The sequence below is a fragment of the Camelus ferus genome, chromosome 19 (assembly GCF_009834535.1).
Source record: "Camelus ferus isolate YT-003-E chromosome 19, BCGSAC_Cfer_1.0, whole genome shotgun sequence".
In the NCBI taxonomy this organism is placed as follows: domain Eukaryota; kingdom Metazoa; phylum Chordata; class Mammalia; order Artiodactyla; family Camelidae; genus Camelus; species Camelus ferus.
In genome coordinates this window covers 35,415,550-35,475,769 of record NC_045714.1, presented here as the reverse complement: position 1 = coordinate 35,475,769, position 60,220 = coordinate 35,415,550, and the positions used below count along the sequence as shown (strand labels likewise).

At 46.5% G+C, this 60,220-nt stretch overlaps 1 protein-coding gene and 1 long non-coding RNA gene across 8 annotated transcripts; one reads left to right on the top strand and one right to left on the bottom strand.

The window, feature by feature from the left end:
• The first annotated feature begins 10,237 nt into the window (after positions 1-10,237).
• BCL2L1 (BCL2 like 1) lies at positions 10,238-56,504 on the top strand. 7 transcript variants are annotated; one of them, XM_032462070.1, is made up of 3 exons: positions 10,238-10,399; positions 11,933-12,608; positions 39,635-40,084. In XM_032462070.1, exons 2-3 carry the CDS (start codon positions 12,045-12,047, stop codon positions 39,956-39,958), a joined length of 888 nt encoding a protein of 295 aa, XP_032317961.1. In that variant the 5' UTR covers positions 10,238-10,399; positions 11,933-12,044; the 3' UTR covers positions 39,959-40,084. The 7 variants fall into 7 exon arrangements, with proteins under 7 accessions (XP_032317961.1, XP_032317960.1, XP_032317963.1 ...); XM_032462069.1 differs by having other exon boundaries at positions 10,251-10,513; XM_032462072.1 differs by lacking the exon at positions 39,635-40,084 and adding an exon at positions 54,849-56,504 and having other exon boundaries at positions 10,313-10,513.
• Positions 30,880-38,649, bottom strand: LOC116657997. The gene is made up of 3 exons (XR_004313199.1): positions 38,638-38,649; positions 38,481-38,565; positions 30,880-30,890 (listed from the first exon to the last, which is right to left on the bottom strand). It is a non-coding gene; the product is annotated as an uncharacterized LOC116657997 (long non-coding RNA).
• Positions 56,505-60,220: the final 3,716 nt, after the last annotated feature.

Genomic DNA, 60,220 nt, shown 5'->3' with positions numbered 1-60,220 from the left:
GCAACATAGACTCGCCCCAGAGTCTGCCAAACTTGAAGGAGTCTCTCAAACTCTATCCAAATCCACGCCCTCTTCCTGGCAAAAGTGGCGGTATTTTGTGTGCTTGGTTCTTCCGTTTTAATTCCACCTACTTCCATGGCTTCATTATCCTCAATTGTGGAAGAGGCTCCGAGAAGCTAAGTAAACTTGTCTAAAACCACATTTTTTTTTTAAGTGGAGGAGATGGGATTTGAATTAAGAAAGTCTGGTCCCATACATCATCAATAGTCAGAAGAGAACAAAAAGATCGACGTTCGTAATAACAAAAAATGCTACGAAGTTTAAAAAAAAAAAAAAAGCAAGACTTTTACAGGAAATTTTTTAAACTGTAAAACTTTGTTGAATAATTATAAAAATAATTAAATAAGGTTACATACCTAATTAACGGATAGGGCGATCTAATATTGTAAAGATGTTCATTTTCCATATGAAAAGTTCAAGGCAATTGCAGTGAAAATTCCAATAGGTTTTGTCATGGAATTTGCCAAATTGATTCTAAAATTCGTATGGACGAGGAAAAGCCCAAGAAGTGGCATTTGAATTTTGAAAAATAGTAGGGGACGGGGCTGGGGCAGGGGGATTTCCATGCCAGATCTCATATTAATATGTTATGAAATTACAGTAATTTTTAAAGTGTTATTAATTGACCCCATGGGGTGCAATCAGCAAAATCCGGATGGGAAAACTCTCCAGGACAAAAGGTCTTGTTTCTTCAAAAGATAAACAGCAAGAGTGGCATTTTTTTCTTTATTTGTTTTTGTTTTTAATACTTCTTATTTTTAGAGATACGTATAGAAATGGTAGGGATAAAATGACTCTAGAATTTGCTTCAAAATAATCAGGAGTTTCCCAGGAAAGTAAGTGGAAGTATAGATAGAACAAGATTGGCCACAAATTAAATTGTTAAAACTGAGTGACAGGTTCATGATACATAGATACATACACATACATATATATATGTGTTTGAAATTTTCCCCAGTTTGTTTTTTTAATTGACGTATAGTCGATTTACAATGTTGTGTTAGTTTCTGGTGAACAGTGTGGTGATTCAGTTATACATATATATATAGATAGCTTTTTTTCATATTCTTTTTCATTATAGGTTACTACAAGATATTGAATATAGTTCCCTGTGCTATACAGTAGGAGCTTGTTGTTTATAGTTTATCCACAATTTTTTAAGCAGGATATTTCCACAAAATACTTAAAAACAAACAGATCAGTATAGAAAAGTTTTAAGAGTCCAGAAACCATCCCACGTATATCAGAATTTAGTAAATGCTGAGTAGGATTTCAAATCAGATGGAAACAAACAAATAACGGAGTTGGGACATTTGCTTTTTATTTGGGAAAAAGATTATGTTAGACTTGTATCCAATACCGTTTACAAAAACAAATTTCAGATGAATTAAAACCCTAAAGGTACAAAAATTAAGAATTTTAAAGGTTTAAAAGAATATGTTTATGACAGTGGGTAAAATTTTTTAAGTAAGATATAAGGGGAAAACTAGGATATAAAGGAAAAGACTGGTCAAAACACAATTTTAAAATTACATTTTAAAAAGAAAACAAAGATCGAGGGGTGAAATATTTACAACACATGTAAAAAGGATTAGAACCTAGAATGTAAACAAAAAAAATCTATGAGTCAGTGAGAGAATGACAAAAATTCAATAGGAAAAAAATGGGGAAAATAAGCAATTCTTAGAAGAAGGTACAAAACTGGTCATTAAAGACTTGAAAAGGTGCTTGGCCTCACTAGTTATACTGAAGTTAAAATTCAAATTTAGGTTAAACAAAGAGGTACCATTTTTCACCCATCAGATTGACCAAAATGAAAAGTTTGATGGTATCAAGGATGTGCAAGGTAACTCAGCAGGTGGGACCATGGATGGGTTTGGCTGCTTGAAAGGGCAATTTGGCAACATCTATTTAAGAGGTTTGATTTAACTTACGTAAAGTTCTAGCAAATGCAAACTAATCTATAATGACACAAAGCAAATAAATGTATGGGAATGGAGCATGGGAGGCATGAATTACAAATATGCATGAAGAAACTTTTGGGGGCAATGGATATCTTCTTTATATCGCTTGTGGTAATAGTTTATACATAAGGCAAAACTCATCACATTGTACACATTAAATGTGCAGTTTATTTTACATCAATTAAACCTCCATAAACCTAACTTTTAAAGTTTTTAAAAATGTCAAACACATGTGCCCTGCAACTTAGGACTTCTATTTCTAGGTTTAATTCCAAAAGACACACTTAACCAACTTTGTCAGAGACACAGAGGCACAGTCACTTGCAGCATTTTCTGAGCACCTACTATGTGCCAGCCACTGTGCTAAGTATGGGGAAACAGCAGAGAAAAGGCAGACAAAATCTCTGTCTTCAGGAAGCTGACGTTGACAAAGGGAGGACAGAGTCTGTCCAGGCTGTGGCTGTCCACTTTCAGCAGACACATCACCTGACCTCCAAGTACATGCAACCAGGCCCAGGGTAGGGGTGGAGGTAAAGGTAGCTTACTTTACTTCCGGAGGGAAGTGGTGGTAGAGCTGTGCTGTTTCCACGGCATGTTTGGCAGAAGGTGAGTGAGTGAATGAGGCAATGCCAGGAGGCCAGGATGTGTGCAAGAATTTACCAAGTCCTTCCAGATTAACAAGAGGTAAGCATGGCCCTAGGGATTCCTCTCCTGTCATTCCTTCAGCATCCATTATATTCTAGGCTGAGTCGCAAGTCACCATTCTGTATAAATGGGAGACTGAGGCCTGAAATCACTGAAGCAGAATTTTAGAGCTGAAAGGAGGCCTAGACACACCTGGTCCACTCTATCCACAATTGCAGGCATTATGCTTTTGGCTTTATCCACGGGAAAGGGGTTGCAATTTTAAATAAGGTAGTTCAGGGACATTTGGACGAAGACCTGAAGAAGGTGAAGGAGTGAGCCATGCAGATATCTGAAGGAAGAGTGTTCCAGGCAGAGGGAACGGCAAGTGCAAAGGCAGGAGCAGAGAGGACACGTTTTAGAAAGAGGTCAGAAGTCCGGGTGGCTGGAGCAAACAGACAAGGAGGGGAGTACCGGTAAATGAGGCCAGATTTATTCTGGGCTGGATGCAGACCAGCTGGGCCATTGTAAGGAAACTGATTTTCACTCTGAATGAGGTGGGAGTCCTGGGAGGGTTTGGAGCGTTGATTTAGTCTGTGCTTTTAATGAGATAATTCTGGCTGCTGTGCTGAAAACAGACGGAAGGCGAACAAGCGTGGACATAGAGAAATCAATGAGTAGGCTGTTGCATCGAAGTCATGAGAAATTGGAAACCACCTAAATGTCCATTAGTTGGTGGGGGGGATTTCAATCAAGTGTCTACAGGGCGAAATACTAAACATCAGTTCGAAGAGAGTTTGTACAGATCTGGAGTGACAGGGAGGTATTTTTGAGACACATTTTTTAGTTAAAACATAAATTGCTGATTAATATAAATTCATTACAAAACCATTAGGTTTTTTAAAAATATGCAGAACAATGCTCCACCTTTCCCAAGGGTGTGAATAAGTGATAACACCCAGCACTTGCCTGGCACTTACGTCTACCAGGCACTGTTGGCAATGCTTTGCTCGTATTAAGTCATTTCATCCTAACAATAACCTTGGAAGGTAGGTAAGGTTATCATTTCCATCTTATAGACTGAGGAAATTGAGACTCAGAGAGAGGTTAGATAACTTCTTCAAGGTCACACACAAGTTTGTAAGTGACAGAGCCAATATTTGAACCCAGGAAGGCCAACTCTAGAGGCCAAACCCTTTACAAGAGAGGTGGAGGGGGAGCCTGTCTGGGAGAAATTATTCAGGCTCTTCAGGCTCTGTTTTAAAAAGTGAGAGGGAAAAGCTCCAACTTCTACTCCTGCCCCTTCCGGATCTTCTTCACTCTGTGTCTGTCACCCTCTCCACCATCTATTTGGTGTCTCCAAGCCAGAAATATGGACCTGCCTTCCAACTCAATGGAGACCTCCTTCTTGGAGAACAGAGGACTGTTGGTCATTGGCTCTGGGTGCAACACAACCCTCAGACACTTCCAGGAGAGGTGGCTGTGATCACTCACGGACACCTCTTGCAGAAGGTTGCAGGTGACAGTCATCAAAAGGATCCCTGGGGAAGGGGCCACCTCTCTGTCTTCCACAGTTCCCATCCAAACAAGCACAGGAAGCTCTGTGGGTGTCCCAGTCTCTTCCTTCAAGGCTGATACGGAATTTATTTTGGAGGAAGGACTACAGAGACCTTAGCACACTGTGATTAAAAGTAATAGACTATAGGAAACAACCCAAGTGTCCACCAACTGATGAATGGATAAATGAAATGTGATAAATCCATACAATGGAGTAGTATTCTTTAATAAAAGGAATAAAGTACTGATATGTAGGACAACATGGATGAACCTAAAACATCCTAAGTGAAAGAAGCCAGACTCAAAAGGACAAATATTGTATGATTCCATGCAAATGAAATTTCCAGAACAGGCAAATCCATAGAGACAGAAAGTAGATTAGTGGTTGTCAGGGGCTGGGGGCTGGAGGGGTAGACAGTAACTACTGATGCAGATTTTTTCCCAATAAGCTCATGTATAAAACAGACAGTGAGGTCCCACTATACAGCACAGGGAACTATATTCAATACCTTGTAATAGCCTATAATGAAAAAGAATATGAAAAGGAATATGTATATATGTATATCTGAATCACTATGTTGTACACCAGCCATTAACACAACATAGTAAACCGACTGTACTTCAGTTAAAGTTTAAAGAAAAAAAAACTCATGTAAGATCAGCGGTAACCGGGCTCAAGTGGTGCTTCTGTCCTCTTCTGGGAGCAGGAAGAAGGGAATCGCTTGAAATTCCATCCTCTGCATTTGCAGTCGGCCCTGGCCTAGGTCAAGGTAATAGTTAATAGTTAAGACTTTTCTATTTTAAAAAAGTTTTTAAATTACAAAAGTAATACATGCTTATGACAGAGTGAGAGTGTATGTTAGATGCTGTACATTTATTCTTTCATTTAATTGCTGTAAAAACCTTACCAGGTAGGTGCTCTTATTTCCGATTTCCAGAAGGAAAAAAAAACGAGGTTCAAATAGGTGACATGACTTACCCAAGGTCACACAGCAGAGTTAAGATTTGCAGCCAGGTCCATCAGTGTTCATAAATAGGTATGAAGTCAAAAGTGCAAATGCCCCCATTTCACATGCCAATTCTACACCTCAGTTTAAAAACTAGTGTTGAAAGATGAATGTGTATCTTTTAAAAATCTTTTGATGCAAATACAAACCTTCATATAACTATCTACACACACATGCATTTTTATACTTTTATACATGTGTCTTTATTTTTTCATTTCAAAAGTAACACCTTCTTGTTTGTAGTATTTGGAAAATACAGAATTTATTAAGGAAGAAATAAAAAAAAAAAGTAACCTAGCCTTTACAGGCAACATCTCCACTATTAGCATTTAAGTGTATTTCCTTCCAGTCCTTTTAAAACTGATTTATTAGATATAATAAATAGTAGTAGATACAAATATAAATATATATGCGTGTAAAATGCATAAAAAGTCTAAAGAGTAATGAGGCAACACATTCTGTATACATCCAATTCAATTTAGTAAGAAGAATATTTCCATTCTCTTTCAAGGTCCCAATTTTATCCTGTTCTCTCGTTCATTCTGTATCCTTCCCTGTTAATGTGCAATGGCTATCTTGAATTTCGTGTTGATTATTCCATTATATTTCTTTATCATTTTACCATATAGGTATATTTCACTGTATGAGTTATCTATTTATTGCTGCAGAACAGATTACCCCCAAATTTAGCAGCTTAAAATGACAAATATTATTATGGTATACAGTTTCTGAGGGTCAAGAATTCAGAGAGTGTTTCTGACTCAGGGACTCAAATAAAGTTTAAAGTCAAGTGTTGGCTGTAGTCATCCGAATGCTTGGCTGGAGCAGGAGGATCCCCCTGTGACTGGAGGCAGGAGCTTCAGTTCCCTATCACACATGCGCCTCTCCATGAGGCTGATCACAATATGGCAGCTGGCTACTTCCAGGGTGATGAGAAAGAGAAAGAGAGAGAGAGGGAGATTGGTAACCTAATCTTGGAAATGACATGCCAACATCTCTGCCATTTGTTATCAGTTACACAGAACAACTCTGGTACATGGTGGGAGGGGACTTCACAATGGTGTGAATACCAGAAGGCAGGGGACCATCTTGGAGGAGCCTGGCTGCCACAAACCCTACACAGTATGTTGATTAATTTTGCTTATTTTCAAACTATATATAAATGGAATCCGATTGCATTATTCTTTAACAATGTTTTTCATGCAGTATGTTTCTAAGATTCCTTCATGCTGAGTGTAGCTAAATCCGCTTATTTTTTTCAGTGTATCATATTACTATGTATAAACATACTACTCTTTGGTTAACCATTTGCTGTAATGGACGACTGAGTAGTTTCCAAATTTTTGCTATTACAAGTAGTATTGCTATAAACATTCTTATACCTGCATCTCACACATATGCAAGAGTTATTTGGGGGGGGGGTTATTTTGAGTGTATATCAAAGAATAGAATTGCTGGGTCATAGGTTGTGGGCATCTTCAGTTGTACTCATTAACAATACATTTTTTTCCAGAGTTATTACATATTCTTGAACCACACTTGATTTTATCAGATTTTCTCATTTTTGCCCATCTGGTGGGTATGAAATGGTATCTCACTGAGGTTTTAATTTGCATTTTCCCTGATAACTAGTGAGGCTGAGCATCTACCTCAAACTCTGGTTTATTGACCACTCTGTTTCTGTTCCTCTTTAGCATTTGTACAGGGCTTCCTCCATTTTTCTTGTGCCTTTATCATACTGATTTCCCGGCCTTTTTTCCTCTGCATGGTATTTAGAGTTGAGATCATGTCACACATCTAATTTTGTATACTTTTATTTTCACTAAACATTACCATAAGCATGTCCTCATCATCTAAATCTTAGCAAACATGTTTTTTTTTAAATAGTTTTTTCCAATCAAAGAAAATACAGTCATATTTAGATAATACAGAGACGTATAAAAAAGAAAATAAAATCATCCATAATTTGACTATGCAGCAATAATCACCTTTTTGCATTCTGGTATAATTCTTTCCTCTGTATTTTGCATGAATTGTACATTTTTTAATAAATTAGAATAATTCTCAGTATAGCATTGTTAATTTTTTTAACAAAGTGTTATATTTTGAGCATTTTTCCACATCATTAAATCTGTGTGAATTTAACCCATTTAAAGCATCACCCTGCTTATTGAACTGCTCAGTTTTAGTTTTTCTTTCCTGTATTATAAATAACCTTGTGTAAGTATCTCTGTTGGTAAATCTTTGGTTGCATTTCACTTCTTTTCTTAAATTTGATTCCAATCAAAGATTATTTCTCAATGATCTTTCCAGAGCCATTTTTGAAGGCTCTTGATAAATATTGCAAAGTTCTCTTCCCCAAAATCTCTATCTTCCCAAAACATAAATCTCTTCATGTCCTTTCTGTTCAAAAAGCCCAGTTGGCTTCTCCAGTGTCTATTTAGTGTCCTGCACACGTAGATACACGTTTCCATCCAGTCTCCTTTGCCGTCACTCCCTCTCAGTCATCCCAGTTTATTTCTAGGATACACCTGGGCTCTCACATTAACCCTCCATGCCTTTGTTCAGGCAGTGCCTTCCGCCTAAAATATCCCTCACTTTTTTTCTCTCCCAGGCAAAATCTTACTCTCCTTTTAAGGACCAATTCAGTTAAGCCCATGTCTCTGGGTAGAGTTGATCTGTTCTCTGCTGGGCTCCCAAAGCACATCATAAACCTCTATAATGAAAATTTCCACATTGAAATGATTGTGATACCACAAATTTTAAAGCTGGAAATCAGATCATGTCCTGCTCTGGTTTAAAACCTTCTATGGAACATAATAGAAAGTTCAGAAATTGACACAGTACACTGGGGAATGTAGACTATGATAATGGAGACATTTCAAGTGAGTTGGGAAAAGAGGATAATACTGGGATAACTGGGTAGTTATTTGGAAAAAAATTATGGACTCCTGCTTCACATGTCACACCAAAGCGACCATATAATGGAGCAAAGATTGAATCATAAAATATGAAACCATGTAAAAACTAGAAGAAACCAGAGAATTCCTTTTATAATATTAAACTGGATAAGGTCTTTGTAAGAATAACATAGAACCCAGAAACAACAAAGGAAGAGACTCATAAATAAAAATACATACAAAATAAAAGTTTTTCCATGGTAATAAATAATACCTGGAAAACTATTTACAACTTACATGTAGAAAAAAAGGATAAAAATTCTATAAACCAATGAGAAAAAAAAGTTCAACAGACTGACTGAAAAAAGGGCAAATGAACAGAGAATTCGCCAGAACAAGAGTCCTCCCCCCCCAAAGGACTCATAAACATGAAAAATTGCTCAATATCACTCTTAATAAAAAGAAATGGGAGGAGGGATATATAGCTCAGTGGTAGAGCACATGCTTAGCATGCAGGAGGTCCTGGGTTCAATCCTCAGCATCTCCATTAAAAAAAGAAAGAAAGAAAGAAATGAAAAATAAAAGCACCTCTCAGTTTTTATCTATGTGATTGGCAAGAATAAAAATGTTTGATAACACACTGCGTAGTTCAGAATGTGAGGAAAGAGGCAGTCTCTTACAGTATGGATGGGAGGACAAACTGGTACAACTGCTACGTAGAGCACTCTGCCAATATCCATTAAAACAAAACAAAGACAATTAATATACTCATTTACCAGTCATTCCACTTCCAGGAATTTACCTAACAGATAAACTCCCACATATTCAAAATAACAAATGGACAAGTTATAGCTTTATTGTAATAAGATAAGACTGGAAACTACCTAAGTGTTCCCAAACAGTGGATTGGGCAAATAAATTAAAGCGTATATTTAAAAAGTTGTGCATTAATTTAAAAAATTGAGGCAGACTCAAAGCACAGAGCTCAGAAAAAAAAAAGATGTAGAAGCTGTTTATAGCATGCTACTATCTGTGTAAAACTTTTATATATATAAATTTGCTTGTGAATACACGGACCATCTGCTGAAAGACAACAGAGGAAAGGGCTTAAGAGTGATGACTTCTGTGACAAGAACTGCGGATTGAATAGCAGGAGTGGGATGAGGACTTACTTTTTAATTCTATGCTATTTGGTATATTTTTAATATTATATTTTTAATCGATTAAATACTATAAAATAAGACACCTTTCAATGTTTACAATCAAGTCCAACTCACTTCTACAGTCAACTCTCCAAACTCCTCTCGCTTCACATGTGTCCTCCGTCACTACCTTCCTTCACCTTCTGGGACGTGCCAAGATCTGCCTGCCTGAGGACATTTTGCACAAATTGTTCTCTCTGTCTAGGTTGATGTTCTCTAAACTCTTCCGATGAGTTGACATTTTCTTATGCTTAAGCCTTGGGTTCTATGTCATCTCTTCAAAGAGGGCATCCCTGGCCACCCTACGCACAATTGTTGAAAAAAATGCCTCACTTCCTCCCTGGGCAGGGAGGGTAGGGCTTACCTCCGTAACCACCCACCCTAAAGCAGCACCTCTTCCTTCACCCTCTTTATAACAACACCCTGATTTGCTTTCTTCATAGCATTAGTAACTATTTGAAATTACCTTGTTTGTTATTATCCTAGTTGTTTACTGTCTCTCCATCTCACAGGGCTTAAGTCTCTGTGAAAGCATGGGCCACGTCTTGTCTTGTTCCTAACTCTATCTTCAGCAACGCAAAGAAACATTTCCTGAATGAGTTAATGCGGCATATACTACGGACTTCACAAATAACAACTCTTTTAATCATGGCAATAACTCAATGAGGAAGGTTAGTTTTTATTCATTTTACAGTTAGGGATAATTGAGGCACACAACAGTTGAGTAACTTCCCCAGTTGGCAAAATTGGAATCTCAGACACAAGGTTCTCAGCCACAACACGATGTTTTTTCGATATGCAAACTGACAGGTGGATGAAACTTAATAAGCGTATGAATGGATGGAAAAGTGAATGTAAACGTTGATTTTTTTTTTTTTTGCGTCTCCGGATTCCCCAGCTTTACAGCAAGGGGCGCTCTCGCCCAGGTCTTGACGCCAGTCCTCAAGGCGCGCACTCCCTCTGCGTCTCGGGCTCGCGCGCGCTGCCGCGGCACCGGAAGTGACTGAGCTTGCAAGTTCCCCGGGTCTCTTCAGGGGAAACTGAGGCCGGTTCGTTCGGAAGAGACAGCGCGAGCCGTCAGCCAGGTAGGCCGGCCCGGGTCCGCGGCGCAGAACTCGGCCGCGAAGAGCGCTCGCGTCTGGAAACGACCTGGCCGATGAAGGGGGGATGTGGCCCCCAACGGCTCGCGGGGCTCGCAGGTGAGAGTGCCGCCTCCCCTGTGCGTGGCAGGCGCTGCGCCCAATGGGAGCCCTCGCCGTCCTGCTTCCGTGCTGCCTGGGCTCGCTGATTGGCTACGCCTGGGCGGGCCGCCGGGGGCGAGACCCCTCCTCCCAGAAAGGTCTAGGGGGCGCCCCTGAGGGAGAGCGGTTGCCTAGCAACGGGGCGGTGGCCCGGTGGGTACCCGGCCTAGCGCGCGGAGGAAGCCGCGAGGCCGCAGCCCACCCACCCCGGGCTCCGAAGAGGTGCAGCCCCCGACCCCCAAGCCTTCCCGGGGGCGCCAAGAAGCCGCCCTGGGCCTGTCCCCAGGAAAACGTGATCTCAGCTGTGGGGGCCCTCGAGCAGGCCTCAACCCCTCTCGCTGACCCGAGGAGAGGCCCGGCGCCTCACCCTCACCGGTCTTTGTGCAGGGCGCCGGCGGCCATTGTGTCCGTGCGGGGAATGGAGGACCCGGCAATCCCCCACCGCCACCGCCACGTCCAGGGCATTTGGGGAATTCAGAGAAAACCAGCGGCGTTTCTGGGGGGTCCCCGGCTTTCAGCCTCCCAGAAAGGCCCGGGGATGGCCTTTCCGAAGTCAGACCGCAAATCCGAGGCAGTTTCCCCCTCCTTCCGTCCCTCATCGAAACCTTGAGCCTCATTGAGAAGTCCCTTCAGGGTTTCGGAAGCCTCACACTGGGCTGGTACTTAAATAGAAAAAAAACAAAAACTAAACCTCACACCAGCCACCTCCGAGAGAGTTCTCCTGGCTCCCAGTAGGAGGCGGAGAGCCAAGGGGCGTGCAAGAGCGAGGGGGCTGGGCTCCCGGGTGGCAGGAGGCCGCGGCTGCTGAGCGGCCGCCCTCGATCTGGGCGATGGAGGAAGAAGCCAGCGAGGGGGCCGGTTCCTAAGCTTCGTAATTCCTGTGTCGCCTTCTGGGCTCTCGGTCTGCCGGGTCGTATGATCCCTCCAGCCAGAGCTGCCTTTTTTTTTTTGCCAGCCTCCTCGAGGCCGGCTGAGTTACCGGCATCCCGGCTGCCACCTCTTCTCCCGACCTATATGATACAAAAGATCTTCCGGGGGCTGCACCTGCCTGCCGTCGCCTGAGACGGATTTGAATGTAGGTGGTGCGGGGGTTGTGGTTGGGGCAGACTGCCCATGGGGGTGACTTTCTGAGGAAGACAATTCGGAGAAAAGGGGGTGGCTGGGGTTTAAAAAAAAAAAAAAAGACCGGTGTAATGATTCAGAGTCCACTGGTGCTTTCAATTTGACTTCATTGAAGTCCCTTGGAAGCTAGACCTAGACCTTCTTAAGAGCCACAGAGAACCCAGTTCTGGTACGTGGAGCGGGAATGGGGTGTTGTAGGGTAAATAGCATGCATCTATTATTTTTTTTTTCCTGAAGCTCTTTCTCTCTCTTCAGAACCTCATCTTGACTTTGGATCTCAGAAGAGAACCACTAAGCAGAGACCAGACTCAGTGAGTGAGCAGGTGTTTTGGACAATGGACTGGTCGAGCCCAACCCTATTATAAAAATGTCTCTGAGCAACCGGGAGCTGGTGGTTGACTTTCTCTCCTACAAGCTTTCCCAGAAAGGATACAGCTGGAGTCAGTTTAGTGATGTGGAAGAGAACAGAACTGAAGCCCCAGAAGGGACTGAATCAGAGATGGAAATCCCCAGTGCCATCAATGGCAACCCATCCTGGCACCTGGCAGACAGCCCCGCGGTGAATGGAGCCACTGGCCACAGCAGCAGCTTGGATGCGCGGGAGGTGATCCCCATGGCAGCGGTGAAGCAAGCGCTGAGGGAGGCGGGTGATGAGTTTGAACTGAGGTACCGGCGAGCATTCAGTGACCTGACGTCCCAGCTCCACATCACCCCAGGGACAGCATATCAGAGCTTTGAGCAGGTAGTGAATGAACTCTTCCGGGATGGGGTGAACTGGGGTCGCATTGTGGCCTTTTTCTCCTTCGGTGGGGCACTGTGCGTGGAAAGCGTAGACAAGGAGATGCAGGTATTGGTGAGTCGGATCGCAACTTGGATGGCCACTTACCTGAATGATCACCTAGAGCCTTGGATCCAGGAGAACGGCGGCTGGGTAAGGACCACGCCCCTTGTGTGTTCCTTTTCCTTGACCTTTTGGCAGATCTCTAACAGCCTTTCCCCTGTATCTCTTTCTGTTGTGCTGGGTGATTATTGGAGATGTTGATTGTTAAGGAGACGTACTGACCTCATTGCACCACAAGAGGTTAACTGTTCTAAAATACACATGACCTAGTTCCACAAGGACCAGACATCTTCATTCTGGTCATCTTCATGACCCTACTCTTTCATACTTGTGTTCCAGTTTCTCTGCTGAAGAAAACATAGTCTGTGTGTTCATTTGGTCCCAAACTTTTGAGAGTTGAAAGTTAATCCAGTGTTCCTGTTACCCTGACATAATGGCTCACCACTCTAAGGGGTGATGAGTGTAACACCTGGAGGAGATAGGGAGGATCAGTGACCCACAAGCTTCTCCCATCTTACTCCCACAGGATGTCAGTGGTGTCCCGAGCTCCCCTCCCCCAAATTGAGTTCCCTTTATTTCAGGTTTATATGGCCAGGCAGGAGCTCCACTGGCTTGGATGGCTGAGGATTGTCTGATTTTAGGGTGTAAGCTGTTACGGTGGGCCAATTGTGTTTCTCCTGCACCCCTGTGTTCATTGGCTCTAAAGTGTGCAACTTTCTGTGTGGTTGGCCTGTTTGCGGAGCTCTTGCTGAGACACGCATTAAGCCCAGGGACTTTGCACCTCAGTGCCTGGGGTCGTTTGGGGAGCTCCAGCTGTTCTGCCTGTTGCTTTCTGGCCAGGGCCCTGGGGCCTCTTCACTGAGCACTGTTTTGCTGGCAAAGCAAGAACCCGGTCTTTGGGGCTCTGTGGGACATTGAGATTCAGTGGCAGACTTAGGAAACTGACACGGGTGCAAGTCCCAGCCCTGTCACTTAATTAGCCATGTGACCTTGGACAGGCCAGTTTTACCTTCAGTCTCTTCCACTAAAAATGTGTGGCAAGCCCTCCTTGCCTTGCAGATATTGTAAATCTTGGAGCTAATATGAGACGACTGACTGATACCAGCAAGTTTGCTGTAGTAGTTGTTAATGGTCCCAGATACACTTTCTGGGCCCGGGAGTCATGCCTCATTCCTTTCCCAGGGAAGAGAATTCCCCTGCCTATCTCCAAGTCAGGATGAGATAGTGGTGAGAGCCTTTACCAGTGGTCACTGTAGGCTATTTTTGCTCTTTTGCGGTGAACTTAGTCCTATCTCCTTGCTTATCTCCCTGCCTAGGGGAGGTGCAGGGCTTATGAGAGGTATTCCTTCCCCTCAGAAAACCCAGAATATGGAGCTGGCTGTGGAAAATTCATCATCTATTGAAGGAGCTGAGGTGGAAGGGCCATGCACCATGAACTCAGGAATGTTAAGAATGCAATTATCCAGAGGCTGGGCCTAAGGCGTGGCAGGCACTTCAGTTTACCACTGAGCCGGGGACCTCCTGGAACCCCACCCATTTTTTTTGCAACTTCATCAACTCTTCCCGCTGTTGGTTCTTGTAAGCCAAGGGGTCAAGTCAGTAGGGGTCAGATGACTGGGGTAGGGTTGGGGAAGGTGAAGGTGGAGGGCTCTCTTCAGCCTGGGCTGACCAGACTTGAAAGCCATTCTGTAAATGAACTCCCTGGGGGGATAAATGATTAAATAGTTCCTCTTGGTTAGTGTGAGGACCTCTCTTATTCCCTCCTGCTTTGATTCTCTTTGGGGCAAATATTTGTTCAGCTTATTACAGGAGGGACAGGATTCCAGCACTTCAGACACACCCTCAGAAGCATCTCCAAGTAGAGACTTGGGCCATTTGCCCACTTCGCCTGACTATTGTCTTTGGCCAGTGGTCCTAATACCAGGTGGATTGTTGCCAGCTATTAACAAAAAGCAATGTGGGAGAGGTTCCTGGTCTGCCAGCCAGCTTCTGAGAGGGCTACCTGGATCAGAGAATTGCTAGTCACCCAGTGTTGTACACGGAAAGAGGCTTTAGACACAGCATCTGGCAAGTTCATTAGATCAATCCTGGGTTGAAATTCCATCTTCTGTCTCTTTGCTCAAGAATTGTCAGAGCCAGTTGGACAACATACCATATGTTACTTCCTCTTGGTGAACAGAGGGGATGTGTGCAGAAGAGCCAGTTATGTCAGAACCATTTCTGGGCACACATTCTCCCTGAGGCCAGGAGGTAAAGAACGTTTGACGTGGGATCCTTTGGGTAGAAGGTACCTGCCCACTTCCCTCTCAGGTATCGTCCTGTTTGAGCTACAGACTGGCTACTGCAGTGGCATCTCATAACCTTCCTGGAGGCTGTGGCTGGGGGAGTCCATGAGTATAAGAGTTATGAGCCATTCCACCCTGGGATATGCTCTAAATTTAGCATCCCTACAGGAAAGGAAAAGGAAATGAGCCTTTATGGAATACATCTTAGGCATGAGGCATTGTGTTAGGTCTTTTACTTATGCAACCAAAATTTACTGAGCATCTCCTATGAGGTGGGCATGTGCTAGGTGCTGGCCATAAACCAGACACAGTACTTCCCCTCGTGGAAATGACATGCTATTTCATATATTCCACACAATAACCTTCTCAGGTAGGTGGATTTATTCCCAGTTTACATATGAAGCTCCTGGTAGCTAAGTGACTGGCCCCAGGTATCCCTCTGCCAGTTAAGTGACTAAGTGAGAACTTACACCTAGGTGGGCCTGATTCCAAAGCCTAAGTTCTTTCCATCCATATCAGGTTGTGGTAGGAGAAATCATGTGAGCCAGAGATGCTGTTGGGCCAAGCACATCATGCCTGTGAAGGTGCTTGCTCGGATCTGTGATGCTGGCCTTGTTCAGGAGCTGCAGGAAGAGCAGCACCTTTGTGAGCGGTTCAGAAACTGCGGGAAGAACAGGTTCCCAGAGGCATGGGTGTAGCCTCTGTAGATTCTGGCATTGGCAAAACTCAAAGGGGTTATCAGGGGTTTGCCCAGGGAGAGTGAGCTTCTGGTTAATTTTTTGTTGTTAAAACCAATAGGTGAATATCGTGTGCATGAAACGGGATGGCGGCCTGCTCCAGGTATATCTGCTGAGTTGTGCATGATTCTCTAAGGGCTGGAATTCTAGGCATATAGCCATGCTGCCTACCTGGAGTCACCTGGCAAGATGCTGAACCTGTCTCTCTGGTCCATCCATCTCTCCCACCTGTAAAATGAAATAATGACAGCCACCTGCCATAGCTTGACTCTAGTAAAGGCTCTAGAACAAAGGCTTTTCCTGGGCTTAATTGTAGGGTGGAGCCACCTCTTTGAATGAATGGGCTACCTGCCTCAGAAAACTGAACTTTGCCCCCAGAGTTTCTGGAGAAACAAAGCCAGCCTCTGAGATATTCACCTAGAATGGTAAATGATGTGACCTTCCCTGAAGGGACAGCATGTTTCTGGGGCTTTCCAATGGGAATCTGGACAGTTGTGGGGTGAGGACCCAGGTGGGCCAGGACATTTTGGAATTACTGTCCCTGGGAAACCCCTTAGCTTGATGGAAACACCTTGTTGAGAGCAATGAAGAGTGTGTGTGGGGGGGAGAAAACATACTTCGGCCTTTCCCGGGCTTCATGGCTCCATGGTCTTCTAGTTTCTGTAGGTTTCTTCTCGCCTGTTCTGGCTTCTTTGACACTGATACGTGCTTCAATGAAGCACCTCCGTGACCTTTGCAGGTCTCGGCAGCTGCTGGCAATTCTGCGGTTTTCTTGGGGAAACCCCATTAGAAACCCCAAACGTGGAAATTTTTAGTAATCTCATTCAGGTCCCAAAGTGAGGTAGAAGTGTCTCAGGGGCTCCCCCTCAAAACAAAACACCCAGTTCTGGATGTACATTTAAAGTTGCCCTTAAAACTCCATCACCATCACAGGGTTTTCCAGACGTCCTGGGACTAGTTTCCCCAGTAGCCCCACAGAGCCCTTCAGCTTCTGGTAGAAAATTACCCAGGTATTTTTTCAGGCAGCCGCAGCGGAACCCAGAGTTTTTTGACTTTTGTGTGGGCAGTCACCAGGTTTGTTTGGGCTACAGGAAGCAGCAGTTGTTAGTTGTCCCTTCCCTGGCAGGTATCCATCCTTAGGCCAGTGGGCTTGAGCATCTCCTCTGTGCTCAGCCTCCCTGGTTTTTCCAGTGCCCGCAGCCTTCCATCACAGGACTTTCTTTCAGCAGCCAAGGTTTTGTTTGGGTTTAGCACAGATAGATTTGGGGATGATCCCAGTGGGCTGCTCTGCTATAGATACATAATCTACTACCTTAATTAGCAAGACCCTGTCCCCACCCCCAACCTAATTCCATGGAGTCCTCCCCAAGGACTCGCTCTTTTCTTTGAAGGAGTCACTCTACTCCTGGATCCGCTCCTCTTTTGCCTCTCCAGCCGACAGTCTGTCTTCCCTGTTCCCATTTGGCAGATCTGAGTCAGACAATCCCACTGGGTCTTTTTGTTTAGCTTGGGGAAGGGAAGACCCAAGAGAGCATGATCACTGGTTTCAAATATCTGTAGGAAGAGGGGCTAAGCCTTTTTATGGCATGGTACCCAGCAGAATTTGGATATATGAGAGGAAAGTCACATTGGTACAGTTTGAGTGTGAAGAAGGCATTTCTAAAACTACCATACCTCTCCCAGGTTTAGGAGCTTCCGGAGGGTGGAGTCCACATCTTGTCCATACTTGCTTCCTTTGTGCTAGCAGAAGTCTTAGGCATAGCAGGTACCTAATGAAAGAGTTGCCCACCACATTTCTGAAGAAACAGATAGTTATCAAACTGGAATAATCATAATGGGAATTGCCTTTTATCTAATTATTCATTCATGGATTCAAATAGTATTAATTGATTTCTTACTGTGTGCCAGGCTGTCCTAGGTACTAGCAGTATAGCGTTAAACAAAACCAAGTTTCTGTGTTGTGGAGCTCACGTTCTAGTGGGGAGAGACAGACAGCATGTAATTACATACATATACAACATGTACCAGGTGATAGTAAGAGCTGTGAAGAAAATAAAGCAGGTTGAGGCATAGGGCATTCCTAGCAAGGGAGGTGGGACTGCAGTTTGAAGAGTGGTCAGGGAAGGCAGCACTGAAAGGTGATACTTGAGCCAAGACCTGAAGAAGGTCAGTGGTGAATGTTATGGGTACCTGTAGAGAGAGTATTATAAGCAGAGGGAAGGGCTCAAGAAGAAGTGTGCTTGGCAGGTTCAAGGATGAACAAGAAGGCCGGTGTGGCTGGAGAAGAAACAGCAGAAGGGGAGTGGCCAAAGGTGAGAAGGGAAAGTGGTTGGGACTGAGCAGGGAGAGGTTGCCAGGGGCCCGATCACATAGGCCATTGTAGGCCATGATGAGGATGTGGCTTTGAGTGAGAAAGAGGCCAGGAGAATATCTGGAGTGAGAGGGGGAAGTGATCTGAATTCTGCAAGAGTGGCAGCCAGGAGTCCAGGGAAGAGGCTAATGTAACTGCTGGGTGAGGAAGAATGGTGACTTGGATCAGGAGGCCAAAGTGGAAATAATAAAAACGGACTAGAGGACAAGACCAGGCTTGCATGTGGTGTATTGAAGGATCTGGCCACCTTGGAAGCCACAGTTTTTAACAACTTGAAGATCATAAATCAGGGCTAAATAAGCTGGATGTTCTTCGGGGATAGTTCTTTTCAAATGTGGTATCCTGAATGATTCCCCCTACTCTAGCATTATTTCTGTCTGAATAACTGCACTACTCTGGGTTGAGGTCCCAGCTTACCCATGTCTAGCTCTATGACCTTGGGCAAGCTCCTTGAACTCTCTGATCCTTGGGACAAATATTACCTGTTCACAAGGTCATGGCAAAGACCTAATGAGATCTGCCTGAGATGCATAGAGCCTGGCACGGGTTGGTATCATAATTCTGATCATCTTTGCCACAGAACTCATGTCAGATACCCATTCACAGGATCTTCAGCATCTATTTTCCCTTGTTTGGACTCCGTGGTGACGCTGTGGCACATCCTTAGGGCAGGCAGGCTCTAGCAGGGTTGCTGTCATGGCAGGAGCTCCGTAGTGCTTCTTTACCATGTTGGTATAAGCACTGGTCTTAGAGGCAGGATCCCAGTTCTACACTCAAATCTGCTTCAACTCACTGTCTCACCTTGGCCAGGTCACTTCACCCCTAGCCTTCAGTTTCCCCATCTGTGAGATGGAGGGTTGAAGTAGACAGTCTAGGAATCCTGGTTCTCACTGGCCTTAGGCCTTGTGGCAGATTCCACCATTATGGCATATTTCACAGTAGTTATTACGCTTTAGGACGGCTCTTTCCTATGAACAACTGCAGCACTTTGACTGCTAAAAAGTAACTAATCCCAGTATCCATGGAGGGTAGTTTATCACTGATCCCACAGTAAATGCTACCCCACGTTTACGTAGCACTTTACAGCTGAGAAAGTGCTTTCCTATCCACCTGGCCTTTTTGAGGCTTATAAACTGTCCAGGAAAGTGAGCAGAGGGAAATGGGGCTGAGAAAGATGAAGTGACTTGGCCAAGGTTACAGCAGGAGGAGGACACAGGACTTTGAAATCTGGACTTCACCACTTAACTTGCTGCATGACCTTGGGCAAGTCTTTTAACTTGTAAATGGCGATAATAACAGCACCTTATTCTGAAGATTCCATGAGTTAGTTCAGGTCCTAAGCCTCTCAGAATAGTATCTGTTCATATCAGCAAACAGCAGCCACATTCTAGGGCTCCTTCAGTCACATCATCTGGCTTCCTGTTTATTACATATTGATTTTTGTAAATAGTGTTTTTGCAGAAAGAAACTGCCTTTGGGACCTTCTGCTACTGGGTTCCATCCCTGATGAGACTCTCAAGCCAAGCAGGAGCCTTAAGGCTAACTCCGAGCTGCAGGGCTTTGTGGGCAGACTCCAGAGCTCCCCTCAGAACTAGAGGTTTTTCTCTTGCTCTTCAGGAAATACCATTGCAATGACTTCCATGGACTGCTTCCTGTCCCAGCCCTGCAGCCGGGTTCTTGCTGGCGAGAGTGTGGAAACTGGAAAGTATCCCCAAAGGCTGCCCCCCCCCCCACGCACACAAAGTACTTTTTTTGGCCATGTCCTTCCCTTTCTTCTTGTCAGTTACTTTCTTTGCTCCCTTCCCCCTCACCCTTCACCTAACTTCTTTCTCTGACCCAAGATCATCCCTTTAAGTTTTAGAAAATGTATTTCCACTGAGTTCTGTCAGACCTCTCCACCCACTCAACATTGGGGGTTGGTCAGAACTCCCGTGTTCTCTGATGGCTCCACCACTAAGTAGCAGTTTTAGTCTTGGACTCCCCCTAGAGGGACATTAAACCTGTCACTTGCAGTGCTTTGTGTCATCCATTAACCCTGAGTTCCCCTAGGAGTCCCCACCCTCCACCCCCTGCACAGGCCTGGGACTCCTGAGAGAGGTCTTAGAGGTTTGGCACATAGAAACCCTGCTCTGGGAGACCAATGACAGAGGGTAGAGCGAAGCGGAGCCTGCCACCGCTCCCCGTGGTCACCTTTCAGGAGGAAGCTAGGAGGTTGAAAACCTTGTTGGACAATCATCTGAGGAATGGGAGCTAGCCTGGGAGGGGATTGGAACGCACTCAACTATGCCTCAGATCCTTTGTTCCGCTCTTGAAAGGGAAACATTCCCCTCCCTCCTCCCTGGCCACACACACGTGCCTTTGTTCCCCTGAGTCAGGCGGGGCCAGGAACACTGTGTCCTTCCAAGGAGCCTGACTTGCCTCCCCAGAGGCTGGCCTCCTGGTCAGCAGGACTGAGATTTTTGCTCAGGAGCCCCCTGCCTCATGTCCTTTCCGTAGAAGAGTCTTTCTCTCAGAGGCTGAGAACTGGCCTGCAACAGCTGCCCAGGGGCTTCCCTGGTATTCTTCCACGTGATGCCCATGTCCCAGGGTTGTATAGTCCCTCCCTCTTATTCCACTTGGTGATTAATATTATTGTTAACATTACTATTAATAGCACCTAACATTTATCAAGTGCTTATTCTGTGCCAGACATTGTTCAAAATGCTTTACACGTATTCATTTATTCCATTCGCACAGCAACACTCTGAAGTTGCTACTATTATTATCCCCATTTTACAAATGAGGAAACCGAGGTCTGGAGATGTTAAGCAATTTATGCAAGGTAGCCTAGTTAGTAAGTGACAAAGCCTGTGAGGGTAGCATCCAAGCTCCCACTTTTAAACACTACACTGTGCCCTCCCCCAACTGTACCAATGTCTAAATGATTTTTGACATTTATCCAGTGCTCACCGTGTGACAGGGCTTTTACCAATGTCCTCTCTGTGTCACCGTCCAACAACGTCATTATTATAGGATGATGGGATTTGGGGGGACTCAGTGGGAAGTAGAGTCAGCGTTTGAAACCAAGTCTGTCATACTCCAAGCCTATGTTCTTTATCTCTAAGCCCTCTTAAAAAACCCTACGGGGTAGGTGGTGTTATCCTCATTTTATGGTTAAGATGACTGAGGTTCAGAGAAAAGTGACATGCTCAGGGCTTCACAGGCTGGTACCAGGACAACTTGGGATTCAACCTTGAGGTGCTTGACTTCATAACCCTTGACCACCGTAGTGGTCTATAGCATGAGGATAATTGCTCTTATACGCATGATAATACTTTATAATTTACCACACCTTTTTGTATATATCATTTCAAAGTGAGGTGGGTGAAGTGGGTATGTTCAGTCCCACTTCAGAGCGGAAGCTAAGGCAAGGGGCCTTACCCCACAGTAAATGGCTGAGAATCTGTGTTCTGGCTTTTAACTCAGTGTTATTGATGTTGCGTGCCTTCCCTAAGGCTGGATTCATCGCTCAGAGCTGTGCTCCGAGTTGTATTGCATTTGTTAAATTAGCAAATACTGATGAATGCTTTGTACGTGCTAAGTGCTGGGGAGACTGGCTCTTGCGGTCAGGGGGTTGGGTCCCATCCCTCAGTGGCCTGTTTCCGTGCCCCACACCTTGGGCCTTGCTGCTGTCCTTCTGCTGTCTGAGTCAGGCCGTGTGCTTCACCCTTCCGTCCCCTCAGCTCCCAGACACATCAGGCAGGGTTCATTATAGTATGTACTAATCACTTTCGACACACCCACAGATAAAACTGCACTCAAGATTTGACACTTAGCTTAATTTTTTGCTGGTGCTGTGGCACTAAGCAAATCATCTCTAAATTCTCATCCATAGATCTGAGAGAGTAGTACCAGCCTACCAGAGGAAGTGAGGCTCAGATGAGCAAGTGAAATACAGAAGTGTTTTTTAGTAATAATGACAGATGCTATGTGTTGAGTGCTTGCTCTGTGCCAGGTGCTATGTTTATGCCCCTGACATAATCATCCTGTTTGGTCCTCACAACTGCTCTTGTGGGAAGATGGAGAATCCAGAGCTTCAAGAGGCTCTGTAACATGTCCACAGTAACACACATTGTGAGAGGCAGAGCTGGGTCTTGCACTCAGCTGTATCTGGTGCCAAAGCCTACACTTAAGCCAATGGCATCATTGCTTCTTTGCAGGCCCAGACTGGCTTATTTTACCCTGAGTACCTGGCACAGGGCCTGGGGTTGGGCAAGGGCTCAGCCAGGATCTGCTCAATGAACATGAAGAGTTGTTATTATTAGATGCAAGTTAGACTACAAAGATGTCTCTGTCCTAAACTCATTTAAAGCAGTAGGAATAGACCCACAACACTTGGTGAATGGCTCCAGGCAAACTGTGCCAAATCTGTAGTGTAGACTCCAGAAATGGAAGAGGACAGACCCACTGGCTGCATCTCACAGGTGCCCTGGACCTCTGTCAGACCGGCGGCCTCCACCCTCAGCCTGCATCATCAGTGTCCACCTTCTCCCTCTCCAACTACATCGCCAGCCCAGGCCCAATTCTTTGGCAGAATTGGAAAGTGTCAGGAAGGGGAAAGGTGACTAGAGGCTTGAATAATAGTTTTCTCAGCCGTGTGGCTTTGTGCAATTCACACCAAGTCCTCAGTTTCCTCATCTGTAAAATGAAGGTAATAGTCAACCCTTGATGAAGATAGTGGTGGTGATCCCTTTTGCAAAGGCTTGCCTGGGTCACCCTCCCCCAGGTCTGATCAGGGCTATCTTATCATTTAGATCTCAACTCAGATATCACCTCTTCAGAGGGGCCACACATGTTTACCTCTTTACTGCCCATCTCCTCTTATAAAACCTAAGCTCCCAGAGTGTAGGGGCTTTGTCTCATTTTTCCTTCATCCCCAGCATCTAGTAGAATGCTTAGCACATGGGAGACACTCAGCAAATACTTGTTGAATGAGTGAGTGACTCTGTAGCCCACCTAGTACAGTGCCTGAACATGGCGTGCTCTGTCAGCGTTGGGCAGCATTACTACTACCTGTTAGGAAGGTGTGGACCATGAAGGCTTTCAGTAGGTGGAAAGAATGTGGCAAGGGCAGCCTTGGTAGGTAAGAACCACCCAGACAGAGCTGGAGGGTGGAATGTGTACGAAGCATTTGGGAGATAGTGAAGAGGCAGCTTGGGTTCTGGAAGGAAGAAGGGAAGGATGCCTGAGGTGCAGGCCTTTGGGCAGAGGGATGGGGCTGGTTGATGGTAGAAGTGGGCCGAAAGGGGAGAGGTCTCCAGTAATCACTGGAAAAGAGAATCCCTTGGCAGCCAGGGCTCAGCAGGCAGAGCTGCAGGGGAAAAAGAGTCAGAGGCACCTGTGACCTGCCGATCAGGTAGGCTGCCTTGGTTGTTATTTTGGGGCTCCAGGCCAGGTGCAGATTCAAAGACTTGATTGAAGCCTTTTGGCAACTCTGGTCTCAGCAGGGTAAACATCACCTGTCTCCTGCCACCTGCGGCAACAATGCCAGGAAGGTACCCTTGGCAGGCCCAACAGGGCCCAGCTCTCTTGCTGCCCTTGTGGAACAAGAAATACCCCCAGGAGAGGCCACTCCTTCCCTGCCCCACAGCTTCCTTTCTAAGGGGTTCAGGTGGCAATAAGGTACCTCCTGCCCAAGAGCCCATGCCCCCCTCCGCATGGTTCTGGCCCATGGAAGGCAGGGGTGGGGCATTGGGAGCCGTTGACAGCTGGGCCCAGGTTGGGGGAGGGGTCAGTTTGGGAGCAGGTGCAGATTTCGGGGAGGGCGGAGCTTGAAGGGAAGTAAGGATCTTGTAGACTGCAAAATTTCCCTCCCCATCCCCCAGCCACAGCTGGCTTCTCCAGGAACCTGATGACCTAGTTACAATGCTTAGAAATTGTTAGCGTAGCTTGCAGTTCAGGGCTTGCCAGCCTCTCCTCTCTGAGGCTTCTTAGGTCCAAAAGGTACCCTGGCATTCCCCCATGAGGCTTCCATGTGAAGGACATGCACCATATCGCATGCGCAGGCCTCTTGTTCAAGACAGGAAGGAGCCAATCAGGTTTCTTCCCGTCTTCCCTGGTGTGCCCCACTTCTCCCTATCTCTGGGAAAAGACCCCCTCCCTACCCCCATCCCCGCCCCCTCTGTCTCTCTCTGGGGTTGGTGGTGGCAAATGGAGGTCACAAACTTCTTCCCTGGAGGTTCAACGGCAAAGGAAAGACTCCTGTGGCCCTAGGGTAGCTTGAGCATACCTAACCGTTCCCTCCTTACCTTTCCATATCAGTGTGACCTTCAAACCTGATAAAAGAGGGTGAGGAAGAATCTGCTGGGGGTTCCAGAGGCCCCAGCCCTCCCAGGCAGCAGCTGCTATTGGTATTCTTGGTGTCTGCCTCACCAGTGCCTTCCTGGGAGAAATTCCGTCACTGTTAAGAGCCAGGTATAAAATTGGACAAACCAATGCTGAATCCTGCTTGCTCTCTAATTATCCTTGGACAAATTACTTAACCTTCCCCAGCCTTAGTTTCCTCATCTATTAAAAGGTGAAAATAATATGTAGTACTTTTCTTGAAAGACTCTTTTGATCCTGAAAATAACTGGTAAAATACATGGAGCACTTATCGCGGAGCCTGGTATATAGTAATTACGTGGTATGCCGGCCACTATTACTGCTGTTATGAGCAGATTGCCTTCACAGGTGATCAGGTAGCTGTGATCACTGTTGAAGCTACTCTCCAAGAGCAGACTTTTAGGCTGACAGAGAATGTGGATGTCCTTTGAACCAAGAGCTTGGAGATTTTAAGATTCCTAAAGCTGGGGACTATAGCTCATAACCTTGTCCCCAGCCTCCTCCACAGGGACCTCAAGTCATGCTTTGTACACAGTAGGGGTTTGGCCAGTGTTGCTGACTGGGCATTTGGCAATGGGGCATATTGTCTTCGATCTTTGCTGAGTGCCTCCAGGAAGGCAGGGGTCTCCTCCTCTGCTTTGTTCACTGCTGTATCCCTAGATCCTGACACAGAACATGGAACGTAGAAAGTGCTCGATCATTATTTGTTGACTGAGTGGAAGACTTGATGAGTTGAGTATTTAAAGAGCCTAGGAACATGCTTAACACATAGTAGATGCTTGACATGTGTTCGAATGATTAAACAAGGTGCCATGGGGACTGGGAAATTTTCCAGGATGGCCCCTCTCCTTGTTTGCTGCGTGGCCGTAAGCCTGTTGCCTCATCTGCTGAAGAAAGATAACGCCTGCCGTGCCTCCCTCGTGGGCTAGCTGAGAGGCCCAAGGAGATGATAGATGAAAAAGCACTTTGAGAACTACAAATATTTGGTCTTGTTGCTGCTCCTTGACTGAGGTCAAAACCATAACTGTGCCATTCATGCATTCTTTCATTCTTTCATTCAACCAATAAGCGCTTTTTGAGTAGAAGTAACATCCCAGCTTTCTCACTTATCTAGCTTCATGAATTTGGACAAGTTACTTTACTTCTCTAAGCCTAGACATCTGTACAAGGGAAATAATACTCATTTCACAGGATTGTTGGGAGAAAGGCTGAGCAATGTGCTCTGAGCCTATTGAGGGTGGAAACCACGTCTCATTCACTGTCATCAGCTACTGTTGGACCTAGCACTTGGTGGCTGAGTGTTTAGTGTCCGAGTTGATAAACATTCGTAATGATGAGCGGTGCATGAAAAGTGCCCCAGCACAGAGCCTGGTGAGGAGTAAAAGCTCCCCAAAGAGTGCGTCTTTCCTTTTCCTCTCACTGTCAAGTTTGGTCAGTCATTGGTTCAGCCATTGGCTGCCTTCTGCAGGTAAATTACCCGGCTAGGCCAGACCTCTGAGTATGACTCAGATGGGAAATAGAAATGACTATCATCTCCTCAGCCTAGGAGATCATCACCCACCTCAGCCGGACTGCTGGGTAGGAGCTCTGACTGGCCAGGATCAGTGCTGCTTAAATATAAAACTGGGATGCCCAGTGGGCCTCACCCCACACTCACCTCTGATTCAGAACAAGAACCACCCCCCCTCCTTGTTCTACCCACTCCGTCTGCTACTTGGTGAGAAAAATTTCCGTTTGTTCACAGCACCCACATTCATATGGAACCCTAGGGGTTACCATATGAAGGAAGTCCCCAGAAAGTCACTCAGAGATGGTCCTTTGGGAAAGGGTCCCCTGGGACTGGGTCCAGCAGCAGGTGCAGGCCTGAGGCCCCAGGCTGGTGGCTGAGTGGTGAAACTGAGAGATGTGTAGGGCCAGATGAGAAGTCAGCCCTGAGGAAGCTGCCTGCCTGTCCATGCAGGTGTCTGGGCACCTGGGGGCAGTTTCTGGGTCTGACTTAGTGGTGGAAGGTAGGTTTCCAAATTAGTATCCCAAGCTTCAGTTAGAAGAACCCATAGAACTCCAAAGCAGAGCCTGCAGTTGGCGCCTAGGTCACTTACCTTTGAACCCTTCTCAGACTCCTTCAGGGTGAAAGAGGCACTTCTTCTAGGCTCCACAGCACCTACTACTGGAAAATCTCCAGGAACGATGGAATAATAACCGTAGCTCCCTTTATGGGGCCTCTGCCATGTTTTGGGCACTGTGTTGGGGGCTTTTTAAGAGAATGGGATCATTTCACTGTTGGAATTCCAGGCTCTGGAGTCAGACAGAGCTGAATTTGAATCTGGGCTCCATCACATGCCAACTGTTAGATCTTGGGCACATAACTCCCCCCTTCCTGAACCTCAGTTCCCATATCTGAAAAAAACGGAGATAATAATACCTGCCTTGTAGGGTTTTTGTAAGGATGAAATGAGATCATACATGTCAAGCTTAGCACAGATGCGACAGTAATTTTAATAGCTAACATTTATAGAGCACTTACACTTTAGTATTTCGTCTGTGTTAATTCGTTGAATTCTCAAAAAGAGTACCAATGAGGTAGGCATTCTTACTGTAATTCTCATTTTACAGAGTAGAAGCATAGGGAAGCTAGGGAATTTGTCCAAAGATGCATAACTAGTAAGTGGTGAAGTCATGATTTGAACCCCCAGCAGTCTGGCTCCAGAGCTCACAGTGTTCTGCTTCTGGATAAAGAGGGTCTAGTAAATGCAGCTCCTTTTACTCCTGTATCCAGCATTGTAGCTGTCTGTGGTTTTTGGTCTGCCTGCTGAATTCTGAGCTCAGTGAAGACAAGAAACCCATACTAATCACCCTGTATCCCTAGAGACCAACATAGTACTCATAGTACTCATTAATATTTGCCTAATGGCTGAGAATATTCCCTCTCTTCATTAATCAATCAGTAGCTTTTTATCGACCATTTCCTGTAGGCTAGATTTGAGCTAAATCCTGGGAGGAATGCAAAGTACAACTATGCCTCTGTAAACGGAAGATTGGGTGTGCATGGTTGGGGGGAGCATTCCAGAGCACTGTGTCATTGACAGAAACTTCCACAGGGAGGTAGAAACAATACAGGTGGCTTGGGGATGTTTTCCAAGCTGGGATTCCCACCACTCCCTGGTTGGGCCACTCCCTCCGTCTCCTGCAGAGCAGGGTGACACAGATTCCCTGCTTCTGCCGGGGCAGAAAAGGCTCTTTCTCTTTGCTCCCTCTCTATTGAGGAGGATGCATCTTTCTTGCTCAAGCAACCAGTTCATGGAAACCTAGAATGAACAGAGAAAAGAGTCAGATATTTGGAGCTAAGAAGGGACCTTAAAAACCAACTTCTGCCCCACCACTGCAGGCAGAGTGGTCTTTTGAAAACTTAAGTTCAGACCTTGTTTCATTCTTGCTTACAACCCAATACTCACGTGGAATAAAACCCAGAGTTCTTACCAAGGCCTCTGAGGCCTGCAATCTCTGGTACTGACTGCCTCTCCGTCCTTCATCATTCTCTCTCCCTCTCTGCACTCAAGCCACTGGGGCTCCTGCTGTTCCTGGTTCCTGGCGTACTTGTGCCTGTCTGAGGGTCTCTGTGGTTGCTGTTCCCTCTGCCTGGAGTGCTTTGCCCCTGGTGCTTGTCTTGCTAGTTCTTTCAGTTGACAGCTCATAGGTCATCTCCTCTGAGAGGTTCTCTTTGACCTTTGGTCTAAAGTAGCCGAGCTGCTTCTAAATCACTCTTTAGTCTTTTACATTCTTGTATTTTCATCATAGCACCAACCTCTATTTGAAATTTTCTTTTTGTTTACTTGTTTTCTGCCTCTCTTCTACTAGAATATAAGCTCCATGATTATAAGGACTTTGATTTATTCATCATTTTATCTCTGGTACCTAGAGCTTTTCCTTATAGGTACAGTAAACATTCCATGAATGATATTGGAAAGAATGATTGAAAAAATGAACAACTTTAAGACATTGTTTTTATTTTACCCCTGAGAAAACTGATTCAGCCCAGAGAAGAGATGCTAATAAGAATTGTGTGTTCTTTCAACTTAACCTTTTGAATGCTCACTGAGTGCCAAGCATGATACTTAGTGATTCACATGTATGAGTTTTGGCACTTATCTTTAATTGTCCTGATGAGTTGTTTAGAACATCATTTTTGTACACCATGTGGCATTTAAAAGAAAACTGGACCAACTCTTGTGTTTTATTGGAGCCTCACTCTATTTTACAAAGAGCTGAAGACAACTTAGGAAAATTCATACGATCAAAAGGATAAAATAGCGAGGGGAGTCTAGGGAAAGGAAAGTATGGGTAAGGAGACTAGGGCCAGGACTAAGCTTAGTTCACAGAAGCAGGTACTACAAAGTCCCTTTGAACTGAGCAAAGTTTTTCTTTCACTCTTTATCATTGATAATTAAATTATTCCCAGATTCTTAAAAATGATGGTGTTTTAAAAATCCAGTCATACACATGACCTTGGGATTGTCCTAGACTGCATGTGATGGTCCAGGATTTTTTGGCTCCCTCGCTGCCTCATAGCTGGGCTCCTGGGCTGAGACAGCATAATGGCCTCTTCCTCCTCCTTCACCTGAGGGCCCAGTCCAGCAACGAGGAGCCTGGTCCTCTCCCCAAACCCCTCTGGGCCCAGCCAATTTTGTTTCAAAGAGAGCCTTTTCCCAGAAGATTAATTGAAATATTGCCATTCGAAGACCTGTTTCTGCCCTCAGAACACTTCCAATTGAGTTAGAGAAGAAATAATGCACCTGAGAAGAAGAGATCTTGTGAAAGCCCACAATAGATGCTAAATGCCAAATAAGAGAAGCACTTCACAGAGGAGGTGAGGTTTGTGCAGTGGTTGCCACGGAGACAGGCAAAGTAGGGGCTGGCACCCCACGTGAGCAAGCACAATTTTGCAGGCTGGGGTGGACTCTCAAGAGGCCCATAGGGGTGCAGTCCACTTTGGAGTGTGCGAAGAAGGGTCACTTATTAGGTGATAAAGCCAGAAACTGGTCACCTGGAGCTAGATTTGTGCGATCCTTGAGTGCCAGGGAAAGAGTCCCGAGGCCCTCCTTGTCAGTCTTGGTATCTCAGTATGTGAGTCATTGCCAGGCATGGATGCCCATCCCGGCCACCTGTCAGTCCACTGATTCCCAGGCAGCATGTGCCAGCATCTGGAATGAGAGCCAGGACCTTGAACTGACAGTGAGCAGAGAAGTAAGTGTGGGATCATCATCACTTCAGCCTTTGGCCGTCCCAAATGCGTTCATTCATTTGGTGATTCAGCAGACGTTTATTGAACACCAACTACATGCCAAGCCCTGTGTTCAGTGCCGGGGGCACTGTGATGAATAAGACTGTCAAGAACTCTGCTCTGGCAGACCTGTTATATTAGCTGGGGAGACAGCTAGCCCGAGAAATAAACAAATAAGATGATTCCTGATAGAGGATTTAGTGATTTAAAGAAACTGAGGTAATGCAGTATCTAGGGAAGCAGTTTTATATAAGAAGGTCAAGACACTTCTCTGAGGAGGTGACATTTGACCTGAGAGTAGATTAAGGAGAAAGAGCCAGCTTGGAAAGATTTGAAGCAAAGATTTTGCAAACAGAAAAGCAAGGCAGACTGAACCTGGCTCGGCCAGGCCTCAGGCCCACACAGATACTCAGCTCTGACACTGGTGGGCCCAGTCTGGGCCTTGCCCTCCCTTTGTGTTCTGGGTCCTTCACTCCTCCCTCTCGGAGATCACAGGGAGTAAGTGTGACTACCGCCTACTGAGCCACTCTCCCACGCCAGGCACTCCACATCCATTTTCTCGTTTATTCTCCCACCCAGTCTGTGGGTGAGGGGTCTGTTAGCCCCAGTTTCTTTGCCATGAGGAAACTGAGGATCAGAGACAGGAAGTTCCATGCCCAGGGACCTGCAGCCTGGACATGGTGGAACCTGGATTCAGACCCAAATTGGTCTGACTCCAAATCCAGGCTTCTTTGCAGTGCTCCACCCTCGGAATAAGTGAAACATTGTTAGTCCAGGACATGCGGAAGGCTGCCGAGCAAAAGGAGAGTTGGGCAGCATCTTGGAATGAGGGTCCTGAAGGACACCTGCTGTCCTCTTACCTGAGGGCACTCTGTGCTCAACTGCAGGAGGATGCCCCAGAGCCTGGGGTCACAGTTGGCCCTTGTCAGAGGCATGTTCAGGCTTAGCCAGCTGAGTATCCCCCAGTTTCCTGCTTTTACCATCTCAGCTGCTGGTCAGGAGGTTTGGGAAGGTGACATCATCTAGCTGAATCAGCTGCTGCTTCTAGACACATTAACGGGAACTGAAAGTCATTGCCCCTTCCTTCCCACTCTGCAAGTCTCTTCAGAACAAGGCTGAGTGCAGGCATTCCACCTGTCTGCAGGGTCTTAGCTGGAACAGTGCTCTCTCCCGCTTTAAAAAAGCTGGAAGGTGCATTTCCTGGAGAAAGGTGCCCTCAAGGCTTCTCAAGCTAGGGGAACCCTTGAGGGGTAGGATTCCCAAGAGTGCCCCTGCGCCTCTCCTCCAACTTCATTTAGCCCTGTGACTTTGACAAGAACTCCTGACCCTTCTGATCTCCTTTGCCCAAGTCCAAGGCTCAGGCCCAGCACTGTAGGATAGACAAACAAATGTTATTTGTGAACTTTGACCTTAAGACATTTTAGAGTTGAGTCAAGGGGACAAAAAGACAGCTTACATTTTAGAGCAGAGCATCCTTCACACGGTGATCTATTGTATCTCCTCCCTTGACCCAGTGACCGAAAAGGGAGAAAAATAAGTGAAATACATTTTTTTAAAGAAAGAAGAAAGAAAATCAAAAGAAAGTAATAAAAAAAGTTGGCTTAGTGCCAGGCGAGAAGGACAATAGACAGCTTACTTGCTCTGTGACTTTGCCTCTTCAGCCTCACTGTTTTCATGTGTAAATTGGACGTCACCAGGTATCTGGCCCCTTGATCACTGGGATATTATGTAACACATGTAAAGCAATCAGCAGTGCACCCAGCACCCACGGGGTGCACCATGAATGGTAGCCCTGTAGATAGGTTCTCAAAGGAAGGCCATTGAGTTAAGGTCTGGGAGTTGGGCTTTGGAGTCTGGATGGGCTGTGGATGGATGCTGGCTGGAAGTAGCCTATTCAGGTGGGAAGAAGACAGACTTTCGATGCTGACAATCTGCTGTGAAATCTTTGACAGGTGACTTTGCCTCTCAGAGCCTCCGTTTTCTTCTCTGATTAATGAGGTGCTATATTGATCATGGAAATGCTGAGGGAGTCCCAGGCATGTGCTGTTGCTGTTTCTTATTTGGCAGGGGAGCTGGCCAGGTTAAAGGCTGTGCGTGGGATGTGAGAGGGAAAGAGCAATAGCTATTGCTCTTTCCCTCTCTCGCCTGGACAACTCTACCAGCCACCTTCCTGCCTCTGCCCTTGCCTCCCTCTTGTCTGTTATCCATGTAGCAACCAGTGATCCTTCTAAAGTAGAGGTCAGATCATGTCATTCTTCAGTTCAGAATCCTCCAATGACTTCCTTCTTGAGAATAAAAACCAAAGTGTATACAGTGCAGGGACAGGTGGAGGACAGTCCCCTAGAAATAAGTGCCCTAGGTTCTTTCCTTCTCAGGAGCAGCCCTTGTCCAGCTCCTGTGTCCCTGTGTATGTGCATGTGTGCAGGCATGAGTAGGTGACACAGTGGTGATGCTGTACACCCAGGACATTTCATAATAGGGAAGGGCGCTGACCACTGCCTTGGGATACCAGAGGTCATCAGGACTGAGAAAGCTAAAGGCACTCAGGCAGGCCTTCCTCCCTTCTGAATCTGAGTCATTTCCTGAGAGATGTTGGTCATCCATTTGTTCATTGACAAATATTTATTGAGTGGCTTCCATGTGTTAGGCACTGAGCTATAAGTTGGGCATATAGGGTAAACAAACCAAAGTCCTAGTATCCACTATATGAGCAGGGGTGGGAGCAGGAGACCACTTAGCAGCTAGGCAGGTGGTGATGTGGATGATGTAGGGGTAGAGGCGTGGCCAAAGTGGTGAGCAGTGTCAGAGCATCGATATAATTTGAAGGTCGGCCAGCTGGATCTGCTAATGATTGGATAAGGGTGTGTGAGAGACAACAGAGTCCAGGTTTTTGGCCTGAGCAACTGAAAGGAGCCTGCTGCCCTTTAATGAGAAGGGGAAGATGTCATCGTTGTAGTTTCCTGCAAGGGCTGTCTGCATGCAAGTCCTAGTTCACTGTTTAACTTTTGGGCAAGTGTTTAAGTATACCAAGCCTAGGTTTCCTCAAATGTAAACCTACTCTCTAGGCCATAGGCAGTTGGGTGCTGTGAAAACTAAATGGGGGTAATTTGTGTGAAGGGTTTAGGACAGTGCTTAGCATTTAGTAAGTCCTCAGTAAGAGCTCTGATCATGATTATTGTGGAAGACAGGGAATCCCATGACCAAGCAGGCATCAGCTCCCACCCCACCTCCACCACCCCCTCAAGGAGCCCACCCTCCAAGAGGCAGCTCAGACACCATCTGTCCAGCAGAGAAAAGCCACAGGGAGACAGCTTTTGGGGGGCATTAGATAGATGAGCCCTTCCCAAGAAACCTAATCTCATTCTCAGCAGGTGCTAATCCCAGCAGCCTCCCTTGGTATCTGAGCCCAGCCCACCCGGTTTCTTCCCCACCCCCACCCCGAGTCCCCGACCCTCTTCCTCCTCACCAGCTCTAAGCTGCCACCAGCACACTTTCTTACCAGGTGGAGGGGCTCCTAAAGGAGGAGGCTACCATCCATCTGACTGGGCTCAATCCCTCTCATGGTTCAGGTCATCAAGGGCTTCAGGTGCCACCTGTCCGGAGCCCCCCCCCCCCCACCAGGTGCCAGTTCCTGGGCGTGGTGCTTGATCCAGGCAGATCTAGGTTGGAGCCAGCTGGAGCCAGGAACTCCCACTGTGCCCCAGCTGCTGCCTGCCCTCCTACCCACAGGCTGAGAAAAGGTTTAACCCTTTGGACACCACACATGTAGCCACTTAGTGGTTGTGGTTCTGGTTCCATATATTACACTGTTCCAGTAGACCCCCCCCCCTTTAAAGAAATTTATCATAAATACAACAGAGAATATCTTATGACTATGTAAATTTCAAGAATAGGAAAATGATCATCTGTAAATTCATCACCTAGTTTAAGAAATCAAACTATGAACATCTTAGAGCCCCCTCTCCAATTACATTCATACCCTACCCATTCTCCTGGGATTTGTGTTTATCATTCCCTTGCCTTTTTAAAAAAAAAATAGTTTTACTATATATATACATACATATATATAGATATATAGTCTGCAAACTTTTAAATCTCATTTAAATACCATACTTCATGTATTCATCTTGAGTCTGCTTTTTCCATTCAACATTGTGAGATCCATCGATGTTGTTTGTATAGCTGTAGTTCATTCATTTTCATATCCCTTTGGATGATTATATCTCAAATTATGTACCATTCTACTGTCAGTGGTTATTTGGGTTGTTCCCTTTTTTTTGCTGTTTCAAACAGCTGAGTTTTGAACATCGTTTATGTCTCCTTCACATGCACATGTTCAAGAATCTCTCCCAGGCAGTGGTTCCTAGACTTTAGCCGCTCATCAGAATCACCTGGAGGACTTGTTAAACCACGGGTTGCTGGGCTCCACCTCCACAGGGTTTGATTCTGTATGTCTGGGTTGGGGCCCTGAGATATTGCATTTCTACCAAGTTCCCAGGTGATGCTGCTGCAGGTCCTGGGCCCACACTTTGACAGATACTGCTGTACTGTGTGTGTATACTGAGGAGTGGAATTGCTTGATGGAAGGTAATGCCCAAATATTTTCCTATGTGTTTGTGAGAATTTATGCTGCAAACAGCAGTGTATGAGTTTCCATTGCTTTACATCTTTCTTAATACTTGATAGGGTCAGACTAAAATTTTTATAGAGCTGGTAGGTGTGAGATGGTATCTTGTGGTTTTAATTTGCATTTCTCAGATTACAGGTGGAGTTGAGAATCTTTCCTTACATCTATTAAGCATTCATGTTTCCTCTTTTGTACAAATCTTTGCTGTTTTCTTTTTCTTATGCCTTTTTCTTATGGATTTATAGGAATTCTGTATATATACTGAATACTTTTGTCCACATGTGTTATAACATAGGCTCTTGGTTTTGTAGTTTGCCTTTTCACTTTGTATATGATAGCTTTTGATGACTAGAATTCTACCATAGTTGAATGTTTTCTTCTATGATTTACACCCTTTATGTTATGTTGAAGAAATCCTTTCCTAATCTGTGGTCCTAGAGGCATTTGTTTATATTTTCTTCTAAAAGTTTTAAAGTTTTGCCTTTTCACATTTAAGTCCTTGATAGATCTGAAATTGACTCTCATGTCATCTTAGTATTTTTGTTAGGGGAATACCTTTATTTCAATAGGTTTTTAACATCTACAAATCTGAATTATTTATAACATGAGTTGTACCTAGAGCTTGTTATATACACTGCATTAATATTTCATATTGAACAAAGGTGCCCTCTTTGGGAAAGAGTTTTGATCACATTTAAAGTCCTTCCAAGACTTTTTCTTTTCTTTCAGATTTTAGATATGATAATGGCATTGTGGTTATGGTTTTTTTCTCTTTTAAATTCCTTACTTTTTAGAAATACATACTAAGCTATGTCTAGAATTTGCTTCAGAATAATACTGGGGTGAGAGATAGTGGAAACAGATGAAATCAGATTGGTACTGAGTTGATAATTGTTGAAGCTGAATGATGGTAGTTCATTTTATCATTCTGTCTACTTTTGTACATGTTTAAATATTCTCAATAAAAAGTTAAAAATGTCCAAGGACTATTTCCAGGGTTGCTTATGAGATAAGTCATCTTTTCTAATATTTTATTAGCCATTTATATTTCTTCCAGAGCCAACTGGGTCTCCATCTACTTCCAGGACTCCTTGACAGAGTGCACTTAGCAGCAGGCTGATTAATTGTTAAAGAAAATAGGAGAAAGTGTGGTAGGGGCTTAAGGAAGAAAAAAGAGGAGGCTTCTCAGGCCTACTTGCCAGCCCTTCCCCTAAGAGCCTGACTGCCCCAACTCCCTCCAAGACTAGGTTCCCTCCCTTCCCTTTTGTCTTCAGAGACTCTCAGGGATAATTTTTATTTTAACCAAGACCTTCTTTCCCTATTACTCTACCTGGACAGACTTAACCCAGAGGATAGAGGAACCTCATCATGGATCTTGGTCCTCTACTAGGGCTAAAGGCTGAGATGGTGTTAACTCTAGTGCAGTTGGTCACATAGTAGTGGTGTTCTTTTGGTGTCACAGGATGCAAATACCAGAGTTGTCATTCTTTTCTGATAGCATGATAACTGGCCAAAGGGTCTGTCTTTGGGGAGTCCCAACTGCTTCTCATGGGAGGATTAATTTCTCTCTCTCTCTCTCTTCTCTCTTCTCTCAAACCACCTCTCTCCCTTTAACTTTTTATTCATTTACTTGGAACAGGTAATATATTCATGGGATTCAAAATTTGAAAGGAACAAATGTCTCCCCTCCCATTCCTAGCCAGCTAGTTCCCTTCCTGGGAGAATGGATTCTGTAGACATAAGCAAACACATATGTTTTGCCTGATTTTTACACAAATGGTGTGCACACACTATTTGGCAGTTTGATTTTCTCACTTGACAGTGTCTCTTAGAGATCATTCCATATCAGTCCTTCAAGAACTTTCTCATTCTGTTCAATAGCTACATAGCATTGCATACATGGTCCTGTCTTCTACTTTTATTTAACCAGTTCCCAGTGGTAGACACTTTTTTGCAGTCTTTTGCAATTAGGATACTCAGTGAACAGCCCTGTCATTTGGCCCATGTATGAATACAAGGTATCTGTGGAGGATAAATCCCTAGAAGTGGAGTAGCAGGGTCAAAGGGTGTATGCACTTGTGCAGAGCCAGTTTACAGGGGTGTCTTTTCTCCCTGCACCCCTTCCACTGGGGCAGGGTTTAATTCACAACAGTTACTGAGTGCTTTGCAGTGCCAGGCCCTGGATACAAAGATAACACTTTCATGTATCAAATGAAATTGTTATTGTGTTTCAAACAGGCACATTATCTGGTAATACTCAGAGCCACCCAACAAGGAAGGTTTTCAGATGAGAAAATTGAAGCTCAGAAAGGTTAAATAGTGTGCCATCGTCACTGACCCAATCTAGTGAGTGCAGAGCTGGGATCTAAACCCAGGTTTGAATCCTCAATGCCAGTGTTCTTAAAGAACACCCTTGACTGCCTCTCAGGAGGAATCACATGGGCTCTTAGAGTCTAACACAGATAAGGACTCAGATTGAGAGAGAGTAAGTGGCCAAAAGAACACACAGCCAGGAAGCTATGGAGTCCTTAATGGGACCCACATGTCTGATCTGAGGCCTCTGATCTCTTCTGAGCTACCTCCCTTCCTTCCATTGAGATAGTTTCCAAATCTAATTAGGATTCTGTCAGGAGAACTTTTCTCCATCCAGAGCTCCAGTTGCTGTTAGAGAACCATAGTCTTACTGGTTCTTGGTGAGAACTCTGTTGGCTGTCAGAGGGGCTCATAGACGTAACCCATCTATGATTAATATACTAGTGAAATACAGTTGTTGCCATTTGTTAAGAACCTATTATGTGCAAGGTGCAGTAAAGTATGTTGTGTTGTAATTTTAACCTTGACCATAATCCTGCTTGGGAAGCATTTTGTTGTTCCCGTTGTCCAGATTAGTAAACTGAGAGCAAGACAAATTAAATAGTTGTCTCAAGGTCAAATGCTAATAAAGACAGAATCCAAATAGCAATCTGTTAGACTCGGACTCCTTCACTCACTCACTCTGGCGTCCATGGATTTCCCTTGGCTCTCTCTGCTTTTTTATATTGTTTGGTGCCCCCTTCAGAGGGTGAATCTGGGTTCTCTTCCTCACACTGACTGCTTTAAAGGAGAGAGCCTATAGCTTCCATTTACCTCATACTCCCCACCCCATCCCCAGTGTTGAGCCCAGGGTAGCTGTAGTGTGACGTCCAAGGATTAGTGGGTGATATCCTGGGTGATGGCCCACTGATACTGCCTCATAAAGGACCCGTCTCCCAGTCACACAGCAGGTGCTCTCTGAACACCTCTCTTGTGCTCACTGCTTCCATGGGAAAGAAGAGATGAATAAAGTACAGGCCTAGCTCTCGACAGCTATGTCATGAGACTGCAAGTATTGAAGTCAGTGGAAAAGGCTACAAGGGTTAGAGGAGTTCAGACGAGACAGGAAGAAGAACATAGTTAGACCTGTAGCAAACCCTTATTGACACTGGGTTGGGTCTAATGCCCTTTTTGTAAAGAAGGACCCTGAGACTCAGAGTTTAAGCGATCAGCCCAGAGTGTGCAGTGCGCATAAGTGTCAGACTTAGAACTGAACCCCTCCACAGACTCTCAGGGGAGACTGCTGTGGGCTTTGGGCTCTGTGCTAGGTAAAGGGAGTCTGGACCAGATACGGACAAGAGAGAAGACCAAAAAAGAGAAGACAAGAAGAGGTTTAGGACTAATGGCTGAAAAGTGGAGCTGTGATACCCCTAAGATATCACAGCTGAGCCTGCTGCTCTCCTTTCTTCCGTGGGAAACCCAGGCTTGGGTCCCAAAGTGATAGCACAGGACCACTGACTAAGGTTTGTCCAGTGCTTCTTTGTGTCCTTACACTGTCTCATTGAGCCTCTGACTACGCTGGCAGACGTAGAAGAGGTGTTCCTCTTACCATGCAGAGAACCAAGGTCTTCTGACTACAAGTCCCAAGTCCTTTGCACCATCCACGCTGCCTCCACATTTCTGTAGTGGGAGAACACAGGCTCTGCAATCAGACAGACCTGGGTTCTGACCCCCTTTTTCCATTTTGTGTCTCCAGGATCTTACTGTTTGCAGGTTGGGGCAATTGCAGGTGAAGGGTGAAGACCATGCCATTTGGGAGGCAGGCATATGCTGAGGGGTGAATGACATAAGCGAGGCATGATAACACCAAAGTTCCTATAGTACTTTTTTTTTTTTCAACACATTTTTCAAGTCTTTTATTTACACGTGAAAAAAGATGCACCCTGAGGTGAAGTAACTTGCCCAAGACCACACAGAAAGTTAATAAATGGCAACACTGGGATTAGAACTCTGGTCCCTTGTCACCTAACAGAGTTTACTTTTTCTTACACAATACTGCTCCCCTGCAGGGGTGCGGGGGTGCTAGAGGAAGGCCTAGGAATAGAATGCACTTTGGAGCTGGAGAGAGGGCCTTAGAGACCCTCCGGTCCATCCTCCACACTTGACAGATAGGAAGAGTGAGGCCAGGATGCTTAACTGAGATGTCCATAGCCAGATATGTCTCTGCCACCAAAGACAGGAGTAAACCCAGTGTCCTAGCACTAAGGCCCCAGATCCTTTTTATATTGCCTTGCAAAACTTCCACATTGCCATTTTTTCTATGCAAATCTAAAGGCTCACTCCAAATGCCAGCAGTTTACAATTAGAATGACTGTTTAGTTTGGGGAATTTTTTCCCAGATAGAATCTCATTCTCATTCTCTCCCAATTCTTAGTAAAGGTAATATACTAGAAGGAGGGGAGGGGAGCTTCAGTGGAAGATTTTGGTAGAGAAAATAAAATTTTGATAGATTCTCTGAAATCTAGGGAGGTCCTCAAAGCCAGGAAATAATTTAGAGGCCAGCCCCCTAGCCTCTCCCAGCCAGCTCACCACTTGTCCTGCCCTCCTCACAATAAGCCTTCAGAAGGCCAAGCCTTCCCTTGGCAGCTGCATCTGGTGAACACCAACGGAAATCCCTGGTATTTTTCTTTGCGTGCAACCAACCATGGAGATGTAGGTCAGGCATTGCTGGCCTGGCAGTTATAACAGCTCTAGCTTTACCCCCTGCACCTGCAGCCATGTTTGCTAAGCCCTGTGGGGATGGGAAAAGGATGTTCCTCTCCAAACAGGGGTCAAATCCTCAAGGGCCCACGGAGGCAGAGCTGGCTGAGACTGAGGAGGGTGCCGGAAGAGACCGTCTGGAATATCGGGACTCGGAGGGCGTCTCCGTGATGTTCCCCCTTAGTGTCTGATGGCTGCTGTGACTAGTAGCAGGGTTGGCGGTGCCTCTGCGCAGCTCAGCTTAGTGTCATCATCACTGACGGAGGAGAGTGGGAAGGTCCCATCTTCCCCTGGGCTCAGCTTGCCCCCCCGGCCTGCACCTGAACCCTCACGTCTGTCTGGTGTTTACAGGATTAAAGCTGCCACCCTTTGGGACCTAGCCTGTTTTCATTTCTGTTCTCAGCTGTCTGGTCTCCATGGACTTCACCTACAGGTTTGTGCGTGCCTGTCTCCCACGATGCAGCCCTGTGAGGCTCCTCCAGCCTGGCACGCTCCTCCTTGGCCTTTGTTCTCTTCAGCAGAGCTGCCAGTTCTGTGCCTGGCCCAAGGGAGAACTTTCCTGGCCCGTCAAGACGAGCTCTGTTGGTCCAACCTAGCTATACCCTTCCCAAGATTCACCGTCTTTGTGTATACTCTGGGGTGTGGGGCTGTGGTTCCAAGGCCGGGAGGGGGCATCTGTGTGGCTGCTCTGGACTGGCCTCTGAGTGGCTGGCTGATTTTGTCCTGAGGCTTTCTTCTGCCCTAGGCCTCACATACCTCTCTCATAAAGATGTGGGAGCAAGATCAATACATGTACCATTGATTGTCTAGATAACTTATAGGTGATATACAAATAAACATTTAAAATTATTAATAGTCAGTGTTTTTATTTTGTGTTGATTTCCATTTGTGGCAAATGATACTGATTTTCTATTTATAGTAGTAATAAGTTGACTTTTCATTTCGTTTATTCATTTAATAAATATTTACTGAATGTCTGCTCTATGCCAAGCACCATTCTAGCTGCTGGGGATATCTGCCTTCATGGAGTTTACATTCTCAAAAGACAAGAAGTGATGGTGGGGGTGGAGGGTGGCTAGGTAACTTCTGGTATTTATGTATTTTTTTTTTAAAAGAGTGATTGGGAAAGGCTTCTCTGATGAGGAGCCACATGAGCAGAGATCTGTATGACCTGAGGGAGTAAACATGTAGCAATCTGTGGTAAGAACATTCCAAACAGAGGGAACAGGTACAGAGGCCCCAAGGTGAAAAAGGTGTGCTTGGCAAGTGTTGAGGAAGAGCAGAGGAGATGAGTGTGGCTAGAACAGAGTGAGCAGAGGAGAAAGTGGTGGAAGTTAAAGGTTTGTGTGAGACCCTGTGGCTCGTCCTTTGAGTGAGGTGGGAAGGCAGTGGAGTGTTTTGACCAGAGAGGATCCGACTGCTTTTAGAAAGACCCTTCTGGCTACTGTATTGGCAGGGACCATACGAGAAAGTAAGAAGCTGATAGCTCAGTAAGGAGGTTGTTACAACAATACAGGCAGGAAATGATGTTGGCTTGGACCAAATGATGGGGGTGGGTGTGGTAAGTGATGGGATTCTGGATAAATTTTGGATATAGATCCAGAGGAATTTGCTGACAGATCGGAGCTAGAGAGGGCTTAAGGATAACTCCAAGGTGTTCTAGGCTTCAGTACCTGAGAGGATGAAGGTGCTACCATTCACTGAGAGGGGAAAAGTTGCTGAAAGAACAAGTTGGGGGGTGGGTTAAGAATTTTCAATACATTTAAGTTTTTTTTTTTTTTTTACAGTAAATCAAATGACAGGAAGATGTTAATGATAAATGATGACATGGATAAGGCCAAAACAATGAAATTGTGGTTAGATGTGTCTGTGCTTCCTTAAGCTCTAAAATTCTGCTTTAGTGATTTCAGAGCTCGAAGTCTCCCATTCATGAAGAATGGGGACTTGAGATTCACCCTAGAACGTAATGGATGCAGAAGGAATGACAGGGGAGGAATCTTTTGGGCCACACTTAACCTCTTGTTCATTTAGAAGGACTTGGAAAGTTCTTGCACACATCCTGGCCTCCTGGCATTGCTTCATTCACTCACTCACTAAGCACTTTCTGCCAAACAGGCCCTGGACACCCAGCACAGCTCTAATGCCCCTTCCCTCCCAATATAAATCAAGCTATCCCCAATCCACCCCCTAGGCCAGCCACTCCATGATCCTGCACATACCTGGAGGTCAGGTGAGCAAATGGCTTTGCCTCCATGACAGCAGAAATGGTTTTGTCTCTTTCTCCACGCCATAGCATTCCCATAGTTATCAAGCTGGAAAAAAATCCTCAAAGACCTCTTCCCCTGCCTTTTGTAGATGAGAAACAGGGCCAGAGAAGCAAGCAACTCACATAGTCCGCATTCGGTCCATTACCAAATCCTTTCAGATCTACTTTTAAAAATAAATTCTGAATCTGACTGCTTCTCCCCAGCTTCTCTGGCACCATCCTGGCTTACCCGCCCTCATATTTCTCCTGGCTGACTGCATCAGCTCCTCATCAGACCTCTTGCTTCCACCTTTGCCCCTGGAGGTCTCCACCCAGCAACCAGAGGGACTCTGTTAAAGTCAAAATCAGATCATGTCCCTTCTCTGCTCAGAACCCTGCAGTGTTCCCTTGTCACTCAAAGGACAGGCCCCTGCACAATCTCACCCTTGGCCAGACCCCTTTGCTATCAGTCTCCCCTCATTTGCTCAGCTTCAGCCATACCAGCATCCTTCCTGTTCCTGGAGTTCCCCAAGTGCATTCCTGACGGAGCCTGACACTTGCCGTTCCCTCTTCCTTTCCTTAGATCTTGCATCGCTGCTTCCCTCACTTCACTCAGGTCTGTGATCAAATGTCACCTCTCTTTCCCTGACCTCAGGTTCTAATTCCGCACTTTTCCATGTTTCTCTCTAATCCCTTTCTCTTACTGATTTTTCTTTTTGGCACTTATCACCATCTGACACATATGTTTGTTGCCTCTCTTTGCATTAAATTATAAACTCATGCAGGAAGGAATTTTCATCTAATTTGGTCACTGCTTTATCCTCAGCACTTAACAGAGTGCCTGGCATTTAGTGCACACTTATAAAAATTTATGGAATGAATGGGTGTCCAGAGCAAAGCAGGAAGCTTTCCTGTGACCCCACAGGTCAACCCACAAAAGGGTCAAGGTCTATCTTAGAAAACTCAGCTAACAGCTCCACCAAAGCTACTTGCATCATTTTATTTGCAAGATAATGACCAGATGGAGGGAGGGGCTCTCTATAAGGACTGGCCTTGCAGGGGCTGGGTTGGGGGTGGGGCGAAGCACAGAGCTGACATCTGCATACCTCTCCCCACCCCTCCTCCGCCCCTCCAAGGCGCCCAGGGGACAAGCCTCTGCCCTGTCCTCAAAGTCATCTCTGATCCAGGGCCCAAGAGCCTCAATAAGCAGTGGGTGGTGGCTGGGTGAAAGGGGAAGGAAGGAAGAGCTCAGTCACATCCTTCTGCATCTGTCCTGTTGCACTGGCAGATTTAGCGTGCTGTGGAGTCAGCCCCCTTCATTCAGTTACCAGAGATCTCAGGCAAGGTCTCCTAACCTTTCTGAGTCTTAGTTTCCTTATAAAATGTAAGTTGTAAAATGGGGACAACACCTACTTGCAAGATTTTGAAAATTCAAGCAGGGGCTCAGTCAATGTGAGATGTTATTTTTTTATTTGTGGCTGTAAATAATGAGAAAACAAGGTGAGAAGCACAAATAGGGTCATTCATGTTTAGATATAAAAAGATAACAGTTCACATTTATTAGGTGCTTTCCATGGACCATTTAATTCTTGCTGCTGAGTCTGTGACATAAGGACAGTGTTCTCACTTTATAGATCCACACCATTGGGCTCCAGGGGTGAAGAGGCTGTGTGGGGTAATCCTTTCACCTCCTCGGGTCTAGTTTCCCATCTGTCTAGGGTCGGGGTCAAACTAGACATCTCTGTCAACCACAGATCATGATACATGGTTTCTGAGTGGTCCCCATGCCACATCAGGTGACTCAGTGAGTTGCTTCTGGGCCTCCTGCTGCTGCTGCTGGTGATCTGTAATTTGTTGGTCCTGTGGGCACTGACTATGAACAGCAAACCTCCAGGTGCTGTCCCCCAGCATCATTGGCTACAGAGTATGCCAGCTCTCCTGGCACCACCTCAGGCATCTTGCTGTTCTGCACCTTGAGGTAGGCAGGTGGACTGAGTTGGAGATGAAATGAGAAGACTGGAAGAAACCAGAATGTACGAAATGCAGCCTGAGGGAGACTTCAGCTCTGAGGTTTTGGTTACAAGGGTGTGTGTGTGAGCATTCATATGTTGGAGGGGTGGATTTGCTACCGTCCCCAAATCCTCCAGAGCCATTGCCTTCTTCTGTGGAATTCCAAACATTTCCGATCAGATAAAGGTGGCTGAAAATATCCGGGACTTGTCTGGGCTAGTTGGAGGCGGTGCTGGGGTGAGGAGGTTGAGGCCACTGGGGCAGAGCCCGGCAAGGTCTGGCCCTCTGAGGAGCTGGCCCTGGTCACAGACCTGCCCATTGCCCTTTTCCTCTGGAATCTGCAGGTTGGAGGGCAAGGCTCAGCAGGCTTTGAAGTGGAGGCAACAAGTCCTACTCCAGAATGTTGCCTCTCACCCTCCGCACTAAATTATCAGAACTTTTGGATACCCTTGAGAGAGGAACACAGGTGGTCACATATTTGCCCATGGGTGAGTTATTTTCATCCTCCTCATGCGGCAGCACTAGTAAGAGCCCTCTGAGGTGATCCCCTTCATTTGCAGATGAGGAAAGTCCCAGACTTTGCCAGCATCCCAGACAGCAGAATGGACTAACCACAAGCAAGCCAGTGACAGAGCTGGGGCATGAAGCCCACACCTGCTGACTCTCAGTCCAGTGCTCTCCACAGCATGCGGCATTGATCAGCACCAGATGAGGGAGTGGAGGCAGCTTCAGGCAGAAAGGTGGAAGGAGTGGCTGCTTTGGACCATGGAGTACTTGGAGGCATAGACCCCAGAAGAAAGCAGAGTTTTAGGGAGGAGGTTGGCCCCAGAGACAAAGCCCCTCTTCCTTGTAGATTGCTACCCCAGTCCTTCCTGCCTATTACCTCAGCACAATGCAAAAGATGCTTTATCCAGAACTTTTGCATGAGCCTGGGAGAACTTGGTGTCTGTGGAGACCCAGTTACCCTGCCCAATCACCTGGTGTCTCAGGGCCTCCTTAGTTTTGCCAGACACTGAGGATAGGGGATGAAGAGAGAAGGAACTGGCCTTCTTCCCTTCCCTCCTCACTTGTCAGCCATACTCATTGGTACTGTCTCTGGGCCCAGTGCTGACCTAGGCCTGGTGCACAGAGCTCGTGGTCAGGAGTGAGCAGCTCAGCAAACTGATGAGAGAGCCGAAGGAGACATGGAGGGGGAGAGCAGAAGGCCTCCTCAAAGAACTATGAGATCAGTAGGAGAGAGCCCAGCAGAGGGACCAACATGAGCCAAGGTCCTGAGGCTGAAGAGAACGTGGCACGTGCGAGGTGAAGCAGCCTGGCCCTAGTCAAGGCTGAGGAAACCTGCAGGGTCTTATAGGCCATGGAGAAGGTTCTAAGACTCAAGCTGAACCTTGGTCTAATAATAAGAACAGAAATAATAGCTGGCATTTGCTTAAAGTCTACTATGTGTTACACATAGTTCTAAGAGCTTGCCATGTATTACTATTGAATTTTCACACTGTTCTTGTGAAATAAGTACATTTTTAATCCCCATTTTATAGAGAGGTCCAAAGCTAAACATCTTAGTCTAATTTTAAGACTCTTTTGGTACCTGCCTACTCTTTGCTCTGGTAGCCCAGCTTGGTGGAAAAATAGAAGTTAATTTGTCACCTTGGCCTCATCTAGATAGTACCACCATTTTACAAATTAGGAAACTGATACTTGGAGAGCAGCAGGACCTGGTCCAAGGCCCGAAGCAAGACCGGCAAGGCGTCCCACCAGCTCATGTTGCGTTCTTAGGCAGCCCTTGGTTTCAGAGTTGGAGGAGAGCAGCAGAGGAGAGAGGACCAGAACTAAGGCCAGCCAATGGGGGGAGGTAGAGGGAAAGGAAAAAGTTTTCCGGTAGAGCTGATTGAAGGGAAGGTTTTCCAAAAGAACTGCCCAAAGATGAAATGCTCCCCACAGGAGGGAAGGAGCCCCTTCTCACAAATGTTTAAGCAGAGAATGCCCTGGAGATGACTTAGAACTCCCAGGGGTATGGACCCGCTGGAGTGAAACAGACCTACTATGTGATCTGGACCTTCCAACGTTTTTTTTTTCCTTTCAGTTTTACTGAAATATATTTGACATACCGTACTGTATAAGTTTAAAGTTTACAATATAATGATTTGATCACATACATCATGAAGTGATTACCACAATAAGTTTAGTGAACATCCATCATCTCATTTAGACACACAATTAAACAGGAAAACAAATTTATTTCTTATGATAAGAACTCTAAGGATTTACTCTTAACAACTTTTTTATATAACATACAGCAGTGTTAACTATATTTATCATGTTCTACCTCATATGCCAAGTATTATAACTGGAAGTTTGTACATTTTGACCACCTTCTTCCTTCCCCTCCCCTCAGCCCCCCATCCCTGCCTCTGGTAACTACAAATCTGATCTCTTTTTCTATGAGTTTTTATTTGTTTGTTTATTTAGTTCCTGTTATACAACATGGTGATTCACTGTTTCTGTACATTTCATACTAATCACCCCAGTAAGTCTAGTTAAGATCTCTCACCGTACAAAGACATTACATAGTTATTGACTATATTCCCCACACTGTACATTTCATCCCCGAGACGCATTTATTTTGCAACTGGAAGTTTGTATCCCTATCTCCCTCATCTATTTCTTTCCTACCCCTTCCCCCTCCACTTTGTCATGCACCTGTTCTCTGTATCTATAATTTTGTTTATATTTTGTTCTGTTTATTCATTTGTTTTGTTTTAGATTCTACATATTAGTGAAATCACATAATATTTGTCTTTGTCTGGCTTATTTCACTAAACATAATACCCTCTGGGTCCCTCCATGCCCTCCATGTTGTCACAAATGGCAAGATTTCATTCTTTTTTATGTCTGATATTTTGTTTATATATATGTATATATATCACATTTTCTTAATCTATTCATCTGTAGATGGGTACTTAGGTTGCTTCCATATCTTGGCTATTGTAAATAGTGCTGCAGTGAAATAGGGGTGCATATATTTTTTCTAATTAGTGTTTTTGTTTTCTTCAGATAAATATCCAAGGAGAGATATTGCTGGATCATGTGGTAGTTCTGTTTTTAATTTTTTGAGGCATCTCCATACTGTTTTCCATAGTGGCTGCACCAATTTACATTCCCACCAACAGTACACGAGGGTTCCCTTTCCTCCACATCCTCACCCACACTTGATATTTGTTATCTTTTTGATAATAGGCATTCTGACAGATGTGAAATGACAGGTCATTGTGATTTTGGTGTGCATTTCTCTGATGGTTAACGATGTTGAGCATCTTTTTAGGTGCCTGTTGGCCATCTGTATGTCTTCCTTGGAAAAGTGTTTATTCAGATCCTTTGCCCATTTTTTAATTGGGTTGTTTGTTTTTTGATGTTGAATTCTTTGTGTATTTGGATATTAACCCCTTGTCAGATATATCATTTGCAAATAATTTCTCCCATTCAGTAGGTGGCCTTTTAGTTTTGTTGACAGTTTCCTTCCCCATACGGAAGCTTTTTTGTTTGATGTAGTCCCATTTGTTTATTTTTGCTTTTGTTTCCCTTGCCTGCGGAGACATACCCAAAAAAATATTACAAAGATTGATGTCAAAGAGCGTACTGCCTGTGTTTTCTTCTAGGAGTTTTATGGTTTCAAGTCTTAAATATTTAAGTCCTTAATCTATTTTGAATTTATTTTTGTTCATAGTGAGAGTAGTCCAGTTTGATTCTTTTGCATGCAGCTGTCCAGTTTTTTCAGCACCGTTTGTTGAAGAGGCTGTCTTTTCCCTGTTGTATATTCTTGCCTCCTTTGTCATATATCAATTGCCCATATAAATGTGGGTCCATTTCTGTTCTCTCTGTTCTGTTCCATTGATCTATGTGTCTGTTTTTGTGCCAGTACTGTACTGTTTTGATTACTGTAGCTTTTTAGTATAGTTTGAAATCAGGGCGTGTGGCATCTCCAGCTTTGCTCATCTTTCTCAAGATTATTTTGGCTATGCAGGGTCTTTTGTGTTTCCATCCAAATTTTATAATTATTCTAGTTCTGTAAAAAATGCCATTGGTATTTTGATAGGGATTGCACTGAATCTGTAGATTGGTGCCCCACCTTTCTGAACGCCATCTGGGAAATGAGAACGTTAGGGGTAAGCTTGAGCATCACGTAAAGGTTGGATGAATATGTTGAAAGGTCACTTTTGGGTGTCTGACTGTTTCAAGGGTAAGCCTTGGGCCTTCTCACTCTGGACACTGGGAGAAGAATGAAAGGCCATCTACTCATGAAAGAATAGGGAGTTACCAAGGATGAGATGCGGGGAGGCCTCAGAATTCTAGGACATGAAGGCAACTGAGCAGGTAGCAGCTGCCCAGCAGCCATTAAGTGTTTGGACTCTGGAGCCAGACTGCCTGAATTCAAATCCCTACCCTGCCGTTTATGAACTGCATGGCCTTGGGAGGTCACTTGACCTCTCCATGCCTGTTTTCTCTTCTGTACCATGGAGAGTAATGATAGCACTTACTTCGTGGGGTTATTATGAGGATTAAGTGAATTTGTCTACACCACGAAGCTCTTAGCACCATGCCTGCTACGTGGTAAGTGCTCAAATAAATATCAGCCATCACTCCACTGGAAGGAGCCACGAGCCCCTCAGTGAGCATCTGTGCCCCCAGCGAATGCTCTTCTCAGTTCTCTCTCTGCCTCCAAGACTAGTGCCCGCTTCTGAGCTGAGGAGGTGGGGAGCCCACGCTCGCACTGCTGGGCCCGATACGATAGCTTTCTCAATCCCCAGCGGAGGTGTTATCTCCTCTCGGCACAACCACTTCCTTTTCTGAGAAATGAGCACATCTGTCAGGCTGCGCTTCTTAGAACTAATGGTGGGGGAGGAGGCGGAGGAGGAGAGGCTGGCAGCTGATGGGGGCAGTTAGAGAAAGATTAACACGAAGTTTGCAGTGAGGATGCCTCCAAATACTCCCTAAAGCCCAGATGGCCTGGGCCCTTCATGACACCCTCTTCAGCCAGTTAACACCAAGGTCACCTCGCTTTACCAAGTCTTCCCTTCCCCGGTTTCACCACTAGTGCAGGAGAAGCCGGGGCTCAGAGGCAGAGAGGTTGCCCTACCACCCACAGCCAGGCTGGCTAGGCTGAGGCGTTGGCCCCGGGACAGTCTGGCCCCCCATCCCTTTGCCCCTGCCTCACTGAGTGGCCTCTCTGGGCTGCCCACATTCCAGGCCCACATTCCCCGGGGTAGAGGAGAGAGGAGTGTTCCTCTCACATTGCCCAGGCCAACAGCTCCCCCGGGAAAGCCAAGGGAAGTGGATTCCAACCACAAACCTCACTTCTTCCGAGTCTCCGCCTACAACTCCCTGCCAAGAGGGTGATAAGGTCTCTTCATTTGCCCCCTCCCCATGCCCCTTCCTGCCATCTCCTTGGGATCTCCTAGTAAGGCCTCATTTGTCTACTCAGCAGGCATTTACCAGCCCCTCCCTCAGGGAAACTGAGGCTGGGAGCAGAAAGGGACTCTGGCCTGCCCGTGCCGGGCTGTGACGAGGCCAGGTGAGATACAGTCCTGATGTCCCTGGCACTTTCCCCGGGCTGCTCGGAGCCCCTTCCTCTTCTCCACCTACCTCTTTCCCGAAATAACCAAGCAGGAAGGAAGCGGTGGGCCTGGGCCCTCCCGAGTCACCCTAGAGGAAGGAAGGGCCGTCTGGCAGAGGTACTTGTTCCCCACTGAAGCCAGGACGGAAGGGTTTCACTTTCTCTCCTGGCGTGCGTCACATCCTTTTCCTGTGGCACCCAGTTCCCCTCAGCTGGCTGGGGGCTAGAACTCATTCATTCAGCTGGTGGCCTCAGGCCACCTTCCTCCTTCTAGAGGGACTCAAGACTCTAGACCTGGCCCAGAAAATGAGCTGGCTTCCCCACTTACTCATTTGGGGCAGGTCTCTCGTGTGTCTGAGCCTCAGTTTACATAGGCTTAGAATGAGGACCTCTTTCAGGAACAGAAGTGCATGCACTTGGCCCGTGATGGAGTCTCGAGAAGAACTGCCCTTTTGAAAGTGAGCAGAATGCTGTGTCGAGGTTAGGAGCAAAGGCACTGGAGTCGGATTGTTGGTGCAGGCAGCCCAGCCAGGCCACCAAGTGTGTGACCTTGGCCAAGTCACAAATCATCTGTGGGCCTTTGGTCTGTCAGCTGTATGATGGGTTAACAGTAGTACCCACTGACCGACAGGCTGTAAAGATGGTCAGATGAACGAATCCACAGAAAGGACCACAAAGAGTGTCTCAAAAGGTAAGTACTCAGGAAATGTCATCTGTTGCTGCCGCAGCCACTGCAGAGGCTAGTTCTCTGTGGGTGGAGATAGCTCGGACAGAGGTGGCAGGGTCAGACAGCAGAATGAGCATGAGGCCAGAACTCAGACAAATCCCAGTCCCACCACTTCCGAGACAGATTGTGGGTGGACGCGGAAGCCTCCATTTTCACATCTGTAGGATGAGGCTGTGATAAATGTTCTGAGGATTAAATGAAAGTAGTCATTCATTTGTTCCTCTCAAAGAGATTCACTTAGAATGGCACCTGGCATGGGTACAACACTCAGGTGTGGGATAAAGGTCAGTTGCTAGAATAAGTTATTTTATTGTTATTTAACAAGCAAGGACACTTATGGGCTACAGAAGTAAAGTAACCTTCTCAGAGTCACACTGCTAGGAAGAAGCGTGGAGACGGGGGAGGCCAGAGAGGAGAAGGGTGGGAATTGGAGGACTGTACTTCAGCCCCTGGCAGGGCAGGTGGTCCCCTGGCACTCGGGCCACTGCCCCAGGGGCATCGTTGTGCCAGCCTATTTTCTGACTTCTCTAGGGTTTCAAGTGGCTGCAGGGTGACCTGCATTGTTCAGTTGGCTGTCTCTGGGCAGAGATCTAGCCGAAGTCAATCTTCCTGTCTGGATGGGCCCCTGGCTTCTGATGTGGGTCAGTCTTGGTCCCTATCTGCTTTGAGCCCTCAGACTGATGGGGGGACTGACACACAGAGGGCCTCAACCTAGGGATGCCCTGCCTCTCCTTCAGGCCTCAGGGCCTTTGCACTTGTTGCTTCTGCTGGAACATGCTCTTTTTAACCCAAGATTTTTGATCATTCCTCAGCCACTGCCACCTTTTCATTCAGGTCTCAGCTCAAACCTCATTTCCCCAGAGAGGCTTTCTCTGACCACTTCACCTCCATCAGTGCCCCGGTATTCTTTATCACCTGCTCAGGACATACTGTCTTCAAAACCCCATCTTCCCTGAAATTGTCTTGCTTCTTATTCTCTCTGCTTCCCACTAGGACAGTGTTTCTCAACCTTTTTTTCCTTATCGCCACCCCTCCACTGAGTCCTTTTTTTTTTTTTTTTAGATATTTTTGTCTCAGTTGCCCTGCCATGACTTTGAATGCTGCAGCTGTGCCGTGTATCTTTCTGTGCTGTGCCCCTACCACCCCCCATGGAGAATGCGTGGCCTAGAACACGAGCTCCGTGAAAGCAGGGACTTTGTCTTGTTCACTCCTGTGTCTCTAGTGCATAGTAGGCGCTCAGTAGTTATGGCGTGAGTGAAGGTTCAAAGAGGAAAGTCCTGGAAGCATAAAGGAGACAGACATTCATCCTGGAGTCAAGGGAGGGATGAGTAGGGAGGTCTTGGAAGACAGGACTCCATAGTGGAGTCATATGAGCTGAGTAGGGTTGCTGACTGAGGAGGGCAGATGTGGGGAGGGTGACCAGTTAGAGGACACAGTGCTGGCGGAGACGCAGTGGCATGAGGCTCTCTGGGGGGTGGGGGTGGGGCCATTCCATGAGTGTGGCCAGCATTGTTAGAGGAAGGACCTTGAAAGTAGTCCGGCCTTAGCTTCTCCTGGGGACCCTGGTTCTTGTCCCACCACTCAGAAGGGCCCCAATGCCAAGTCAGGAGCCCCCAATACCTAGTCCAAGCTCTGCCGCAAACTGGCTGTTTGAAACTGTAAAGTGGGTGGGTAGGTTGGCCTTGCTGACTTGGGGGTCTGCCTGCCTAGGAGTCCGTGGTTCTCCCATGGAGCTCATTAGCCACTGCCTGCCCCCAGTGGCCCTGAAACTGCCCCCCGTGGATTCCCCATGGTAGTGGTCACAGCTCCAGAGAGAAACTTGGCCCACTGTGCTCTAATCCAAGCTGGGTATGCAGGTAGTCTCTTTGGCCTGGGTCTCCTGAAAGCCTCTGTGACATCAGAGACCTCCCTGCAGCCCACCCTTACATCTCACCCCCTGCCCACCGTGCCAGCCCTGGCTCAAAACAGTGAGAGCCCCTGAGCAGCAGTGGGGGCTTATCTCTGCTTTTCCAGACCAGGGCAGCTCTGCAATCCTGTTTATTTACCGAGAGTAGCCGCCCGCTGAGAAAATGGCTGTGTTTATTTCCAAGTGTGTCGTGTGAACCATGGGCTAAATATACCCACACCACTGCCTCCCCAGCACCCGCCCTGGAACAGCACGCCCCGTTTTGCTTATGCTCTCTCTGCAAAAGCAATCCCCGGAATCCATGGCCCTTCGAGATCCTCTCCCTCCTCCCTAGGAGAAGGAGCTTCTGAAATGGAGATGAAGGTTGTCCAACCGGGAATGCATGGGTGGGGGCTGGGCCAGTCAGAGCCTTGTCTCTGTGGCACCGACGTGAGAATGTTCCCTCCTCCCTGGAATGACTGTTCCTGGACAGTGAGTGCTTTGTGCCCTTGCAGGGACAGGGCCTGTTTACTCCAACACAGCCCCAGAGCCGAAAATTTCCTGTGGCTGCCAGCCCTCTCCTTCAGGAAAGTTCCCATCCAGGGAGCCAGGCCTCTCCCACTTTGGCTGCAACCCAGTGTCCCTGGTTTCTTGTGGGACATTTGGCCCCATGGGATAACCAGGGCCTCTGGCTGTTGCCTCCCTTCTCCCATGCTCCACAGCCCAGGACTCTCCCCCATCCCAGATCAGTCTTTTTTGTGACTTCACCTGGGCCTACTTCACTTGGGACCAGAAAAATTCAAATTTCTATAAGAATTTTATGGTCTGCCAACACCCATAGAGGCTAACCAAGGATGAAGGGGGAGAGACTGGGCAGCAACAAGGCCAAAGGGTGAGGACGCTGGCAGCTGCCACCACCGCTGCCCTTTTCTCCCCAGGCCCAAAGCTGCGTGTCCCCCAGCCTCCACACAGGGACATGTCCTGCTGTAGCAGCATTCCCTGTGGGGCCTGGCAGTCCTGGATTTTGATCCTGTCTCTGCCATCTGTTAGCTGGGTGACTCCAAGCAAGGTCTTTCCTACTCTAAATCTCAGTTGCCTCATCTGTGAAATGGGGCTCAGAGCTCTACATCTGGGGATTCTGATAAAGGCAAAATGGGGTGGCAGCGCCCGGCACTCAGGAGACATGCAGACCTTCGTTCTGTTCATGTGTTTATTGAGCACTTGGTGCTACTCTGTGCCAGACACCGTTCTGGGTACTGGGTATGTAGGAACAAGACAAGGTCTCTGCCTCAGCAAGCCACGGCCACTGCAGGAGACAAATGAATACAAAGATCAAGTGTAGACTCTGCTTATGATAAGTGCCGAGAAGAAAAATAAAGCACGGTAAGGGGATAGGTAGAGAGAGATGGCCTGGGGGAACCATTTTAGACAAGGTGGCCAGGGAAGGTGTCTCTGAGGAGATGACATTTGAACAGAGTCAGGAGTGAAATGAGGGAGTAAGGCAGGTGCTGACCTGGGGTCAGGTGCTCCACACTCAAGGGCAGCAAGGTCTGAGCTCAGCAGATGTTCCAGGAACAGCAAAGGAGGCCAGTGCGACTGGAGTGGAATGTGCACTGGGGAGGGGCCAGGTCCCACTGGACCTCACTGGGCGTGGTTAAGACTTGATTCCCTGTGTGATGGGGAGTCTTGGAGAGGGATATGGTCTGAATGGCGGGTCTTTCCCCACCTGCCTGCCTTCCCCTCCCGGTGCCTTCTCCTCAGCATGTGCTAAGCTCTGTGGTCACTCTGGCTCCTGCATCACTGCTCCCTCCCTAATGGCTTCATAAATGTTGAGAATTCTTGGAGTCAGGTTGGCAGCTCTGTGCACCTGGCCCTCTGCTAGGCACCAGGGATATGAACAGAAATGATGCTGGCTTTCTAAGTGCGAGGGGAAGCTGTTGGTGAGCCGTGATCTGATCTGTGTTTCTAAACATCTCTGCGTGGAGCATGGACTGAGGGGATGTTGTCATGACTAGACTTGGGCCAAGCAGGTATTACAGTGAGCAAACTGGCTGCGTGGGCCGTGGGGCCAACTGGAAATGGCAGGCGCTGTCGGGGGCGGCCACTCCTCAGCCAGTTGGGCCCAGGTGGAGGTGTGGGCCCATGGTGTGAGCTCCAGAACCAGCCAGTGATCTGTTCCCTCCCTGGACACAAAACACACTGATTTCTAGGTGCCAGACACCAGGTTTGGATTCTGGTTCTACCACAAATCTGGCTCACCCGACCAAGTCCTTCTGCGCTCAGTGGCCCAGCTTCCTGGCCTGTCAATGAGGAGAAACAGCATTGCACTGCAGCATTGTTGAGCGGATTAAAGGACAGATGGGGTGCAAAGCTCACTCATTAAAGGGTATTCCAAGCTCCCTCTCCCTGCCCCGCAGGCTGGCTCCACCCTAGGCTGGGTAAATTTAACCCGCAGCCCCTCTTTCCCCACATCATGTGCTTCCCTCCTGACTGCCTTCAGGGCAGAGGGCTGGTGCTCACCTCCTTGTGGGACCAAGGTCAAGCCCCCTGGGGTGGGGAACCGGCTGAGGCCTCATAGACCCCATCCCTGTCCTGCATCGTTGTTACCGTCTCCACTCTGCCCTGCTCTGCCCTTGAATCACTCTGGGAATCTCACCCTGTCACCTTTCTCTGCCTGCCTCCCTCTGTTGCTGCAGTGGGAAGGCTGAGGCCCGCTGGTTCTGCACTACCCTCAGCCTCAACTCCGAGCTCCTCTGTGGCTTCCAGACCACGTGTGGTCCAGCTATCTCTCAGCCCTACACCCCTCTCCCCTCCTCTCTTGGCCTCCTGTCAGTTCCTTGACTCTGCCCATTGCTTTCCCACCTCCTGAAGTACCACTTCCCAGATGTCTGACCTTGGACAAAACTCTTTCCCACTTCCCACCTGTTTTCTCCATAATAAAATTGATTGGTTATCCCCAACTGAAGGTCAGGAAGGAGGGCAGCCCTTAACCCTCATCTGGCTCAGAGTGGGCATGGACAGCTACCGTTTTCTCAGGTCACCAGGGCCATTGCCTGCCGCTGGCCCTTCTCTGTCCCACCCACCCACATTACTGTGAGGACTCAAACAGCATGTGCCCTTCTCTTCTGTCTCCCTGCAGGACACTTTTGTGGAACTCTATGGGAACAACGCAGCAGCCGAGAGCCGGAAGGGCCAGGAGCGCTTCAACCGCTGGTTCCTGACAGGCATGACTGTGGCTGGTGTGGTTCTGCTGGGCTCGCTTTTCAGTCGGAAATGACCAGACACTGACCACCCACTCACAGTCCCACACCCCCATCCTGCCTCCACCGCGTCCCTCCGTCCAGCCACCATTGCCACCAGGAGAACCACTACATGCAGCCCATGGCCACCCACCCATCACAGGGTTGGGCCTAGACGTGGTCCCCGCAGTTAGTTTTCTAGAATCTACCATGCTTCTGTGAGAGCCGCCTTCCCCAACACCTCAGTTCTCCTGGCCTCGAAACCCACAAAGTTTCCCCAAAATCTGCCCCATGAAAGCTAACAGGTAGTGGGGAGGGTTGTGGCTGGGGGCTAGAGTGCCCTGCCTGGTTGGTGGAACCCTCTTCCCCCTTAGCCTACCCAAGAACGCTTTCCTGCCAGGGAGCTGGAAAGTTTTCTGACCCTTTTCCCTAGAAAGAGAGACTAGATTGCCTTCGTTTTGATGTTTGTGGCCTCAGAATTGATCATTTCCTATCTCCTCCTCCTCCCGGACCTGGGCTCCCTTTCCTTTCATCCCCACCGTCCAAGAGCCACTTAGGGGCCACTTCTGACTAATTAGGGATTCAGGCTGCTTGGGATAAAGAAACAAGGACCAGGACCCCCTCCCCACCTCTGGCCTGGCCCAAGTCCCTACCCCCAATCTCAATGTCTTCTAGAGGCCTCTGACTAGAGGCCAGCCCAGCGGGATGGAGGGGGCTATGGCCGCAGGAAGCACCCCATGCCAAAGCTTGGGTAGCCCTTGCAGTGTAGCACTACCCCAGTTCCCTTCCCCTTCCCTGGCTCCCATGACCATGACTGAGGGACCAACTGGGCCCAAGACAGGTGCCCCAGAGCTGTTTATGGCCTCAGCTGCCTCACTTCTTGCAAGGAGATCAGCCTGTGGCATCTTTGCCTTAGGCTGCTGCCTGTGGGGTTCAGGAGCCTCAGCCCAGAGGTGAAGGGGAGCTACAGGGAGCAGCTGTGGGAGCCCTAGGGTCTTCCCTACCTCAGGCAGGAAGGGCAGGAAGGAGAGCCTTGTGTGTGGGGTGGAGGTAGGGCTGGCTGGAAGGGCCAGTCCTGCTGGGCCTGAAGAACTTGTGCCCCACCCCTGTTCAGCCTGGGCAGCTGGGCTGCCAAGGTCAGAGTGGCCTGGCCAGGAGCTCTTCAGGCCTCCCTCTCTCCTCTGCTCCACCCATGGCCTGTCTCATCCCTGGGGGCCCTGGCCTAGCCCTGGCCACCCCGGGCTCTCTGCTGTACATATTTGAGACTAGTTTTTATTCCTTGTGAAGATAATATTACTATTTTTGTTAAGCGTGTCTGTATTTATGTGTGAGGAGCTGCTGGCTTGCTGTGCGCGTGCACGTGGAGAGCTGCTGCCCGGAGATTGAACGGCCTGATGCTCCCTCCCCTGCCCTGGTCCGGGGAAGCCAGCCGGGGGTCCTGGCTCCTGAGGGACACCTGTCCCTCCCCCCAACCCCCACCCCACACTTGTTCCAGCTCTTTGAAATAGTCTGTGTGAAGGTGAAAGTGTTCAGTAATAAACTGTTAATTCAGTGAACAAAGGGCCTGGGCTCTTGTGTGCTCCGGGAGGACAGGGAAGGAGGGGCTGCTCGGCTGGCAGAGAGGCTGCAGGAGAGCCAGGTGCTGGTGCTGGCCCTGCTGCCTCCAGGGGAGGACATTGGACAAGTCCCTTCCTTCCTCTGGGCCTGAATTCCTCCACCTGTGCACTGGGCTTTTATTGAGACCTGCTGTGTGCTGGGCACTGGGGCTATTTGTCAACAGGACAACACAGCCTCTGCTGTCAGTAGCTGACATTTTAGTGGGAGAAACAGTCAAGTGGCCACTTGGGAAGTGTTTACTGACCCCTGCGCTGTGCAAGCACAGTCTGAGGCACAGGGGATTCTTCAGGGAGCAAAGCTCTTGCCTTTATGGAGCTTCCATTCTGGTCGAGGAGCGACAGCCACATGAATATCAGGATGGCTCTAGCTGTTGCAGGGCAAAGGTGGAAACAGGATGACCCCGAGGAAAGCATGGCAAGACATGAAAGGCTTAGCAGGGAAGGAGGAAAGAAGGGGTCATACTTGAAGTAACATCTTAAAGATAATCCCACAAGATCGGCTGATGGATTAGAGAGAGCTCTAGAGAAGAGGAACCAAGGGTGATTGGAGATTTCAGAAAAGTGGTATATCATTGTAATTACAAAATGAAGCACATTCTGAGGCCAGCACAACCCAAGGGCTTACAGTGAGTATATTTACTATGGAACCTGAGCTTGTCTGGGAATCAGGGAGGGCACCCTGGAGGAAGTAACATCAGAGCCAGGGCCTGAAGAGTCTGTAAGAGTTTTCCAAAAGAAGCGAGGAAGCAAAATGAAGAAGCAAGTGCACGAGATGAGCAAGAGTTTTCTTCAGGCTGAAGAAAAACTGGTAGGCCTGGAGGCTCCTGGGTTAATATGATGCCAGAGAGGTGGGGTCATGAGACTGAACTTGATCCTGAGGTCAGTGAGAGCCAGAGGAAGGCTGTCAGTCAGTCAGCTATATACCCCTTAGAGTCCCCAAAGCGCCCTCTGGCTGCTAGGTGAAGAAGGTTCTGGAGGGGGAGCAAAGTGGAGAAGCCGAGTTTTGGTTAATGCTCCAGTGTGAGGGTGGACAGGCTAGGTGTGTATCCTGAGTCACCATTCCTGGTCTTTGGGAAAATTACCTAGACTCTCTAATCCCTAGCTTTCCCATCTATGAAATGGATAGGATGGCAGTACCCATCTCAAGCGACTGTGGTCGAGATTGAATGAGATAACCCAGCCAAGCTTGGGGGGACTGGATGTTAAGGGGCGCGGCAGTGATAACACCGCCATCAAGCACTCCTGGAGGAAGCAGGAGGCGCTCCTCATGGAGTTCCACGTGGCTGTGGCCAGAGATCGGGGAGGGGTCTAGGAAAGGGAGCAGGGCTCCTGAGGCCTGCACTCCAGCTGACTGGGCGGGCCTGGAGGTGGGGCCTGCCTCGGAAGCTCCGTCCCGTCCCGTGCTTGACTGCCCCCTGGTGGCCGAGGGATGCCACCTGACAGACACTCCAACCCCAGGTGTCCTCGCACAGTGCCCACAATCTCAGTCTCCCGCCTGGCCAGTTTTTTGCTGTGTCCTCCAGACCCTGCCCTGCCCACCAGAAGGACATCGACACTTCCAATTATTGGGTACCGAGTTCAGAGCTTTCCATGACTCTCCTGGGGCTCAGGGTCACCACTCCCCTTAGTTTAAGACGAAAACATCCAGCCTCCTGCCAACCCTAGGTGAACGATAGGTCCCTGGCCCCCACCCCTTACTGTAGCCACTCAAGTCCCTTCCCCAGATGCTTGATATCCTTCCAAAAACGTCTTTTCACATACAGGCTAATACAAAAATATAAATACATTTTTATCCTTTTTAAAAATGCAAATAGTAACATAATCAGACACACACAGTGCCTTGCTTTTTCTACCAAAATAGTATCTCTTATAGAAGTTTCCATTTTCATACACGAATCCTCATGTACTCATCCTGCAGCCTCAGCAGTTAATTCAGGGCAGCTCCACTCTTTTTTCCAGCCATGTAATACTCCATGTTTTCTTTTTAACTAGACCTTGAATTCAGTGATTCCAACCTTAAACATGCCCTGACACTCACATAAAATATTTTGGAATTGCACAGTGAGAGAAAGCTGGAAGTGGTTTTGGACTGTCTTTGTGGGTCCTGGGGGAAAATTCATTCCATTTCCATGTATTTTTATGATGAGAGAAATGAAATACAACTAGAGAAGTATGAAGTATTAGCTTTGATTAAAATATCAAAATGCATTATTTAAAATTTATTTCTTAAGAAATTTGACCTTGCTCTGTGAATGTAACTCTTTTATTTGAGGTTTTAATCAAATGATCAGAATGGTTTACACAATCCCTGATAAAGATTTATTATCCATGATCTCAGATTCTTGGTAGTCAGCATCAACAGGACTTTGTAACCTCATGTAGGTGATAAAAGAAAATGTTAAACCATTCCAAAGTTCACAATTGAAATATTTTAATTTCATTTAAGTTTAATTTAAATATAACTATGCTCCAGTAGTTCTTCCCTTACTTTATTTGACAAATACAATGTTGTAATGAAGTGGATTTCAAATCCAAATGAACTTTTTCATTTTGGGTATTTTAAAATAATCCTGAGTTCCAGAACACAGGAAATGACCAAGAGCTTTCAAACCTTTTTTTTTTTTTTTTTTTAGAAAATCATTTAACTGTTATTAAAACTGAGCGAGGCTGTGAAGCACAAAGGAAGAAGGGGAAGAAAGGAAGGAGGCAGAAAAGCAAAGAAAGAAAGGAAAGGAATTCTAGGCCAATTTACTATGAAAATGCAAGCCAGAGTTCTAAGTATAATATTAATGAATGGAATTTCGCATCATATAAAAAGAATAAGACATCATGACCTAGTAGGGTTTATTTCAGGTAAACAAGATTGACTCAAAATAGGAAATCTTTCCATGTAATTCATTGTATTGAAACATTAACAAAGAAAATCCTTATGATATTTCAGTAGATCTCAAAATAGTATTTTGTAAATTCAACACCTATTTATGATTAAAAAAAATCTTTTAGTGAGCCAAGGGTTGAAAGTTAGCTTTCACTTTTTTATACCTGTCTGAATTCTATAAACATCTAGGATAATGATTGTGTGCATTCCTTGTGCAATTTTTTAAAATTAACAAGTCATGCAGAAAAATCAGCAACTTATATCATGATCAAATTCATTACATACTATCCAGGTCTCCATTTTTCTATCTCCACCATCACAGCCTTCGTCATGAGGCAAAAATAACAGGAACTTTTTCTTACTATATAGAAAATAACAGAAATGAACATATATTGTCCCTACAAATTTATGTCTTCTTTGATTTTTAATAAATATCCTTGCACTAATGTTAGAATTCAGGGCATATGGAGTATTAATTCCCTCCTAAATTATTTAAAGCAGCCCATTTCAGTAGGTTCACACATGAATAATTAGCTTGAATAATTTCCATGATAAAGAGCCTTGTGAATTCTTATGAGTTTAAGGGGTCTTACTACAAACTTCTAACAAGTCAGTCTTTTTTTTTTTTTTCTTTTAACAAGTCAGTCTTAAAGTTTGAGAAAGTCAATCTTAAAACACTAAGGTACTGAGGAAATGGACATAAAGTAAGAAAACGGTTTTCTGAGAATAAAATGAAGAAACATGTAACATAATGTAGTGGCCTAGCCCGCTACAGTTG

Coding starts and splice junctions, on each gene's coding strand:
- BCL2L1 (XM_032462070.1), top strand. CDS start 12,045: ATGTCTCTGAGCAACCGGGAGCTGGTGGTTGACTTTCTCTCCTACAAG. Junction 12,609..39,634: donor TCCAGGAGAACGGCGGCTGG/GTAAGGACCACG, acceptor TTCTGTTCTCAG/CTGTCTGGTCTCCATGGACT.